General features: G+C 42.1%; 2 protein-coding genes across 3 annotated transcripts; both read left to right on the forward strand.

Annotated features, from left to right (window-relative positions):
• The first annotated feature begins 11619 nt into the window (after positions 1-11619).
• LOC311003301 (phospholipid scramblase 1) lies at positions 11620-17320 on the forward strand. 2 transcript variants are annotated; one of them, XM_083995021.1, is made up of 7 exons: positions 11620-11681; positions 12378-12467; positions 13559-13601; positions 13703-13923; positions 14109-14270; positions 14782-14943; positions 15432-17320. In XM_083995021.1, the coding sequence occupies exons 2-7, from the start codon at positions 12384-12386 to the stop codon at positions 15462-15464; spliced, it is 705 nt and encodes a 234-aa protein (XP_083851147.1). In that variant the 5' UTR covers positions 11620-11681; positions 12378-12383; the 3' UTR covers positions 15465-17320. The 2 variants fall into 2 exon arrangements, with proteins under 2 accessions (XP_083851147.1, XP_083851146.1); XM_083995020.1 differs by lacking the exon at positions 15432-17320 and adding an exon at positions 15037-15273.
• An 8937-nt stretch (positions 17321-26257) lies between these two features.
• plod2 (procollagen-lysine, 2-oxoglutarate 5-dioxygenase 2) lies at positions 26258-57884 on the forward strand. Its single transcript, XM_083995583.1, has 20 exons — positions 26258-26459; positions 37327-37418; positions 39226-39362; positions 42019-42182; positions 44612-44724; positions 44830-44893; positions 45206-45303; positions 46437-46538; positions 48525-48650; positions 48735-48856; positions 49632-49736; positions 50636-50761; positions 51598-51739; positions 52554-52616; positions 53838-53951; positions 54300-54365; positions 54609-54713; positions 56190-56336; positions 56526-56651; positions 56889-57884. Exons 1-20 carry the CDS (start codon positions 26357-26359, stop codon positions 57042-57044), a joined length of 2271 nt encoding a protein of 756 aa, XP_083851709.1. The 5' UTR covers positions 26258-26356; the 3' UTR covers positions 57045-57884.
• The last annotated feature ends 3064 nt before the right edge of the window (positions 57885-60948 follow it).

The raw sequence follows: 60948 nt of genomic DNA on the forward strand, positions 1-60948 counted from the left end.
CAGAAAGCGTGAAGTCCAAGCGTGGCCCCTCTGTTAGGATGCTCAAATCAAGACATAATTGTCCCCCCAGCAGTCATGCCAGACAGTACAACTCCATTTCCAAATCCGTCTCACTGTAAGTAATACGCCTGCATACTGCCACCAGTGACACGGGCCTCTTCTCTGCGGCGCCGTGACCCGTTTTAAAGATCAACGCCAGCCCATGAGCACGCAGCCAGCAGTTGTCCTCCCTCTGAATGTTATTACAGAGGGAAGCAAGGTCAGATTGCAGAGATGATGATACATGGGAAGCACTTTTGAAATAAGAAAGTCCTCCTTTTTTTTTTTGCTACTGCATTGCATATTGACCTTGGCATTTCTGACAATAGCATCCATCACACACATGAAACCTTTCCAACAGGCAACACCGGTCTGCTGAGCAGCCAAGTGAATCAGATTAAGGAATAACACCAGTAGATGGATGCCTGACGTCAACGCGGCGGAGGGATCAACCTCCCCGTACCTCGTGCATTCCACTTCCTCTGCACCGCCCCGCCGCACCGCACCGCACCGCACCGCCCCGGCCGGGTTATGTTTCTCAGATTTTGACACGAATGATTAACGGCCGCAGGATTAGTTGTGTTCTGGATCGATACTACAGCATTATGTCGGTGATTAATTCAGCGCCGCATCGAGAGGTTGTCGATTCAATCATCCCGCCGAGCGGGGCCCGGCAGTTTGGAAAAAGTTACAGTTGTGCGAAAGTTAAAGTCTATTACACGTGTATAATTTAATCTCTCCCTACATGCTCTTCATAAATTCACTTTGTTTTTTGTTAAACATTATTTTTGTTACAAGTTATTACAATTTACTATGATGTGAAAAACTTGCCTTGTAATAAAGTGAAACTCAGTACCTTTATGGGCTTTCCAGCTAATCACTGCAGGACATCTCTTATAGGGCTAATGAAATACCCAGTCGCTACACAAACCTTGTTTTCAAGTATCTTGTATGGTTTCAATTTTTTTTTCTTTCTTTCTGAATCATTAATGGTCCTATTATTGTAAAAATAAATATAAAAAAGGATCTTGCTGAGATATCATTCATTTTACGGGAGTCCCAAAGTGAGATTCCAGGCTGAGGGGTTGCTTCGCTCCAGGCTTGAAAGCAGCCAGGATTTGATCTCAGTCGTGTTCTGGTTGAGACACACGAGAGCAATGATGACAGTGCATTGAGAGAATCCTTTTACTTTGACATTTCATGTTGTTATTTAAATCAAGAACACATTTTTTTTCCCGGAGATGTCCGCAATAAAAACAAACCATTAGAAGGAAAAACTAAAGGTTTAAAACTGTCATATTTGAAGAGACGTAATTAAAACATTTTGCCGTGATGATGGATGTGGAGAGTGAGCGCTCAGACCTCAGCTGTCTAACAATGCTTCCGTGACACTATTTCTATAATGAATGAGAAAAACATTCTGTTGATGCTCGAGTTTCACAGAGAAATGCAGACTACAACATGGCCAGAGCCTGCTTTGTACAGGGTGCCAGCATGGAAAAAGACATTAACACAGTGCACGTGTGTGTGTGTGTGTAGGTGTGTGTGTAGGTGTGTGCCTGTGCGCATATGTGTGTGTGTGTTTCAGAGAAGGGCTGCACTGAAGTACTCAGCTGGGAGCATCCAGTCAGTGACCCCTGTCTTCCCAACTGCGTGGAGAGAACTCTTTAGTGTGTGTGCCTGAGAGTGTGTGTGTGTGTGGGGAAGAGAGAGAGAGACGGAGAGAGGTGGGGGGGGAGAGAGAGAGGGTGTGTTTGCAGGACAGAGAGAAAGAGAGAGAGCAACACAGAGGTACAGCACAAAGAACAGAGGAGCATTGTGCGGCGCTGAGCCTCCTCAGGTCGGCTGCGACTCCGAGCACGTCGTACCACAGGCTGCAGCTCACGTAGCACGGCCTGAGGAGAAGTCCTGACCCACACTGACCTCTGCACTTTGCACCGACACCGACTCACACAGGGCAAGGTGCTGGCGGCTGCCTCACTGTATCCGTCTGGCCGGGCCGGGATCAACACACCGTCTGCACACAGCACAATCACTACAGACAAGCACTGGTCTCACATTTAACATTCAACACTCACACACAGTGAAACTGAAATCATTCGAAATTCATATAAATGATCATTATTCAAATTTGAAACAATTAATTCATCCTAAATTTAAAGAATCTTTTTTTTTGAATTAAGGAAAGTAATTTTAGTAAAATATTCAACACTTATAATAATATAATACTAATAATATTTAAAATATAAAAATACAAAAGTGCAATAAATACATAATCACCAACTTTTACTTTAAGAGATTATTTTCAGATTTCACTACATAGCATTACACAACATTAACTGCCCTGTCAATGTCTCATTAATTACAATACTGTAGCTCTGAGCCTCTGTTTTCCTCACCATCAATAAATGTTGCAACATAAAATTATGCATTATAATGAATTATTATACATAATAAAATGCATTTATTTATCTGGGCAATTACAAAGTAAATACTAATGCAAAAAATGCTAATTTATTAAAAAGGACAAAAAATGTTTAAATTATTTTTTTTTATGCTAAAAATCTATAATACCTGATATCAGTTAAATATTTAACATGATATATGCCGATGTAATCTCATGAAACTAGTTTTCAAAATCAAATCAGGTTTTGACACTCAAACAGATATTTGTCATAAATCTACAAAGGAAAATACACATAAAAAATGAAAATGTAATTTGCACAACAATTTCTCTCCTCCTCCACTGTTACAACCAAATATTTGAAAATAAAAACATCTTCTATTTTTCCTTTTATCAGTCTCAGCGTGATGGTGTTTTCCACAATCAAGTTTTACGGTGTGCCAGCAGGGCAGCGTGTCCGCAGGGACTCTCCAGAGAAAGAGGTGAGTACCAGGTGCTGCGAACCCTCTCACGCTATTACCACCACACTGTCATGGCTCTCTGTCCCATTTTACTTTGCAGCCACAACCCCCCCCCACCACTCCCACCCCCTCAACAAGAAAACAGGATGGCACCACAACAGCTGCATGTTCTGCAGCTTTGTCCATTTCTGTAGTCCTCGTGGATTTTTTTTCTCCTTCTTCTTCCTCTTTTAGTTTTGTGAAATGGAGAACGGCGTGTAGCGCAAAACATGGAGGACTCATTTTGTGCAGGCAACTTGCAGGCATGGAGGCACCAAACTAAAATGGAGAGGGTGATTTCATTTTTTGGAAGGGGGGGGGGGACGGACGAAGGCAGTAGTGTAGGGTTGCAAACGTTCTTCTCAAACATGGACTTGGAGCACCCTCTACCCATCGCAAGTCAAAATGCAGGCCCAGCCCGGCTCGGCCCCAACGGTCCACACATTACTGTGTCTGTAATTGTCTGGGAGCCGGGGCCTTTGCTCCTGCTCTTCAGAATTTTAACAGAAACCATGAGAGGGGAGGCTTCTTTAAAGGCTTCATCAACTGTGACCAACCACGGTCAGCAGTAACCCATGTTATACAGGCCGCAGTTATGACACCCTCAAAGGGCTGCCCCCGAGGAGGCAGGCGACAGGGAGGGGGGGGTACAAGTGGAACAAGGCCTCAGAAGTTTCCCACCTTCCCTTGAACCGCAGCCGCACATACTCGGCAGGAGGTGGACAGGGGCAGCTTTGAAAAATAACACCTTTGTGATCCCCAGTGTTTGGGGATGGATCGTGGTCTGCAGATGGCTCCGGATACTCTCTCTATAGAAGGATGAGAAAGAAAGACAGAGAGAGGAGGAGGAGGAGGAGAAACAGACCAGACTAAACTCTCTGTTTTGAGCTGAGAAAAGTGTTTCTTTCTACAAGTTAAAGGATTAAAACGTCCAAAAAGTTTCCAAACATCTCATCTTGACAAACGAGTGTCACGGCAGATTCAAGTCTGTGCATCCAGAGATTTAAAATCGTTCAGAGAGAGCGGACTCCGGGGCTTAGTTATGCGGAGAACATGTGCAAATGTAATACAGAGGGCAACTCCAAAGATGCTCCACAGTAAGCAGTTTTATGACAAGTCACGATGATGAATATGCGCTGCAATTAAGTTATACCAAAAGTTGCCGTCGTTCTGAGAGTTCACACGTGTCCTGCATGTGGCTAGCTAATGGGCGTGAGTGGAAAACTAAGAAGCAGACACAGGAATGGGGCAGCCAACAGAGTTTTGTACAGGGGGGAATAAATTATTACGGGTCCGGCCATGGTGACAGCGTTTTCCCCCCTCAGTCTGGGGGAGGAAAACGCTACGCTGAACTTCTAACCCCCGGATTCTGAAATCATTTTTAGCTGCAGCTGACAGTCGGTAACCGGCGCTTGACAGCGAGCTCTCGAAAGGCCGGTGACACTTTCCCGCCGCTCAGCAGGGCCCTCGAACCATCCAACCCCTCTTGTAAAGGTGATCGGCTCTTGTGGCTGTTTTTCTTTCCCTCCTCTTGGCTCCGGCTACGCGACGGAGCAGGTTCGATCCCCTCTCTCCACCTCATTTACATCTTCTCTCCTCCCTTTTCTCTCCTTGTTTTTGGTTGCTAGCATGGCATGAAGATCAAATAATTCAACGGCAAACGTCACAGTATGAAACATCCTCTTTTCAGTGACCAATCCTGGGGCCGATAATAAATATCCGTGTCGGAAAATGGTGGATTTCATTCAAGGAAAATACCCGGGCTGATTTTGGTAACATTACCTGTTTTCTTTTAAACTTTGAATTTCACGTGGGCTCTCGTCTTGGAGGGTTTTCTACCCACAAATTTAAAGTGATGATTGTGTTACAGTGTTCATATAACAACTCGGCTTACAAAGTCAGCGTGAGTGCCAGTCTGGGAGCTCAGTGCAGAAGACAGTGCCTCCTGAAGGCTTGTTTTGCCTCCAAACAGCTGTGGTGCCTCTTTTGTGTTATTTGGAGGGCCTGTTGCCCCTGCTCTATTCAGGGCTTTCACACCAGTCTCACTCACTTCTCACTCCCTGGGTTCCTCCTCACAGGTCATAAATTAAGCAGAGGGAGGGGAGGCTTGAGATCAGAGAAAAAAGATCAGTCAGGGCCTTATTTCAGTTTAGTTGAGTGTTTTTTTTCTCTTTTATATCACATATTCTGCAATACAACAGCACAGAAAGAGTTTCATAAGTTTAATAAGAAATGGTAAAGAAGCAAAAACCTGCTGCTGCTCGGAGGGAGGAATTCAAACCCCGAGACAGACTAGTCTGTGGATTTGTGAGTGAAGCATTTTGGGTTTATCCACTTGGGGCCACACTGCTGTTGACACTATATGTTATTTTAATGAGTGTTGCAGCGTAGTGGTTAATGTGGCCACAGCTCATGGCTCAGAGGTGCTGCGAGACTGTGTGTGTGTGTGTGTGTGTGTCTGTGTGAGAGAGAGAGTTGGTGGGGAGTAGGGTGGGGGGGTCACAATATGGTTATGGTGACAAGCGCTGGGATAACTCACGCCGCCTCTCCTGTCAAAACAAAGACTACTTGAAGTGAATGAGGCTGGCAGCGATGTACTTTATGTTCCTGGAGAAGCTTCTAGTGGAGCAGACTCTTATTTTTCCGTCTTGTGTTGTTGATCTCGTTCTCATTTTCACTATTCACATAAAAAAAAAAAAAAAACATTATGATGGACATATTGTATTCAGCAAGGTCACCATATCCAACCCAGCAGTGCATACTGTGACAATGACTTAATGACATTAATAGGGGAAATATTGCACAGTTCAGTGGCTTGTATTGCGTGCTATTATCCTTTTGTGATACAGAGAGATCAAAATTATGAAATATCATGCGACACATGTGGGATCTATTCAGCAGTATCACAAAACTCCCATTGAAAAACGGTTAAATGGCTTTGCATGAGGCTGTGTACGGAACCATATGGACGCCTCCACATCTCCTCATTTCATACATGTTTCTTTTGACATCAATAATGCCTCGGTATCCAGTGGCGTTTGGAACGCATCCAAAACAATTATAAAGTTGCCGTGGAAACTGAGGTCCTGTGCCAGGGTGAGGCATACTGTCTCCGCTCAGATAACCGCATGGAAAGTCACAGCAAACAAAGCACTTGACAGGGGTGCAGAAATGGGAGAAATAAAAGGAGGGAGGGAGGTGTGGGATGGGCAGAGGTGAAGAGACAGAGACGGAATAACAAAAGCGGTGAATTTGGCAAATTTGGACATCCACAGATGATGAAAACATACGCGGCCCATTTGCATTTTTGGGATGTGTGAGTGTGAATTGCAGACATATTGTTGCAATGTGGATTTTTTTTTTTTCAAAACAACAACTATTGTGCATATATTACGACAAACAGTCAGATTTATTCCTGTTTTGGTTCAGTTAAAGGTTACCTTTAGGCAGGTGATACTGTGTGTATTTGTGTACATGAATGAGGATTATCATAGCAAGCTAACACACAAGCCCTCAGTGACACACTATTGCAACCGTGTGTGTGTGTGTGTGTGTGTGGAACACTAGGACTGGAGTAATGTATTGTAACCTTATGCTAACCTAATGAACAAGAGGATGAAAGCGGTGTAATGGAGGCATTTTTACATTCATCTTTAGGCTCCTCATTATGCGGCGAATATGACAACCTCGTTAGGAGTGCACGAAAGATTACCCATGCGGGTAAAGAGCACCACCTTAACACACACAAAAAAAACAAAAAAACACAAACCACACAGAAAAATTGTAAAACAGGTAGGGACATAGAAAGCAGAGAGCGTACAATTGGTACATACACACACATACACACACACATTCAGACCCCTGGTGGGAGTAACTGGGCTCTTGGAGTCAGAAAGACAATCTGACTGGCTTTCAAAGACCCCTGACGGTCTGCTCTGTTTATTCAGATGGGAGCGGAGAACGCCACCATTTCAAAGTCATTGCATTACTTCTTTTTTTTGTTTTTGATCTCACTGATGAAGAACATAAGTTTCAGTGCTCTTGTTGGCCAGACAGAATAATAAAATGGGCCCCTGATGCTACCAGCAATTCTGTTTATTTCACATGTGACAGAGTTTCTTTAAAAATGTAAAAATCTATAGGTTTAAAAAAAAAAAAAAAAAGTACTAAGAATCAATTTGTTTGTAAAGGAAACAACACCCAACTGATTGTACATGCAGTGTGTTCCCAGCTATTCCAGGTCAGTACAAGCAATCGCTGTAACATGAATCAATTAAAACATGTTTTTAGTTGTCTGTGCCTGAAGTGTCAGCAGATCTGCACGCGAGTCATCATTTGTTCTCATTAGTGTTTCTTGGAGAAATCAGTAGCGCTTGAGGAAATCAGGTAATTTGTATTCGCAAATAAGGATACTCGACCCGACGACGTCACGTCATTTGTAACGGAGCAGCACGTGTGTTTGGGAGTGTATGTCGGTGTGTGATGTGTGTATGTCCGCGCGAGTCTATGTGCCACTATTTTGGTTCACAATGAAAAGGCAAATTCTGCATTAGTCTTAGTAATGGCCATGAGGCCGAGCATCATTAGCTCAACACTGCTCTCCAGTGGATACAAAGTATAATGGCCTGCACATAAAGTTCAAGTGCACATCAGCTGTGTGTGTGCGTGTGTGTTCACATTCAATTCTATTTATATCTTACAACCTACACAGAGCGTGGTATCAACCACAGGCTTCTACCAATACACAAACAACAAGAAATAGTTGTCAAGAAAACAATAATGAAACGTTAATGATTTTCTTATTGCGTGCAAAAAGGTCATAGGTTATAGGTCATCTCATCCACAGGGACTGACCTTTGACATATGTTTATATCTCTGAATAGTAGCTTCTTCGTTAACATGCATGATGACATGATATGGTTCTTTCTCTACACTGTTGTTATTCATTCATTTAGCAGAGTAATTCATTAGCATGCTATAACTAATACAGTAATTAGATAATTGGCTAAGTAACAGGGTTTTATTAAAAAAAAGCAACTCCAAACTGATTGTTTTGTCACTGTCACTAATTCATGATAACAAAATGATACATTCACATTCATCTGCAGGAAGTGACATCATCCCAGTCTTCTGACCTGCATCAACCTTGTGTCTTTTAGTAAAACGAGTACAAAATTAAAATAAATTGAATTACTAGGCTATTTGTTTCTCTGAGTTTACACATTTTCTGCCTTTCCAATCTTTTTCAAAAAGGAAAACAACACTCAACAGCGAGCTACATTCTGTCTGTTTTTCAATGAGCGGGACCTTGATCCCTTCAAAAGCATATCCAGAGATCTTTTATCTTCACATTTCTATTGCTTGTGTGTGCAGCTGAGTGAGGGGAGCACAGCTCTGTGGCTACAGCTGCTGAGAATTAGTCTACAACTACATTGTAGCGACGGCACAACTGTGGTGTTTCACATAACATGCAATTTGCAAATGTAACACAAGACCTGCTTGACATCCAATAGCTACAACTTTGGAATAGTGCTACTACTGGAGCATAGCGTTCATAGCTTTTACCAGGTTGTGACATAATTAACACATACATGAACACATGTATGAATGAATGAAGGCTTTATGTCTGAAAAAAGCCTTCATTCATTCATTCATTCATTCATTCTTACACACTCTAAAATGTGACAAGTTCAGCTTACTTAAAAAAATCTAGGAAACCGATTGCACTAAAAAAGGTAAGTAACTCTAACTAATAGTCTTAAGTTAAGTTTACTTCATATCTACTTGTTAAGTTTACTTTAAATCTAGTTGTATTCACTTAATTTAGTGAAGTTATTCAAACTTTAAAAAACTAAGTATAATAAACTTGATCTTTCTAAGTGGTACCAACTTAAGTAAGTCAAGTTAGTCAGACTTAACTGAACAGTTGTGTTTACTTAGTAGAATCTAGGAAACCGATTGCACTAAAAAAATCAAGCAAGCAGAACAAAGAATGATAAGTTTGCAGACTTATTTTATTGAAACAAAATGCCAAGGCCACTCTGTCATCAAATGACACAATAAAATACACCAAGGATATCTCCTAACAACCTATGAAGTCAACAATGAAGTCAAAGGTGTTCTTTGGTCTTTTTGGATCATCCAAATGAAGATCGTATATTAGTCCAAATGTAACACAAAAAGCTTGTGCATGGCTTCCAACGTCTTCCACGACGATATTACCTTCCAGTATGATAGCAATGCTGGAGGGTTCAAGGTGCAGAGCATGTGGACCTGGCTGCTGTCTGTCTTCGGGTATGACAGTTAAGACTCCAACAGGGACTTGAGTGATGTCTGCAATGGTGTCGGTGTCCTGCAGATACAAAGGAAGGTTAAAAGCGTTTAGCTCACTTTGGTAGAGCTGCCGCCCCATGTTGAGGCTACAGTCTTCACTGCAGACAGTCTCGGTTCGAATCCCGCATCTGGCAGCCCTTTCCTGCATGTCATTCCCCCTCTCTGCCTCCCCATTTCCTGTCCCTCTCTCCACTGTACTGTCGATTAAAGGCAATAAAAAGCCCCCAAAATATACTTAAAAAAATAAATACATAAACGTCCCATAACACCTGAAACGACAGCATCTCATTTCAGTGTGTAACATGAAATACTTACTTTGGAAAAGTCACTTCCATCAGTCACTTCCAGGAAATGGGACATTGAATGGAGACATTGCAGGACAGCAGTCCTCAAGGCTTCAACATCATCGGTCTACAATTGAGGAAAACAGGAAAAGAAAAAGCAAATAAATATGGAAAAGCATTTTCTGAAGAAACTGCATCACATTTTTCCAATTTAAGTTATTTAAAGGAATAGTTTGACATGTTAGGAAATGTATTTGCTTGCTGAGTTAGATTATAAGGTCAATATCACTTTCATGTCTGTTAGCAGGGTGTGTGTGTGTGGAAACTAGCAGTGTGTGTGTGTGTGTGTGTGTGTGTGTGTGTGTGTGTAAACTAGAACACTGTCAGAAAGGAACAACTTGCACGATTTCCTGCACTTAAATATAAAATGAGAAGGGGTGCTTACCTTTGTTTCAACCTGGGAAAGGATCTCCTGAAGTGTCCTTCCAATTATTCAAAGAAGTCCCGCACAAGATCTTTACTTGCCACTCTTGTGAATTCTGCAAAGACCTTGAAAGACAAACACAACCCAATCACAAACACAATCAATTATGATTACCCCTCCCAGCACATGTTTAAGTTGCATTATAATTTGATGGTACATTACAATTAATTTATATTTTAGCACAAACCATGGCACATCACACATTCACTTCTCTGTCTTCTCACTCCTTTACATTCTCTCTCCCTGTTGCAGCTGCTCCAACACAAGTCGACATGTGGGTTTTAGTTAGCTGGCTTGGCTAATGTTAGCTAACAATAGCATTAGCCTATCTCCAGAGATATTTCCCATGTCCAGAAAAAAATGTCCTGCCAAAATTTTAGTTGTACGCTAAGTAATGAAATTATAGCTGACAAAAGACTTTGAATAACTTACCAAGAGGCCCAGAAAACGTGGTGTTCTTCCAAAGCTTTTGTCCACGGCTTCTGGAAACTTCCCTTGTGCTGCTCTACTGCGCATGTGCACTGCCGAACCTCTGCGTGAACTCTCCAGCAACAGAATGTTACGAGTCCAGTTTACTCAGATGAACTTAGTTTCAAACCTCTTTAAGGAAAAATGACTACATACTTACATTCCATGAGTTAAGTCAACAGGATAGGGACAGATAAGTAAAGTACACTTTTATGATTTAAGTAAGCACAGTCATTATTTGATGTGTGTTATTATTTATCTAATGTGTTGTTATTAATACCCTATAATCTGCACTGACTCAGTCTGAGTGTGGGTTGGTTATTGGGTTATGTGGGTGGACTTTAAGGCTTAAACATTTTGGCTTTGAGGCCTGTTCAACTCTGAGGAGGTTTATCAGTGGGCTGTGATGTATTCAACATTAAGTGGCTTATGACCTACTTGCTGATTACACCGCAACTGACAGTTTTAAACAGTGGTGAGCTTTAGGCCAGTCGATGTTCATTGTCTTACATCATAGTAGCTTCAAATGCCATATGGCCATCGCCCAGCACATGTCCATGTGTAAATATGGAATGGGAGAATTTAAACCGACAGTATCCATTTTATCATAAAATCTAAATTAAACTCAATGTATCTTGATGTTAAGGACAAAAAGAACATCAGTTTCCCGAATAGCATAAATAGGCCAGCTTTAGAATATCCTTATATCATAAAGTAGCTATATTTTGAAGAGATGCTTAATGTCACTGTCGGATCCCATTGTGCTGTGCATTGCTTGCCTGTATTAATGGCGACATCTAGAGGACAAACAATACAAATGTGCCCCATTGTAAATATCCACCCCCAATATATATTTAAAACATAATAGATGGCTGCAAAATGATCAAACCTATACCCACTCCCTCTGTAAGGAAACCTGTATAATTGACACTTATTTAAACAGATCCTTTCTATTATTGAGTTTTCTATTATATGCTATTCTATTCTATTCAGGTAGCCTACAGCCTGGTTTAGTTGGCTCTGTTGTGCTCAGATCTACACTCCTGTTTTGCCATTGGTGGATGAATATGGGAAGTACGATGACATCGACCAATCAGATCAGAGCTTTATTCCACTGGCTTTGGTTCCGGAGTGGCCTGTTATTATTTGAAGTAGCAGGTGAAATAGCGGTGAGTATTTCTAATTTCGATCCTAAGAGTTACATGTCCCGCTGCTAATATTAAACGTAGCTTATATATGAGTGTACGTCAGTGTTGGTTGTTAGCAAGTCTCTTTTAGAAACTCGCCGTCTCCTCTGGATGAAAAAGTAGACTGATCATGATCACCCATCGGTGTTCGCTCCCTTTAACCCGCTGATGAAACGTTCACGGGCAGCGAACATCACTCGTTTAAGATAATGAGTCACAGAGATGAAATGACCTACATCTTTACACAGGGGCGGCCGAGATAGTGGGGGCTTAAGGCGTGTTGTTAACAACGCACACACACACTTACACACACACACACACACTCACGTAGAGAGAGTAAGAGGATTTCTCATGGTGGTGTCTTCCCGTCAGGAGCTCGTCACTTCCAGATAAACCAAGAATAACTGTGTCGCCCACCATGCAGCACCTCCCCCCCGGGCTGTCGACGTGCTGCAGCTCACACACGGATTTAGCACACACACGGTGCAGTAGGAGAGTGCTATAGCGTTACACACTGTTCGGTTTATTAGACAATATTACGCACAGAGGCAGAGAAAAACTGTATAAACCGCTGTGTGTCTGTAACCGTGATGTCTCCATTTGTTTATGACTGTCGCCTTGACAACCACAAGATGGCGCCATATCTCCGTTTTAAGCTTTCCATCAACTCATCAACAGGTCTCCATGCACTCGGCCAACATGAACATGTATGCAGTGCCCAGCCCGGGAATACCAGGCTGTCCGCCAGGATTGGAATACCTGACTCAGGTAAGTATCGACATTATGTGTAGTTTTCTTTCAACATTTTAACACTTAACATTTCTTAAACATGTTTTATTTGTATTTATTTATTACTTGAGGTAGCCTAAATATTGAATAGTCCAATAACCACCACTATTCATCACCTATTCATCTGTTACTCAGGGGATAGATTCTTCACATTCACATATAATTGTTTATTATTTATTACTAGGCTACTAAGTGTATTACCACTAAGCTCAAGGACAAGTCATTTCCTGAATGAATTATGTATTTATCTTATCTTATCTATCAGTGGTATGAACTACCAGAAGCCCTACAATACTAAATTATAACGATACTCAAGTCACAGGACACTTTTATTCAGGTTTTAAACATTTCGTGTTATTCCGAGTATTGCTATTGTCACTTTTGCTATTGTGTTTTTTGGGGGGCTTTTATGCCTTTATTTGATAGGACAGTCAGAGAGAGAGAGACAGGAAATGGGAAGACAGAGAGGGGGATTGACATGCAGCAAAGGACTATACAGTAGCCTCTGTATAAGGGGCGCCTGCTCAAACCCAACATACTGTCACTTTTATTCTTGCAAACTACGACTGTCAAGCAAACAAGACTGACCAACAGTCATAAAAAAGTACGCTTTTCTAATATCAAAAACTTCAATTCATATTTGTAATTTATATCATAAAAGATCTGACCTTGGTGTCCATGAATCGATACAACATTGCCACACAAAATATTAATATTGATGTCCTGCTATTGTGCATGCTAGCTCCCTGTCACACTGCACATTTGACTGTATGTTTCCCATTCACAAACAATCCAGCTCGTGTGTGCAGCAGGAGGGTAGAAAGTATCCCCACAGTTTCATGATAGTTTTTCTATGAACGTTTTCAGTGTTTAGAAATAAAGCTACCTCACTGGAAACCTGACACATGCTTCGATTTCCATAAGAATGTTCTGATACTATCTGGATGCGATATATATTTATGTTTATGCCAACTTTCTCAACATTGCTCCCCCCTACTGCTGAACTGCTGCCTTTAAAGGAGAGGAAATCCGATTTAAAATCAAATGTATGTGGTTATCTGGTTTTCTAGGTGGACCAGCTACTCATCAAACAGAAAGTCGAGCTTGTTGAAGGTACAGTAAGTCAACGTGCTTATAGAGAACACTTCTGCAGCTTGTTTGGTTCCGTGCGGGTGGGTGTGTCATCTTCACACGTGTTCTTCGTCTCCACGCAGCCCTTGTGGGTTTTGAAAGCAACAACAAGTACGAAGTGCGCAACTCCTTGGGCCAGAACGTGTTCTACGCCGTCGAAGAGAACGACTGCCTGAGTCGACAGTGCTGCGGCCCCCTGCGCTCCTTCACCATCCACGTCCTCGACAACTTCGGGCAGGAGATCATCACCGTCACCAGGCCGCTGAAGTGCATGTCTTGCTTCTTCCCATGCTGTTTGCAAGAGGTGAGCAGAGTCACCGTTACAACACGCTCGCCTTGTGTGGATGAAATTACAGAGCTCAGGGTGGCTGTGGCTCAGGATATTGTTTACACCTCACACCTTGTAGTTTTACATGTATTATTGAAACAGTTCCTATTGAGGATGCAAGTACAAATCACACTATGTTCTCTGACAATCCCCTCACTCAGTTGGAGGTGCAGGCTCCCCCTGGTAACACAGTGGGGTACGTTATACAGCAGTGGCACCCGTTCTCCCCGAAATTCATCGTCGCGAACGAACACTGCGAGCCTGTGCTGAAGATCCACGGGCCCTTCTGTGGGTGGAGCTGCCTTCCAGATGTCGACTTTGAGGTGGGTTTATCTAAACACAGAGATCCCATTAAGTTTGGTGAAAACATAACACGACACGGTAACATTCGCTCCTTCTGGGCATTTTTCTTGTAAGGGATCCTCCTCGTGCTCTGGACTGGAGCAGGAAATATGTTTCCAATCAGAGCTGTGGCTGTAGCTGTGGCTCGGATGAAGCCATCGCACAGGGCATGCACTTGTGTGGCACAGTGGTACATTGTTCCATGGCTCAGCTGGTTTTATTAGACTGAGCTGTGAAGGGATCTGGGTCAGTGATACAGACCTTTAACCAGACCCGGAGGAGGTAACTGAAGCATGGTATTACCATCCCGGTGCGTCCTTAGCTGCTTTGAAGTCATTACAGGGGAAGCTGAACTCCAGTTACAGTGGCAGTGGGTAGGAAGATGCAATTGGATGGGATTACGACTCGTACCGTGATCTCCCTCCAATATAACCAAACAATCCTCTCGCAACACATGTCGGCGATTCATCTTCTCTGTCATTCTTTCCTCAGATCTTGACGATGGATGAAGTCAGCAAGATCGGCAAAATCAGCAAGCAATGGACCGGACTTCTGCGGGAAGCGTTCACAGACTCGGACAACTTCGGCATCCAGTTCCCCATGGATCTGGATGTGAGAATGAAGGCCGTGATGATCGGCGCGTGTTTTCTCATCGTAAGTGCAATAACATAACATCACCAACTTGTTAAAACAGTTGCATTGCTGCTTGTAAAGTTATATTTGCGTGCACTTACTCTTTTTATCCAGGATTGTCACAAATTAACTGCAGCCAGAACTGCGGCTATTACAGATGCAGTGACCTCATTTGACCCAGCTTTTACAGGGAATCTGTTTCTCTTCACCAGGAGTCGGAAATTTCATGTACCCACCACTTAATGCACCACTTAGCCTATATTTTGTGGGAAACATGACCTGAAGCCACCCCAATCTCCACAAATGCAAAACAGCTTGACAGAGCTACTTTCTGTCACAGTAGAGTCACAGATGCTAAAAAAAAAAGACCTGCTGCAGCTAATGTAACAGCGGCTTCTCAGTAAATCCTACACCTTGGTTGAGATATTTAAACTGCAGTTAGGCATTAGGTTAATGTCAACTTAATGTGTTAATGTGTAATGAACACTTTCTTCTTGGTTTCTGTGCAGGATTTCATGTTCTTTGAGAGCACTAATAACTAGGAGCCAAATGGGATTTCCATGAGAGCATTCAACATTCCTGGAAGAACAAGGCCACAAAGCCATGATGATCGGGCCCATAAGCCCGATCACAGACTAACAGAGAACAACCTTCAAATGGACAGTTTATAAAGGGAAGCACCAGGAGTTACTCAAGTGTTATCATTTTTTGCATGAACAATGAAATAGAAGGTTTGTTTTAGTCTTAGCTGCTCAGGTTGGTTGTTAAAACACGTCACTGGGCTGTGAGTGTTGTATGTTACTACTGAATAAGAACTTGAATAGAACGATACAATTCAAGTAATCGGAAGGGAATCACTATTACAGGCAAGTGCTATTACTCAGTTTGTGAAAGACGGATCGTGTCATAATAGTTTGTATGCAAAGGCGGTCAACCTTGTGTAGTTTGGTCGTATTGGTAGTCAAGATGTTTATTTATAGACAACAATATGTTTGTAGCTATATTGTGTGATTTCTGATGGACTCATGTAATATAGTAGAATGTAGTTCAGAAAGTTACTGCCCTTATTTAATTGATTTATTTTATTTGTTGAGCACTTTGTCAAGATAGAGCAACATGTGTGCGCACAGCTTTGTGTATGTTTCTGTGTGCTATGAGTGTACTTCTCTGTGTTAACAGACATAAACGATCACAGGATACAAAGTAATATTTACAATGCCATAATAATTATGCATTGTCAACAATGTAGAGGATTTTTTTTTGGGGGGGGGGGGGCAGACAGGTCACAGCTTGTTAGGCTGTACCAGTCTTGTCCACAAGAGGGAGCTAGCTTGTTGTGTAAGAATAACCCAACACAGCCTGACTGAACAAACTCAATACCTGCTTATGCCATAGGTTTTTATTCCAATATCAGTGTGTGATGAAATGGTTTATTTTTGGACAAACTCAGGTTGAAGTGCATGCTACTGTAATATAGTGTTGGATGCTGCTGGCAACAAGAATTACTCATTTGCGCCTGGTACTATCAATATAGGGATAAAACATGAATAAGAGGAGGTTTTATACATTAGATTATCTAAAAAATATTACATCTATGTCAAATTTAGAGTATATTCACTGCAATCAGCTTGAATCTTTAACTTTCCCACTGTTACATTACACATGTGATAGCTCTGCGTATGAAAAAGCAGATAAACCCTTCCATCAAATGGTCTTTGATTCAGCTGTGCAACATGCAATATTGTAAAATTGATTTAATGAGGGGTGGTTAACAGTGTCACACTGTAGCAAAGGTATTATTTATGTGCTAAATGAACATTAAGGCCAGTAACATTTGTCAACTTTTATAGCATCATGATAAAAAATGTCCACATTGGGAGGCACTGGAAAAATGTCTGAAACACCCATCTTAAGTCATTTTATTACGTCAAGTATCAAGTTTTAAAAAGAACAAAGGCTTTTATTTTTGTATAAAGTATTATAAATTGACAGCTTGGAGAGCAAGTTATGAGAATTTCTTGTGTTGACAGTGTTATTTTTCTGCCTTCAATGTAACGACACTTGCTTCTACAATTACCATAAGTGGATTTGTCTAAGAGCAGCATTTTTTTAAACTCAATTTTTAAGACAAACAACATGATTAAGTACTTAAGATGGATGTGTTTTTTGCAGTCTGTTCTGTTTTCATGGCTTTAGTAGTTGAGAAAATACTCAATTTATGTAAATTTAAATACTTTCCTTGCCATTTATTAGTCGGATATTTTTGGAATGTCATTTTTGGTAGAATGCATCAATAGTGTAAGATTCTGCTACTTCATCCTCTGAAGTGTCTTTGTACCGTATTCTGACTTTAATTTTTGGCTTATAAACACAATCAAAGGGAATTCAGCTATTTCTAGTGAAGGTATAAATATATATATAAATATACAGTTAAAATACTTATTCTTCTACTTTTGCACTAATACTGTGAACTAATAAACCATTAAGTCATGCAATGAATGCAAAATAACTCAGTGAGGTCTGCTTAAATTTTTGCAAACAGTCAATGGAAACACATAAATAAAACAATTGTGTCAAGTGTACAATTCTTTTCATTTTTGTTCCTTATATCATCAGATCCATTTTGCTTTCACACCCACTAATCTTCAAAAAAGAGTCTTTGAGTGTTGGAATTGTCAGACCTTGAGAAGGGTAATAATGTAAAACCACTGAGCCTTGCTTGTTAATTAGTAGAGTTCACACGCTACTGTAATTACCACCTTCATCTTTTTTTAGTGGTCTACTTTAAATGCTCAGGTTAAATTTGAATTTCAGTTTTTTTTTTGACTGCAAAAAATCTGCCCCGCAGAGTAATTGGCTGGGCTGATTACGTCAAACGTAGATGTCCTTGAACGATAACATGAAAAGCGAAACGAGAACATTTAATTTTCTGCCTTTTCAAATAAGCCATTAACCTGAAGCTGTTAACCTTGGGTGTAACTTAAAAAAACACTCCTTTTAAAGATTTTTTTTAATCACACATCAATGAAAAGAGCTTCTGTGGGACTGGATAAAGAGGAAGGCTGCAATATAAGGTCATGTTTAAATCTTCACTGTTTCTGGTGCAACAGCTCCTTGTTAACACTTGGATCAATAGAATCTTTTCATTATGATATTTGATTGATAGAATATATATGATGGAGATATCATTGACAATATGTTGAACAAAACCTTTAAAGCAGAAGTAAGCGGAATGTTTGTGTTAATATAAGTCTTAAATAGTTATATCTTCCGACAGCAATCACTTACATAGAGTGTTTGGTCTGAAACACGGGTCTGTCAGTCACTCTGCTCTGCTGTAAGCCGAGGAGAAAACTTTCCTTGTATCCTACAACCTTGATCCAATGAGGAGAGAGAACGGCATAAAGGGGCGGTCCTCTCTGTGTGTGCAGCCAAGGGATGCGCGTGAATGTGGTGACGTAGGGACAAGGACCAATAGATCCATGACGAGGGCGGGGACTGCTAACTCCATCGGCTGACAAGAAGTTAGCCAAAATGACCGGATCGCTTACTTCTGCTTAAAGCCAAATGTATTTTATATTTAAACTTTTTCCATAAATACCTTCTGAGTCTTTGCAAATCTTGACAAACGCAATAGTTAGTGTGGTATTGATGTTTTTCACACATTGCCTGGCATGATTTTTTGGAACGTGTGATGCAACATTGCTCTGACTTCTACAGCTAATTAAGCTGTGGTTGGAAAGCAATGTGAACAGTGGAGGCGTGTAGATGTTGGGGCCAGAGAGGAAAAAGGATAGGATTGATTTTTCAGTTCCTTTTTCTCATGATCATTACATTTTCTCGCAGCACGACTCTAGGAAAAACTCCATTTCAGTTCTTTGTGTTACACTGGTTGCTGTTGTTTCATGTTGATCAGATGCTCATGGCCCCAAGTGGATGAAGTGTACCAACTCCGCTGATCGCCTGATCTTTCTTCCAGTGCCACCGTGTGGTTTTTCAATGACCTAACACCTCAGTAAAGTTCATACAAATCTGTTCACAATGTTTTGACTTCAACACACAAACAGCACCATTAACACATTTACCCTATAGGAGAACTCACACTATATCCACACGAACTACAGTACATACACACACATGCAGGTATTAGATTAGCTTTTAAGATGCTTTTATGCCCAATTCCTATTTTCATCCCTACCCCTCACCCTAACCCTTAACCCTTGCCCCTTGAAACGGAGCTACAAGGGGTAGGGGTTGAAAGTCAACCCCTACGAATTGGGACACCCCTTCAACAATCACATACGTCATCAGTAGTCTCTGCTGGCTTTCACATAAGCAGACGTGACAAGCTTTTGCCACAAATCCTGTATACCATGTTAACTTAATGTAAATGTGGTGATTTCTGTACGTAGGCTACAGAGCCCCCAGGTGATGCTCCTCTGTCCAATACACACATGAACCTTCACTTTTAATTCAAACAAACTAATGTGACTGCCACAATTGTTACATTTCATCAATGAGACAAGCATTCATCTCCTAAAAGGAATGTTACCAGCCGGCGGTAAACCTCTAAAAACCTGCGGGTAAGTTAATTAGCGTCTTTTCTCCCGGGATGACGACGGAGATTGGCCGGCTGACAAGCTCTCCGGACAGGTGGTGTCTTTGTGACGAGCCGTTGATCTGCTCCACAGGTGGAGCTTCACTTCTCCGAAAAACATGGGAGCAAACGTCTAAACAGCCGTCATTTCGATAAACCGACCTCACATTGGGGATCTAAACAGTTACTTTCTCGCATGAAAAAATATTAAAACTTAACAAAGTGACGTAATAACAGCGCTACAGCGAGAAATAAAACAGCTGCCGGTTGCTGCGAGATGCATTCTGGGAAACTTGTCATACCCCTCGGTTTGAAGTGTGCCTCTGAAAAATCTCTGTTTGAAGGACCAGATAGCCCTATACCACTTCCAACTAACCCTCGTCTGAACCAGAATCTGGACACCACCACTTCACGTGAACGCACAAAACGAAGGGCCAAGGGCTAGGGCTAAGGGGGGAATTGGAATTCACCCTTAGTCTTCCTTCAATACCACCACTTTTATAGCTGTAGGTAGGTTTTAGCCTCACACTAATTGCTACTGTAATTTTTTTATTCTTGTTTGAAACCAAAAAACCTCAACTTTCACCTATGAACTCCTTGCGACCCTTACATTCTAAGAAATAGCACTGAAAGCCATCTCCAACTAAAAGCCTGCACAGGAACAGCTGCGGTTTGGAGAGATTAATGTTTAACTGACCGCTGTTTCCCACAAATTCCATAGAAAATGAACTGCAGAGTTCCTCAGAAATCACCCTCTCCTGGGGTTTACACTACACTGGAAGAAAATGTACACGCTCCAGATGCGAGTCTTACGGTAAGATGAAATGTTACAGAGCGAGACTCCTCCTTTGGAATGAATTGGACAACCAGCCCACACACACACACACACACAAGCGATGTCACTGATATCATCGAAGTAATAATTTGCTTGCAAAATCATGCCGAAGAGGGAAAAAACACATCTGTTCCCTCAAGCTGCAGTATGTGGAATTCTTTTATACTTTTATAGACTTCGCTTATAATTAGACGCATATTCAAATATGGTGCCCGTTAACTATGTGATAATTATGGGTCATGTCTTCAAAAAAAATGACACCATTAGTTATCCAAGTGAATTTGAAGTCTTGGAGTCGAAACAACAACACAAATAACTTGCATAGCCTTTGTGATTGAACGTAGCCAGTTGGTAAACAATCATCTGTGTGTTGTGCTCTGTGACACATTCAGCACAAACACAGTTTAGTGCAAACAGTGAATGTGGGCTGAGGTTCTTCAATTGATTGTTTCATTGTACTGCTGGGTTTACACACTGCAAACACTTTGGATATTTCTCCAAAGACTAAAATGGATTAATTGAAACTATTTTCTGCCCTTTGAGTGTAAAACTCTAGTTTTAATGGAAACTACATTCTAACTCTTTTATGGAGCTCAACACAAATTGAGGGCTCGTTGCAAGTTTTAGTCAGTGTGAGGGGGCTGCAGCTGGCTCCCAGCAGCACACAGTAACTGGAATTTCTGGTATCAGTGCTTTAAACCCACTGAGATAAACAAGTGGCTGAAGTGACATCTGTACAAACGCAGGCTCAGAAAACACCGTAGACACAAGTAGAAGAAAGGCAGCACATATAATACTAGTTTCCTCTCTATCAGTTCTGGGTATTGTAAAGATGTCGGCCTTTGTGAACTGGAAAAACTCATTGTCAGTGAATGGAATCCAACCAATAAACGTTACTATGTTTCCAGACGATGGCGATGCCTCCAAACTGCACCTGGCAAATCAGATCAGTAGAGAATAGGCATCGTTTGAGACAGTGAGGTGGCAGTGGAAGCAGAAGATTAATGCAAGGATGAATCCTCTCCTCCTCAACCTACTTCTGGTGTGTTTTTGGAGCCTTGTGGTTTGAACGTGGCTGCCTAATGATGACATTCAAATGAAAGGCTGGGTAAAGAGCTCATTATGTGTAATTTTGAAGGAACACTGCCCAAGAAACCCTGGTCTGTTCAGTTGAAATGTAAATTTGTGGGGACTGAAACGCGCACAGGTTGGAAAGTTGCAAACATCTTTAACTCTGAATTAAGTTTACAATACACAGTCATTTGTTGCGTAAGTCTTTACGGTAAGATCAGGATGAAACGCCAGATGAAAGCCCGGCCGTGATCAAAGTGCATTAATCCATCTAACCTCCTTCCCCCCTTCCTGGCCTTGTTAAAGTTCTTCTCTCTTTAAGTGTTCTGTTGATAAAACCCCTTCATACCAACCCATCCCAGCAACCACCACACTCTGAGTCGACGGACGCCCTGTGGTCAACATAGACAGAACGGGGGGGGCCAGCGATGATGTAGCCATGGCTTCTCAGGATGATGAGCTGAGTTGAAGGGAAGGAGCGGCCTTTCCATTGATCTGCGCTAGTAATTTTACTTTCTGCAGAGTGATCAAAGCGTTATGGGATAAAAATAAAACCCATTCTTTTACAATCATGGTGCAATTGTGGGTTCTCAAGAAAGGTCTAGGGGACCGAGCGTCTAGGATATGTGACTCACCAGCGATTGCAAAACCATCCGGCTGTACCACCAAAAGAGGGCCACGTCAAAAATAAATAGAGAGTAGAAAGAACTGAAGTCCAAGGTGTGTCCCCCAACCGCTGACAGGTCTGTGATTTTGGCTTTGATATGCCCTGGAGCCGTGTACCGGCATAAATGAAAAGGAGAACACATTGGTTTTTAGATTATATTAAAATTATTGATGGCAGCCGTAACAAATCAGCAGCTCTATGGAAGAACAATTCCAGCTTTACTTTCCCATGTGTCCCCCTCTTTTTTTTCCACGGAGATTTCTTTTTCCTTGACGGAATCTTTAGCTTTAAGTTCAATATTAGGTACCTCCTTTAGAGTCTCCCTGATGAATCATCTGCTTCTACTTTCAGCTTGATTAAATTTAAACAGCGCCTGTAAACCCACTGTCTCCAAAACAGCTCCGAAAATAGACGATGCTCTGCTGTCGTCAGGATGCTGCAACAGCCTTTAGTCTTTTACTAATGCAAGGACAGTGGCGGCTTGTGTGTTTTATTTGGCACTAAAATAAACCAAAATGAAAAAGCAGGCTCCAGAGTGTGCCACCTGTGCAGTGGGGAGGGTTCCCAAGAGTCTGCGCTGTCTTTCCAGGTTGGTAAACAGCTGTATTTAGCTGTATGTCCACGTGTGCTTGCAATCCAAAGTGTACTCTAATCCATCGACACCCGGGCTGATATAGAGTGGGGATAATTACATGCAATTGTGCGTGGTTGCCCTGATGAGCTCCTGGCTTTCTACGCCATCCTCTTACCGCAGCAGTCTCTCAGCTTATACATGCTGTATATGGCAATTTATGTGCAATTAAACGCAATTTTCACCCACGCCACATGCACCCTAAATTTAAAACTTGCCATCGGTGCCACTGCATGCACTTAAGAGGTGTTAAATTCTTGCAAATCCTGACTCAAAGAGGCATATGGCTGAACTGGGTGGCCTCACGGTTCCTACAAACCTCTACACTCTACAGTATATCACAACTCCTCGGCATCTGATGGGATTTGAAACCACTCCTACAACTTCTGGACATTTTGTCAGGGTGTAATCAAATCCAGAGGACATTTCTCTTGCTTTTCCGAAGAAGAAGAAAAATCCCTTGGTGGGTGTTCAGTTGTCGAGCCAGTGAACTGAAGCAAGACGCGGTATATTCCCTATCACACACACACCGCCAAGATGCAGCGTGTGGTTCGGTACCACAAACACTTTAATCTTCCAGCTGCAGATAGTCTCCTCATTGGCCAACAGGGCAAAAAGCCCAGTTAGATATTTGTCACTGAGCTGTTATATAACACAATCGTTAAAGCTCATTCTGATTGTGAATAATCGCATTGGTACCTAAACTGTAAATCTGATGATCCATTTTTGTGTTAACGTAACTTGTGGAGTTTCCTTTATAGGCTGAAAGTGACAGACATAAAGAGTCTACAGATCATTTCCTCTTGACAGACTAATTCAAACGTTCCTGGCTCACTTTAGTGTCAGTTGCAGACTGAATTACTGTAACAAAAAAAAAAAGTGGCTGAAGTCCAAGTCAAGTATTCTGTGTCGAGTTTTCTGGCTTGGTTCTACATTTTCGAGGTTTATCAGGGCCCCAGTGAAGTGAAGCAATTTATCTCGTAAAAAGTTCTCCCTTCTACTGCCTCTGCATTGGAAAGCCATGAAGGTGGTGAGGTCATTAAGTAAAACAATCTGGGCACTGGCAGTCTTCACAGCTGCCATGCAAGGATGTTTCGAAAAACAGCTTGAGCCACGGGGTAAGTCTCAGTCTGCTGTGCCTAATAAGGAGCATGAGACACAAATGAGACAAAGCATTGGTTTCAAGGTCAGCTGAGACACCGGGAGACATGGATAGAATCAGACATTAATAGAAGTTGGATGTAATGTCTGCTTTCTGTTTTCCTCTTCATTTCTCTCTTTGTGTGTTTTAAGTACACTACTGTGGGAGAGCGGCAGCAGCCCAAACATCTGCAGCTCTACTGTTCCACACAACTGTGTTGTCTCTGTCCGACTAGATGAGATCGGGGGGTCACCCACTGTCTTGTAGAGAAACTGTGGATTAATTTGTTCATCTACCAAACAAAATTTGAAGTTTCTTCAGCCTAAAAATGCCCTGAACCTTTTTTTTCCTCCTTTTTTTTAAGCTTTTCATGTACGTTTATTATTATTACCATTGTAATAACTATGATATCTTATCTCTATTTATTACAGTAAGCCTGGGAAAAAAATTACCAAAACATAATTTGCTGATAAAAATGAATCACCAGTTAATAGATTTCTGAAAGTGTTCAGTGATTACATAAGAGTGGGTACCAGCCAGAGCTGTAACACAAGACTTAAAGCAGAAGTAAGCTGAATATTTGTGTTAATATAAGTCTTAAATAGTTCTATCTTCCGACGGCAATCACTTATATAGAGTGTTTGTCCGAAACACGGGTCTGTCAGTCACTCTGCTCTGCTGTAAGCCGAGGAGAAAACTTTCCTTGCATACAACCTTTATCCAATGAGGAGAGAGAACGGCATAAAGGGGCGGTCCTCTCTGTGTGTGCAGCCAAGGGATGCGCGTGCATGTGGTGACGTAGGGACGAGGGCGGGGACTGCTAACTCCATCGGCTGACAAGAAGCCAAAACGACCGGATCGCTTACTTCTGCTTTAACATCATAGGGGTAGGAGGAGTTTCCCTGCGTTATGAGAAATATGTTATTTGGCCACATATCCACATAGCTTTACCATATAGAATTAATGGATAGAGGTTTAATACTAAGCATGTATCACAGGATGTGCAGAGTGATGAAAATATGAGACGATATGATCATTTAAGAGCCATTCCCACCAGCTGCCATTTCTGAGCGGTATTAAATGTGTTCACTAAGCATTTATGTCACATTGATACTTGTGGAGCTGGGTAGTATTTGTCTTTGTTGTTTTTATTTTTCTGTTGATTCACTGTATTTTCTCCTTTTCTTTTATCTTTGAGTTTAATTGCACGGTTGGGTTTGGACTGCCTGAGCAGCAGATACTACCTCTGTGGCAGCTGGTGGGTAAACAAAAGATATACATTAAAAATTCATAAACACACATTATATACAAGTCTCAAAAGTCTGTTGGTGTGTTTAGACAAAAATACAGAAAGAAACAGGAAACTACAGCACACAAGTTACTTTTGAAACTACTATGGGAAACTATAATGTGTAATGTATCATAAAGACGGATGCAGTGATTGGCTACTTGCCCAAAACAACATACTGTAAGTTGGACAGAGGCCATGACCTGTGCACGAACTGGACAGTCACTAACCTACTTCTAATAGGTGAGGTTACAGTTGCCAGGGAAAAGGAGTAAGACCAGGGAACATCTGGAGTACATTTAGATGATGTGTTCAGTGTCGTCATGCACTGTACAGTAGATCCAGAGTTTGTTCTGGAAGAGCTGAAATATAACAAAGATGACACAATTTTTAAAAAGAAAAAAAAATTCAAAGTGATTTTACTTTGTTACTCTGTTACCAACTGTAAATTCAGGACTTTACAGGACTAGTACCGCTTACTGAGTTCTAGTTCTGCCACTGCTGCGGAAGAGGCACGGTCATGTCGGACTGGCCCCTGTGGAATCATGAACTGTGTGTGATGCGAACAAAGAAAGGGAAAATTGATGAAGAAAACAGAGAAAATGTTTTAGCAGTAAGGTGTGATTTTTAAATTTGAGTCCATGGCTCACACCACTGAGCCTCTGAGTGGGTTGTACTGTAAAAAAAAAAAAAAAAAGTGGGGGGTGTTGTTTAGCTGTTGGGCAGAAAGAAGCTGGGCGCTCAGGGGGAGGGGACCAGGGGAGGGCTGTGTAACAGTAAGGGGTGGGGGTGGGGGGTTCAAATACAGCTGTGCTTAGTCACACTTTCGCGCAGGACGTCCCTGTGTCAGGGGTGAATACCGTTACCTCTCCCTCTCCCTCTCTCTCTCTAGGGGCTGGAGCTTCACCCGCTGCAGTTGCAATTAAGGAACCACGCCTGTTGCTCTAATTCCCCCTGAATTGCAGTACTTATAGCTGCTGCCCTCCTCGGAGCACTGCGAGCTGCCATTAGTCCAAAAACAACGTGTTACACAAGTGGATTTTTTTTATTAGCTTTTTATTATTTTATTATCGCGAGAGCGCACATTGCGACCCTGTGGGTCTGAGTGGAGGCGACAGTCCAGCCGGCTCCCCCTCCTCCTCTCCTCCTCCTCCTCTCCTCTCCTCCAGCCGCTCAGTCCGGGAACACGCACCGTTCAACAGCTATGGAGTACCTCAAGTTTTGTTTTGTGTTTTCATGCTGGATCAAGTTTGCATATTGTGTCTACTCTACTGAAACACCTCAAGCTCCTGTGCCAATCCCGAAAGGTAAACAACAAGAAAACTTTTTTTTCTCCCTCCCTCCTCTCGCTCGCCCCGGGGCTTTAACGCAGCCCCCTGACGCACAGCAGCGCAGCTCCCATCACATCTATACTGCTCTTCCATGTTAGATCCAGTTGTTTACTCTCATATTCCGCTGCATGGCCGAGCCAAATGCGCCAAATCCGCCAAAATGTGCAAAAGTAACTCGCTACGTGATGTCATTAAAGGCGCACTGCTCATAAGCCGGAGCGTTTAATTACATGATAGTTCTTGACGGAGCAGAACTGTCTGTGGTTTCTCTCAATCCTGATTTTATTTATGTTGTCTAGCTGCATGCAGCTCATGCAGACACACGTCAGCTTGTTAGAAATAAGTAACCAATTAGAGGTGGGTCGCTCATGGTTTCTTTTGTTTTTATTGCTTTGCATGTAAACTTCAAAGAAAATGAGAACAATCATACAGTTATTAGCCGTGATTTACTCCACAGCAGAAAGCCAGAGAAATCCATTAGCATTGGATTTTAATTATATGTTGGAGAAACAGAGAAGCGCCTGTAAAGCTGCTATAATTGAGGGTTCATGGAGCAGAGCCAAGCACAACCTGCTCTTACAGTTGAGTGCTCTGCTCCTGAGACAAACTAGATATTGGTGCATGTACAGGTTTATTGACTTGTGTGAAAGTCCTCGCCCCATTAACATGTTGTTGTGGCTAAATTGCTGTAAATTGCCCTAAAAATCATTTCAGTTAAACACAGCTTCTGTCGCAGTCGCAGGGCATCTTGTAAAAAAAAAAAAAAAGAAAGCCTGCAGACAACAACATAGGCGGATACTTAAATGTCTGGAAATCGTGTTGCTTTTTTAACGCTTGAATTTTGCGGGAGGGAGGCAGAGGGCACGACAGCTGACTTCAGTCTCCACAGGCTCTCACTGTCCTCTGGTCTGGACTAACCTGGGTGTCTCCCACACAGTAGCCACACTCCAAGCTTTTACAATGGTTAAGATGTTTGCTTGTGAAATCCCTTCAACAGCTTGGACTGATCTTATCATCAGGGGACACGGAGACAGCTGCTCTGCTGTTTGAAACAGAAGATAATTGAAAGAGGATTTGACCAAAACGATGTAAACCTCAATGCAACAAACTTTGACTCCTAATTGAGTGGACTTCAGTTTTGTTTTCCCTCAGGTTTGGTGTTCATAGAGAAAATATTAAGCGTGTATACACAACACCCCACCTCGCTGTAATAGTTGAGTGACGATGACCAGCAGAAACGCTTTTTCCTTCCAAAATCCAACCATATAAATAAAACCGAGGCCTAGAACACACCGCGGGTGGCAATTACTCATTAAATGCCAAAGTATGATATGTAGCACAGATGTTCTTTTGTTTTTCCCATTCTAATCCAAATAAGAGCCATATGTTCTTGACTGGGTAATGATAAAACACTCCACTAGCCCATCAGTTAGATATCAGCCATTGGAGGTGGGCCTACCCGGGTAATAATGTCAGAAATGCACAAGCACAACACCTATTATATGATGTATTAATAGTGTGGAATATCCATTTCGTGAGTCACTTTCCCCCCTGAGTTTTAATCTCTTTTCCAGGGAAAGCGAGGGAATTACAGAGTATCGTGTGAGAGGAGACCCAAATGACTGTTAAGACGCAGTGGGATCATGTTGAGCTTTGGTCAGCTTGGGTTTAGGCATGGATATATTTCTTAAGAGCAACCTCCGAAGACATGTCACCCAACGTGTCAAGTTGTTCGGAGTGTTTTGGGCTGATAGGCGAGGAAGATCCAGGTCATGGGTATAAAAATAGCAGAAAAAGTGGTTTGTAACGCATCAGCAAAAAGGCTCAGAAAAACTTAACATGACACATTCAGATTCTCTTATTTGCATCGAAAGCTATGAGTGTTTCTCTTCAGACCTTATGCACTCTGATCCCTCCAGCTCCTTCCTATGAGTGTAACTCCTCTCTTGTGGTGGAAGCACAGACGTGAACTGTGTGATTCAGCAGTGAAAAGCGACAGCGGTGCGGCAGAGCTCGGCCCTTTTCTCACCTATGCGCACCTGGACGGTCGGTCGCTGAGAACAGCAGACGTGGCTGTTGGTTTGTCGACTTTGGAAAGTTACAAAAAAGCGGGGCGGGTGTAGACCCCCACTGTCCGTCCGGCCATCTGAAAGGAGCCTTTCACTGACTCCTTGACTGACTGTGAACAGACCTTCTGACATTAGTATTGGATTTAACATGTAGTTCTTGTGGCGTGAGCCTCAAGCCGCTGCATATCTCTGGTCACGACTCAGCAACTGGAGTCGGTCCGAGTAGCTTTTCAGAGTCACTTTACAATATTGGTCTCCCGAACTAGTAAAATAGACGAGGGACAGTAAACCACTCACATCGGCCTGGAAACAATGTTTCTTCACTGTCTTGACTGTCCTTACCAAACTGCTTGGTAAGCTTTAAATTTGAACACAAGAGGCCACAGTCTGAAAAGTTTTAGGTGATCTAAAGAAGACCTCAACGAGGCCCACAGTTTTTATTTTATAGAGTTGTAAAATGTTGACGTTATTTACTTGGAGACACCTTTTGTGTCCCTGGGATATATTTCTTAAGTGGATGTTTACGAGAGGCCGGAACAAACACCATTACTCAGTATGATCGTCTGCTCCACCGTCCCGTGGAATTGTGTGTTTTTAGATTAGACCTTTCCCAGACATCACTGACGTGTCAGCACACAGTATTTTATGGAGAAGAAAAGGAAACTCCACCTAAGGTTATGCATGCCGTATATACTGGATAATAGCGCTCTCTATTGCCTGTAATTCCAGTCTAACTAACTAACAAACCCTGTTGGCAGGACAGGCCTGCAATCACGCCTCAGAACATTGTCACTATATCACCGCAGGGTTGATCCTGTGCCACCCGCTCAGCCAAATATGCGTTGTGTTGTCTGCTTTTTTTTTTTTTCTAAAGCCGCGTCTGAAGTATTTTCCGCCACACATCAAACCGATAAGAGCAGCAGGACATCCAGCAGAGAAATTCCCACGATGCAAAGTGTTTTTGTCCTAGGCAGCAGTTGAGAAAAGATGACGCGACACGCAGGGCTGTCAGGACAGTCCTTATGCTACAAGTATCCCATTATTCTCCGGAGGTCGTTTAAATAATGACTGTCTGAGAAGAGGGAATCGTGCAGCTGTTGCGTTTTTAGCAAAAGCCATTTTGGCTGAATCCTGTATTGATACAGCTGACGGAGCGGACTGTTCAAAATCCCACTTGGTCAAGTCACAACTAATAACACAATCAAGCTGGAGAAATAAAAAAAACAATAAATACATTCACTTAGAAAGAGGTAGAACATTCTTTTTCTTGGTTTCCATGAAATCAGTCTCTTAAAACAAATGAGCAAACTGACAAAACACGTAGATGCTCTGAGGGAGCAGCTCACTGCTTATCTTATAAGAAGCAGCTTCTTTTCACTTTCCAGGCAGAAATCAGGAGCTGTTTCAAGATAAGAGCACGTGGCTGTACATGAAAATACTCAGCTCATATCACCTCTATGGCCAATGTCATCAAAATATGTCAGTTGAAACTAAAACTGTCGAAGCTCTGAGTGTATTTTGCTGAATTACAGCGGGTGTGAAAATGACTGTCTCTAGTGTAAGTGTCGTCACTCTGCCCCAACGAGAGCGCTGCATGCTGCATACCAGATGAAATCAGTTATTTTGTTTGGGCAAAACAAATAAGCCAGTCTGGAATCTGGATTCAAGCTGACGTGTGATGAGACTATTTCCCGGCCGAATGCGGGTGACATCATCATGGCCCATGGCTGAAGTGCCTGTGGTTTGACATGTGTAACTGGAAACACAGCCCCGTGCCGCGGATGCACTACACGGCTCTTGTATTATAGAAGTGGTGTGTTTTATCAATTGTGGCGACTTTGAGAATAAACTCTAGTTTAGCTCCGGGGCGGCTAAAGCTAAAGTCTCGTTAACCGATCTGGGAGCTCCTGGGTGTTTTTCTCGTCCGTTCACTTTTCCATCCCTTAAATCTGGTTACCGAGACGACTAATTACAAGCACATGGAGCGCTCACCTAAGTAGCGATAATGGTGGATGGATAATTTGCTACTGTAGGTGAAAAGGAATGTCTGCATGTCTGGAGGCCGGTGGCGTTTAGATATCAAAAACTTCTCTCTTTGTGCCGAAGCTGCTTGTGGTTACATTAAAATTCTAATGCATTCTAAAGCTGCAGAGCCTCTAAAAGTAACTGTAGGTTGGGAAGCATGCATCTATATTTGACTGAGAAATGTCACATGTGTGCAGAAGAACTGTAAAAATATATATATATATATATATTGGGATTTTTATGTGTGTTTATCCTTCATATACACATTTAGTCCCTTATAAACGCGGCATACAGATGCATTCAAAGCCACTTCATGCAGTGAATGTGCAGCTGTGTGGAAGTGACAGTAATGCAACGGTTTGGACTCCTCACACATTTTTATTTTGTGTCTGTATACAGCCAAACACAGCCACCTGAATGCTTTCCAGGAGAGAAAGCCTGAGCACATGTTCCTTTGTCCCCATGTTTAAACAACATCAGCCTCCTTTTCAACACGCCTTCGACTATGGACATTCAGAACATGCATAAATACTTGCGTTTCCCTCTTTTGTAGCTCCTGTCAAACACAACACCAGCGTTGAACCACAGAGTTGCTATTACAGTAGAAATTTTACCACAATAACAAGATCTCAAGTGACAATGCGAAAACTACGAGAAAGGGGTCACTCACGGAGATGAATCCTCAGAACCTCGCCAGGACTTTACAGAGGTTTGTAATGAGCTGCAGCGTATTGTTCACCTGCGGCCTGTTTGTCTGGCTCCCCTCTCAATGATCTCATAGCTTTATTTTCTGCCACAGGAAGCGAAAGAGCTTTGGAAACCTGTCGCACTCACTCTGTTTCAGCACCAAGGGGCAGACACAGTCAATATCACGTTTCGCTTTAGCACCTTGACCTCTATGTCAGTGTTTCACAACCTGGTTCTGCTGCCACTGATTGGCTATAAATGAAAAAAAGTAGTTACTGCAGGTACTGCATTGTAGAATATTGAACGGTGGAACAGTTTTGCAACAAGTTAATGACTCGTGGATGGAGATAAGCTCGGTTTCTGCTCTCACTTACACATTTTTGTGGTCTGTCTTTGCTCACGCAGTGACGTAGTGAAAATGGATTTTGTCTCTGCCTTTGCTGTGATGGCCTGGCTGTTAAGACTGCCTCTTTTCCTTTTTCTAACTTTGAAGGCCAAGTTAAAAACTCCTTATCCTGTTACCATGGTAATGTGCTTTAGCCAACCATGTATTGCATACCAACAGAATAGACATCCAATCTTGTTTTCCCCCATAAATTTCTTCTTATGCAACTTGGCTTGAAATGTTTCCATTACATTCCCTCGCAGAGAAACTTGTTGTCAGGGTGGATTGAGTTTATGTTAGAATAAGGCTAAGCAATGCGTTTTCAGTTGTACAACCTGGTGGTGTGAACCGTTGAAGTTTTGGCAACGCTCAATGGCCAGGCCTTGTCTATGAATGGTGAATGCCTGGAAGCCCAATAAACTTAACACATTCTGAAAAATGTCAACACCGCTCGCCATACACTCCCCCACTGATGTCTCCTTTCATTATTTTATGTGCAGGAAAGGAACACACGGAATGTGCAAAAGTTAAATTTACATTTCATATGTTACGTGCTGGCTTTTCAGGAGGGCGCTCATCCTCAAGTGAATCTCCAGCTTTCTGAGTGGCACATTGAAATGGCAGGATTACGCATCACGATGTGAAATTCTTGGACGGAAGTCTGAATGAGATCAAATGTGGTTGTAAGCACGTCTTTTTCCATCTTCCAGCTCATTGTTTCTAGCTTACCTTACGATTAAAGACAGTCCCAGTCAAATAAATGCAGGCCAGAGTTATGTAGTCCATTAACTTCCTGCACTTTCCCTTGGCCAGACAATTCTAGCTCATTTTTGTGAGGCTGTAGGTAAAAGCTGTTTATTTACTTGGATGACCAAAATAGAAAAGTAGTTTGTGTTCCCTGGCCAAGACAGTCTCGTCGAAGAGGAAAGATCCTGTTATCCTTATGTTTAAGGCCAGGGCACATTCCCATGATACCTCTTTCCGTTCTGCAAGAAATGCTTACTTAAGCTTAGCCCCAGCCACTGAGTCAGAACTTTTGCTCATCGAAGTGTGAAAGTTTACCTAGACGGCTGGGCCCCATGTGGTAGAGAGAAAGAGAAAGAGTGAAAGGCGACTTGGCGTCCAGGCCTGGTCTTGGAGAAGAGTAACAGCAACATTGTAAGAGCTGCATTCCTGTCCTCCTGTGGGCTGTTCATACAGTACTGACAAGAGAACATGCTGGATTTACTTTTACAAGGCACTTATCCTCCAACATCACAGCTGTCTGAAAACCTATCACTCTGAGTGTTGTCATCCGTCCCTCAGTCAATCATTATTACTTTGATTATGAAATAAATACAGATACCAAAGAACTTAACAACTAATTTTCAGCTTAGATAGGAAGCTAGATGTGCAGTTGTGTTGTCCTCCAACAGTTATTCTTTGTTTTTGTATCCCCTATGACTAATTTGAACAATAAACCATTATGTATCTTCCATTAATACCCTGGCTAATTCCACTAAGCTTATTCTTTGTTTTTCTCAGCAACTTGCCTTGATACAATGAAAAGGGCTAAACACCGGCCATGACATTAAATTGTTAGCAAAGGGAAATCAGGTGAGACATTTGGGCTGGATCACATGAGTGCGTGGTTTATTTTGGTTGGCGTGTCTACTTTAAAACAAAAGGGAACTGCCCCTTTGAGTGAAGGGTCTGATGTCTTCTAGACATAACATATATCAGCTTTTTTGATGCATTATGAAAATCAGTTTTCACAGACAGAAAATGTGGTTGATATTAGTTTCCATTTGCATTAAACTGACAACTGAGACTGTGCTGTTGAAACTAGGAGGAAATTACAATAGAGCTGCAGCTGAACTCAATCAGGGTCGACAGGCAACAGTTTGTACATTCTATTAGCCTGATTTGGTAATATGGTCATCAAAAATCACTGACATGAGATTAAATCAAGTATTTTAGTGTCTTTATTAGTAATTTAGGGAGTTTAAGGAGGATGTGCTCAGTCTCCTGTGAAAGAGAACTGGATGTCATCTGCATCCACTTATAAGTTTATATTATACGAGTTATCTGTGAGAGAGTTATCTGTATGAAATATTACTTAATACAGTCAGGTGGTAGGAAACAATTTTAGTGTAGCATTTGAAAAAGATTCAATTTAAAGGGACAATGAGGAGTTTTGGAAAGCAAAGTGTTTTCATACTACATTTACCATGAGCCTCTGCGCGCACGGTGAAATTCTTGGACCGGCGCAAGACGGACGTCTTGCCAAAAATGTTTTCATTCATCAAGAATAAAAGTCAGAGGTTCGAAGACGATCAGATACCGTCGTAGTTCCGACCATAAACGGCGATTCGGCGGCGTTATTATCATGACCCGTCGCGCAGCGTCCGCGAAACCGAAAGTAAGGAAACGCTGGTCGGCTCGCCCAGCATTTCCACCATTAATTAAAATTACAAAATACCGATAGAGACAGAACGATATATTGATCGAAAATGGAGCCATTAACAAGTGTGGGTAGCGTAGATTCATCCACATTAACGTGAGACTTTTTTATAACCAAATAGAAACTCCTCGTTGTCCCTTTAAGTGTCCAAACTGAAAAAAAAAACCTTTAACTTCAGTAAGGGTTTCAGTCTAAAATATTCTGCTCCTTCTGTAAAATTGGCACCTCATCACTAATAGTACAGGGTTGGTCATTAGCCTCTCATCCATTGTCACCCAGATGTGCAATTCAGCAGTCTTTCTTTCAACAATGTGCCAAAGTAATGCAGTCCAATCAAAAAGTGGGCAGTCTAAAGTGGCATGATAAATGATCTGTAGAGACAGAGATAAATGGCCCTGGCTTGGCAATGAACTGGCAGCCCCTAGTCCTTCCCAAGGAACTTTTGTCTGTGGTAACAATGCCATGATATCCAGCCAGAGCTTCCAGCCAAAGAGTTAATATGAGGCCAGAGTGGAAGGGATTTTTCCACCAGGACTTGTGTATGGAACGGTCATGAAAGAAACTTGTCGAGGTGTTTAGAGAACATTTTTAATGTAGGAAATAAAAGTGTCTCATCTTATTTTAAAAGCTTAAGGCTTAAATCCCCAGGCTGTGTTAGAGCGGGAGCACGGATACATGTGGCCGACAAGTTTATGACAATGAGGAAATCTCTGTGGGTGAATAAGGTCAGGACACAGTCACAGACGGATGATCGATGTTGGGTGTCAGTCTATTTCTTCCAGACAGAAAATATATCCCAGCCATTAGAGATAATACAGCTTTTCTGTGCCAGTGTGAAGCCTACTACAACACAAATAAAGCTGCAGCTCTTGTAAGTTTATTGTTCTGAAAATTAAAATGGATTATACTAAGTGAGTACACAGCAGGGTTGCCAACCTGCAGCTCACCATTTGCTTCAAATTGTACAAATACAAAAAAAAAAAGAGCCACTAGCAGTGATTTAAATTTGTGGGAATAGGAAAATGAAGTTAGTTCAGTACAGAGATATTCAAAACACATGTCCTGGCTGTAATCACGGCATTATGAAATGATAAATTTTCTTAGAGGTTTCCAAATACTGCCCAGAAGCTCCAGCAGAAAATTCTTAAGGCGCCACTAGTATACGTTCCAGAGGAGATGGTACGAAACTGTGCACCGATATTGCCGTATTTATCCCCACGCAGCAAAAGCAGAGGAAAGAAAACTGTCTTCCTTCATTAAAAGTGAAACCATTTGCCAGGAGATCTGGTCTTCAGGCATGCACATGTTGCACTCTGCATACCTAATTACACGGCGTGGGTTTCAACTTTGTCAGTGTTATAATCTGACAGCATGTAAAGCTGTCCTGTAACCGTTTAAATCACCTGTTTTACAGAGCTTCTCGAGAAATGTGTTTCCCAGATGTAGCTAGAGTCGCCATCCCTCTGTCTGCTCCATCTTCTTCTACCTCCCAGACAAGAACAAGAACACTGGCACATGTGTGGCACAGAATATTCACCCCCACCCTCTGCGCTGTGCTTAATTTGAAACTAACATTGTCCTTAAACTGCCCAGCTCTTTGCTACGTGCCGTTTTACACTGTCAGGGTAGAGTCAGACTATTTCCAACCTGCGACAGAATTTATGTGTCAGAGTAATACTGGAATGGCTATTAGAGCAATGACAGGGCCACAGGCTAGACTGGGATGAGAGAATGGCTAAGACACTGACAGGAAAAGATGGAAAAGAGGAGGAGGCTGCTTGTAATGCACTTTAGTGTGGATGAGTGGGTGGGATGTGGGTGATTTTTGGTAAATTGGAAAATAAGCTTTAGAATAGGACTTAACCCGAGGCTTTGTTTAGTTTACTTCCCCAGTGTGGAAAAAACAAATGGTACAAATACGGCACAGATCAGGCAACTCGATGTCCTTATATCCAGTGTTTGAAGATCCACAGAGTGTGTTTATGTCGTACAAACCCTTTTTTATTAAAATGGGCTTTACTCAAATAATATTTCAACATATTTGCGCTCCTTGCGGTAAAATAACTTTGCCTTTCATGGAAGCAGCACAGGAATTTATTTTTGACCAGTGGGAGTGAGGTGGGTTATAGCCTACCGCATGAAAATCTTGACATCCTCTATTTGGAATGTAAGCTGGACTCTTTACGTGAATGGTGAGAGATTAAAAGACAAATAATCAATACACTCCAGGCTAATTACAGACTGCCCTGGAAATGAAGTTATGAAAACCACTTCATGGTCTTTATTACAAAGGTGCAATGTCAGCTCTTGAGCTGTATTCTGGGGGAGTGCGTAACGGATTAGGTCTTCCCGGAGTCTTTATACGGCCCTGATATGTGCTCTTTCATACTTCCCATCCTACTTGCCAGAGTAAGATTGTAAATAATTTACGAGGGTTCAGTGGAACATAGCGCTTTATATTAAATTGAAGGCAGATTGGCTCTAGGAACATGAAAAGCAGGATTAGTATTCATGTGTTACTGAAACACCATATTAAAGTGTCATTAACTTTTTTTCAAGGTTGGTACAGAGCAACATTTTCACACATTCTGGGATGATCTGTAGTCAGCTGGGATTCAACCAGTATGCCCTCCTCATAGAATAACACTTTGATGGCCCAGTTCACGAGGCTCGTTCATTCCTTGGCTCATAATAAAAGATCGCAGCTTTTCTGATCAAAGCTACTTGGTTTAAGAAAACACAATAGAACAAGTGAAAACTATCTCAGTGGGTGTGGTCTGCCTCTCGAGCTTCACATGAGGCTATAGTGCTAATTTGTATTTGGTCTAACCCTTCCTGAAACCTCAGACTTCAGCACTCATGACCACTGGAAATGTCCTGGAGGTTTGTGGGAGTTCCATTTAACCCAAGAAGAACTCAATTTTTGAGGCCATGTTTAAAAATAAGCCTCTGTTTTTGAATCAAATTAAAACTCTGGTAGATGTTCCTAATTTGAAACTCAGGGTTAAGCCTGCTAAACCAAATTGTTACCAGTTTGTTGACATAGGTCTGAGGTTTACAAGGAACTTGGTTCATACAAGTGGGAATCTAACTGATCTAAAACAACTTATATACATGTCATATGTACAAAGCCTTAAATTCACAACTAGGTCACAGTTCTCTGCTGAAAGAGTGCTTTCCCAAATCCCTGTAATCAACTGCGGAAATTTCTCTTCTCTCTTTTTTTTTCTCCAGAAAAATTGCTTGTCTTAACTGTAGCAACAAAGGAAACAGACGGCTTCCTCCGCTTTATGCAGTCTGCAAACTATTTCAACTACACTGTGAAGGTAAGAAGGTCTTCTCATGTTGTAAAATTATGTACCAGCAAACAATGCCATCCTCACACACACACACGCAGAGCAGCCAAATGTGTTTTTAAAACACACTTCCAAAGATTGATTAGGTCTGTTAGAGGAAACAATGAAGTGCAGCAAGCTGCGAAAATAAAGGCACACTCCTCAGTGTGGGTCCTGAATTTCCCTCTGCGGCTGTAAGCAGCAGCAAAAAAACATTGTTTTTCTAGCTCGGAGCGATGAGTTCATGCCCTGCTCGCATTTCCATCCTCCTATGTGATCCTGCTGCACCTGTATTCCATCTGTTGCAGACACACACTTACAAGCTACTTTCATGACATTTTTTTTGGATCTTAACTCATCACAATCTGTCTGAGAAAACTTAAACACCACGTTGGTTAAATGACTAACAACCTACGGTAACTGTCAGTGTGTTTACAGTACATAACATCATGTTAGCCCGATGAAAACCAGATCACATACTAAACTGAAATCGCAATGAATCACACTTGTGAAAGTTGGACTAAGGCACCCAGATAATACAGTCGGGAATCAAATTGCTCCTGCACGTACACCTCAACTGGACACAAAACTAAACGAACAGAGCTGTAAAAGCGTCCACGTTACAGTCTAACAGTTCACTGCTAGCCTACTTGTTTGTTGGGTCTTTGGTGTGTGACGTAACAGGTCATCTGGAAAAAGGTCCAATACTAACAAGCTGACATGGGGTCTATCAGCACCTATCACAGCGCAGTTGGACAGATTTAAGTCAATAAATCAGTTCCTCTCCCATGCTGCTTGTATACTGGGACTACGACAGTGGTCCAATTAAATCGCCTGGTCCAGCTTTAACTGTAGCTTAATGTAAACAAACCAAGTATGACTATAACACATGTGATACCTCAGGTAATTTGGTTGCATGTGGATCTTCAGTATAAGGCTTTATGAAACTTTATTGCAGTTCATACCAATGGGTATTCGTAGGAGTTTATTCTGGGAGCACTGATGCACTGGAGTGAATGAAACTTGCCTTCCTACTGATCACTACTGTAAGTGAAAAAGATTCATCTTACAGGATAATATAACTGACCCACTTTCCAAAGCACCAACTTTAGCCCATTTTCAATCAAGTGTAATTTTCTTGATATAAGTAGACTGACCCATCTTTGCGTTCTAATTTAGGAAAGGTCTTGGAAAATGTCAAACTGATTTTAAGAACTGGAAAAAAAAATTGAGGATGTGTGGAGATGTTTTTCTTTTACAGAACTGCCTTTTTTTAGTTTTTGTGTTGGTTCTACGCCTTGTCCGGGGGGGCAACCGCCATTCTGACATCCCACCAGTCCAACATAAAAAATAAGTGTTGCCATTTAGACAACTAAAGACCTATCAAATGTCCATTGTCCAATGTCATTCCAACAATTCTTGCCTCCTATGGTCGGAATGACGGTATTTTTTCTTTTTTTAAACATCCTGCCTTTCCGTCAATTCCTTTAATAGCGTATTGTTTCCCCAAAAGATTTTGCACGGGTTGGGTTTAGGCCTAAGTAATGATGAAAGGAGTTGGTTAAGTTTAGTAAAAAGACCAGGTAGAGGCTAGACAGGCCAGATAGATAGAGTCCAGATAAGTAAGAGGGAGTCTTACCTGTTGAGTAAGGCACATTTCCTTATATTGAACACCTTGTCAGAATGGTGGGACAATGGTATGTCGGAATGGTGGTATGTCGGAATGGTGGGATGTCTAAATGGTGGTATGTCAGAAGACAGCATGTAACCTCCTTGTCCACCTTGTGTCCTGGCTCAGGTGTTGGGAATGGGAGAGGCATGGAAGGGTGGCGACGTGGGACGGTCTATAGGTGGAGGACAGAAAGTCAGACTACTGAAGGAGGCCATGGAGGCTCTGGCTGACCAGGAGGATCTCGTTGTCCTGACCGTAGACAGGTACGTTGACAATCAAATACTGTATGTTTGGCTTCACACGGCAGCATGATTCTACATTTTCACTGTAGCTTCAGGCCAATGGTAGTTTTCCTTTGTAATGTGTCTTTCTCAGTCATCCAGACTCAGACAGTTCAAGAGGATTTTCAGCAAAAAAATAAAAAAATATCAAAGCCAAAATGTGATCCGCTGCAGATGGATTACTTCAGCGCTCACTGACAATCATCCCTGACAGTGAAATTCCCCAGAGACACTTCAAAATACTGTAGAGCAGTGAAGTCTCTCATTGTGAATCTAATGTCTGGAGCCAACAAATAGCAAAAAGATGAACAAAAAGATTGTTTTGATTATTCTTTTCTTACTTGGAAATGTTCGATAATTTTGATTACACTTTGATCACTTTGAGCATGAAACATTTCCATAACAACTCAACACAAAACACCTTCAATTGCCGTGTAGATCAATGAATCTGGAATGAAACTCATTTTCAAGGTCGCAGACTGTAATAATTGCTTTGAAAGTGATGCTTTCTGCCTGCATGATTATGTAGCATTAACCCGCCCTCCACTCATTTACGCCAAGGCGTTATTATAGAGCATCAGCAAATATGAGGCAGGTAGCTGAATTATGACTTTTCAAGGCCAATGGAAAGTTTCACTGAGTTAATGTGAGTGGTTTAGAATAATAACAGCTTTGCAGGCCATAGTTCCTCAAATAGAGCAGATGATGATGATACTTACTGTAGCATGTCACATGAATAACGCTACCTATAATTACTGTGCAAAGTTGTCCCACCCTTGGAACAGGTAAATGGGAACGTAATCTTTTTCTTTCATCTTGTGGAAATGATTGTAGTGTAATAAACTGCATTCACACTTCACAGGGGATAATGAGCCATTCAAATCTATTTTAAAATCTATAATTCAGCAGGGGCCACGTCGGCTGGGTTAGGCCGCGTCAGCCCATGATTCAGTCATAACGTCACATTTTTTCTCAAACTTAGTGAAAATGGAATTCATAGAGCTTCTAGGCATGTGGTAGGTTTGCAAAAATAAATACAAACTCCCTAAATAAAATTATTTGAGGTGGTAGAATGACATTTTTGTTCTCAATTGTGCACAATTTTTTGAGATAGCTCTTATTTATTTGGTAGGTGTTACAAAAGAGTTGTATCCTTTGGTCAGTATCTAAAATAAAGTTAATTTATACAGCACTTTTCTAAACATGGTGGTGGGTATCTGTCTGTGAGTCATTCATTAATGTCTGGTAGTCGTGACTGATAAGCCCCAGTCAGGGGGCGAGGTGGGTGTCTGCATCAGTATTTCCACCCATCCAGACTACAGCACCGGACTTTCTAAAACCGTCGGCGCTTTGAAAACCACTTGTGTCATCCCTTCTTGCCAGCTCAGCTTTGAGTGAGCACAGGCAAGACATTGATCAGAGACGAGGTAGCATTAAGTTAAGATCAAGTCGATGAGAGATTTTAAATGTTGGCCTATAATTTTTCAGTTCATTTCCCGGCCCTTTGCAAGAGAGAGGACGTTCAATACGGCTTTGAATACAATCCTGGCTCCTGTCCCGCCAGCTATAGATTGACTTCATCTGGTAACTCTGGTAATTTAAAGACTTTTGGGAACCGGGAGTTAAAAAACCACTGGGCCTGTGTGCTCACTTCAAAACTAAAGTAGAACCACATAGCACAACACAGTAACTGAGAGACAGAGAATGTAAAACAGACCAGTTCATTTCCAGGTCAGGTGAATCTTTATGTATTTATTATAGAATAATTAACTCTTTAACACTGTCCAGAATGTCCTGTCATGGATTACAGATCCTTTTATACTGGAGCATTAAAAATAATTGCTAATTTAACAAGGGACAGAGGGTATTTGTACGAACATGTGTCAGCCAGATGTGGATACAGTAGAGCAGTAGAGGTTTTCTCACCTACAGTAGACTTCCCTTTCTCTCATGACATGCCCGACTGAGCTGGTTCGAGCTGTCCAAAGGAGAGCTGTCTTTCATTTTTCCTAAGACCTTACATAAACTGGCGTGTATATAACCTTTTATATGTTTTTTTCTACCTTTCTTTTTTTTTCTGGATCGGTTCATTTTATTACATCACACAGACACATCTAAAGAATCAAAGTCACTCCTGGAAGTGAGTGTTTCATAGCATGAATCAGCTCTTTTACCTTTATGACTTCACACCTTAGAGAAATAAAATCCGTACAAACCTTTTGGATTTTCCACCCCCTTAGATCTGCCCTTTGAATAGGAGCATGCTTTTAAACAAGTCACCACAAGGTCTGTGTGGACGGTTAGGCACTTTTTCCTCCATCTGTCACAGAGCTCCACAGGCCATGCATGCATCATCACACACACGGTTTGTGTATCTTTGTGTGTTTCTGTCTGGAAAAGAAGGACCTCATTTGGATTTACCTTACAATCTAGGAATGCTAGCCTATACAAATGCTCACTCATGATGACAGTCCATTGTTTACTTTTAGATCATTATCTGTCTGAAGCAAGTAGAAGCCTTGGTTGAGACAGATGTGAGCTAAAATATACTTGTTTAAGAAAACTGTCAGGCTGCCCCTGAAGGATTAAAAAAACTGATAAGCATCTGTTGCATTTCATCTTCACTCCTCCCTTTTAGCTATGATCTTATCTTTGCCGGGGGACCAGAGGAGATTCTCAGGAAGTTCCAGCAAGCCAATCACAAAGTGCTTTTTGCTGCAGAGGGACTGATATGGCCTGATAAGCGACTAGCTGACAAGTACCCATCAGTACGCAGCGGCAAGCGCTACCTCAACTCTGGAGGTGGGTTTCAAGAATTCAAAATATGATCAAAATGGTCCGCGATCTCAGTGATCAGGTGAAAAAAAGATGTTAAAGTGTCACCCTTCACATGTTGCTGCTTCTTTTTAATCTGCAAACTCTTGTTTGAAACCCAACCAAAGCTATGTGTAGCTCTGACATGAAATTCAAATATAAAACCACACACTCATCTGTAGAGAATTATTATATTATTATATTAACGCTATAATGTGATGGTTATCTGAGTAGAACAGTGTGAAATATAACTTGGAAATTCAGTAAACCACTACCATCATGTGTGTAGCAATTCTATGCTGCGGTAGATTAGTGTTTAACCTTATTGTAAACCCACAGCCTCCATGGGTGCACAGGGGTTTATACATTCTAGCGTCAGCTGTCAGATTTTGAAGACTTGCAGGCTTAGAAGGAATTCAGGGGGGCGAAACACCAGAGCACACTCGCTGTTATTGATTCAAAGAGCTGCGGAGTCACTTCAAGGAATGAAAAAAATAGAAAAAGCATGAACATCCCCATGTCTAAACGCTGGGTGCCGGACAATACAAGTAAATCATAGGAAATAGGAAAGTCTGCACACCAACAACAGCTCCAGAATAATAATTTATTATCACCAAAATAAAGGAGTAATGTTTCGGGTCAAAACTTTACCCCCTTGTTACTCCCTTGTCGTTAAAACGTTATTCCTTTGTTTTGGTGATAATAAATCTAATCTAATCTGGAGCTGTTGTTGGTGTGTAGACTTTCCTTTTCATACTTGAAGGAATGGCAACACAGACTTACATATGAAACCACCAGATTTTAATTATTATCTCTTGCTGTAAAATACAAGTATGTTTTTCCTGTAAACAGCCTCTCTGGGGTATTTCCTGCCTCAGTGGACAAGAGGTGACCGGTTTACATTCATCTGAAGGCTGATACAAAAGCATTTTGTGCTTTTTGTAGCTTTTTCATTCTGGATTCAGTTTTAAGTGCCCTCCCCCTTCCTCATAAACATCTACAATTATTTTAAATTCTACTCTGGATTTTACAGAGGGGCCTGAACAAAGGGAGCTAGTATGAGAGAAATATGATCTATTTTTCCGTCAGTACACAAGCAGCAAGAGTGGTGTTTGGAGACTTGTTGCGGCTGCCTGATAATAAGGAATAGCAATAACACAGCCAAGATGGGACAAACACATGGGCTACATTTTTTTCTGATGTTCTTGAGACAGGAGTTTAACAATCTAACACAGGTCATCCGTTCTCAAAAGTGTGCAGATGTTTTAACAAAGGAACCATAACAGAATGTTCTCAAACGGTAAGGCCAGCTGCATCCTGCCCCGTTCTCGAAGACACTGAATTACTGCTTTCCCTGTGGTCATCAGCCCTGTCTGACCTCCCATATTGGAGCCGTGCTGTCCCACAGACTGATCAGAGACTGTTTTTAGCATTCATTGTCACTGACATGACATGTGGATTTGTCTTGGCCCCCTCCATGTGCCACAGTTTGTGTAAAATTGTAGGTTTTGTTTGTGTTCCTAACAGATACCGCCCAAGTGACCATCGAGGGAATGTTTTATGGCATCTGGACACACACTGCTGTGTCACAGAGCGTAGAGTGTTTAGGAGATAGAATCAAGATACAGTAGGGTTGTGTTTGTGTGCGACTGTGCTTGTTTATTTAAGAGGACCGAGCCTAATAAAGGCTGCGACTACGGCGCGGTGCGAAACAGTGAATTTTTCCAGACAGACGGGTCGGGGACACAAAGGCGCTACACTTCCCAGGATCTGTCGTTCTCCTGAAGCCAGCGCTTTGTGGACGAGCTCCTGACAAAATGAATTGCATCAGTTCTCATGATTTCTTTTTAACTTTCTGTGCCTCTGGTATTTAGATTATGTCATGTCTATCCATTTAGTTGTTTACGGTGTCTGTGGCTTTTTTTTTTTTTTTAATGATGGGATGCAAACTGGCACATCGACCAGCAACATAGCCAAACCCTGCAATCTGTTGCTGTGGTCAGCGACCTTAGGCAAGAGAGGGAAAGCGAGGAGATGGTGGATGTACATTTAGAGACAGAGAGGGTGTGAGTTACTGGCACATACTGTTCCAGAGGCTTGGATAGCAGTGAGTTGTGCAACGGTTATAACATATAGATTGCAGCTTTCTTTCTGCTTGTATATTTTACACTCATTGCTATATGCAGACTGTGGGAAAAGGAGGACCCCGCCCATTTTTTGTGTGCAAGGTATTGCCAAAAATCATACTTTGTATGAGGCGTTCAAGGCTTCCTAGAGTGAAGTCTTTAAACCAGTATAGAGTCAGCAGAAGCAGCTTAATTGTCACCAACAGTGGGCCTGTTGTATATGATCTTGTAAACGTCTCTCAACCTATACTTTACAGCTGGATATGCATTCACACCATTCATTACTTGCAGGTATAATCGGCTACTCCCCATACATAAACAGAGTAGTTTCACAGTGGAACCTCCATGACAACGACGATGACCAGCTCTTCTACACTAAAATATACGTGGATCCTTTGCAAAGAGTATGTATCTTGTGTCAACAGCAGCACTCTGTTTATACATTACATCACTTGAATACATACTTCGTTCTGTGGTTTGCTATTTATCTCTGTTTTCATGTCTTTCAGCAAACTCTCAATATGACTTTGGACCATAAGTGCCAGATTTTCCAGAACCTGAACGGGGCCGTTGGTGAGAAAAATCCCAGCCAAAAGATCTCATAAATCAATTTCCTTTTCAATTTGTTAGATATTTTAAACTCAGTATTTGAAAAACCCCTCGGTTTTAAGAAAAATGAATGTTGGGTTATCGGATAACCTTCACTGCACTGACTTATTCCAACAGCATGCTGTTTTGCTCCCACACTCTTGTCAAAGTCTGCATATTTTCTTCTCCTCTTGGCAACTTATCTTACAGATTAGAAAACTTCACAGCTCCTTGCCCATGTGGTGAGTCAACTTTCATAACCTGGCCTTAAATGTCTCATGTTCCACTTCTTGGCAGATGAGGTGCTTCTCAAGTTTGGAACGGGCCGAGTGAGAGTTAGAAACACAGCGTACGACTCTCTGCCAGTTGTTGTCCATGGCAACGGAAACACCAAAGTGAGTGAGGAATGATGCCCTCTGGCACACCAAATACAGTCTATACTTATGGCACCTCACAGATACTTTTAAGTTAATCATCTCCCTCTATGACACCAGCTTCCGGTTGAATTATTAAATGTCTCTTCCCCATTTGCTAATGAGCTCCTGTTGCCCTGCGCCTTTTAGAGTTTTATCCGATGAGCATTCATCACCAGTGAGTGCATTTCAGTGCATAAATTCCCACACATTCAGGAAATATACATCGTGTTCATGTGATACTTTCCAGACCGTGAAAGCCAGCTCATTATTTTGTGGAGAAAAGAGGTCTGGCCTAAAACTAGGTTACAGTGCTTAAGTGCATTTTTTCTTCTCCATCTCTGTGCATTAGTGACAGAGAACAATAAAGCGGAAAACCAGGACGTACGCACAATACCATCATCATTCTTTGGAGGTTTTTTTTTTCCCAGCTTTTTCCTTCCCCTTACTCCTCACGCGTCTCGCTCCACCACCAGCCGCCTGTCTCTGGGCTTCCTTGGTAATGAACCAAACCCACCAAACTGAGTCATCCCTCCCAGAGGCCTCAACATCTGGAGGCGCAGCTCTAAATGGTAGATCACAGAATCCGTTTCCTAGCAGTGGTTTCTACTGGTGCTGCCTAGTTGGACCTCTGACCATTAGTTTGTTGTTATTTTTCCAGTCCACATGCCAAGTTCAATCTGTTGACGAAGGCTTGATGGCTATGTTAATGTCTGTGATAACAGATCCGTAAACAGTAGTCCCGTGGAAATTGCATGTTCCCAGAGAACGTGCGACTTTCATGCTCGCTAAATACAGAGCAGCTATGAGTTTGATTACAATATGTTGAAATTTATGAAGGAAAACTGCAAAGGAAAGGAATGATTATACTAGATTGCGGAGTCTCAATTTCAGTTGAAGCGACTTTTATAAGCTTGTGGGCTTTAGTCTGACGTGAATGATCAAAGTAAATCTATATATCTCGTTCATATTCCAAGGAGGACTTTCCAAACAAGTCATGAAAATGATTTAAGTGCGCTCTGCTGAGACACCGAAAACACTTGGAGCTCGTGTTGATGCTGATATTAATCTTCCGTGTCAAGCCGTTCACCTGCTCTGAATTCTTTCCTTTACAGATGTACTTGAACTACTTAGCCAACTATGTCCCCGATGCATGGAACTACGAACATGGATGTAGCCACTGCGATGATGATGTCCTGGACATGTCACAGTTAAAAGTAAGTTTGTTTTTTTTCCAATTTAGTCATCTTACTTCTGTTTGCAGTCCTCTCTTCAGTTCCATTTTTAAATTCCTGACATGGTAAGTTTGTCTTTCGCCTTCTCTCTGTGGACAGAGGAAAGGATGAAAAATAGCCTGCTCTTCTGCCATCCATCTATCAGTGACTGTCTAGACCGTAGGAATGGAACCCACATAGACCTATTTCAACAGATATGCTGCTGGTACCGTGCACACACCCTTTCCAAGAATAAGTGGTTATGTGCCCGTTGGTCCTTTTTGGACCCTCTTGAAAGAGCTTAAGTGCCAGGGAAACTCTTTGGGGAATAGGAAGCAGAGCACTGCTGTGGTGCAGGATATGGCTTTTGGGGTTTTCAGAAGGGCTCATTTAAAGGGGTGTCACTGTCAACCAGCCTTGCTTTTAGTGGGCTCCTCAGTACGGGTTATATCCACAATAGTAAGTTATAGTGGTTATGCTGAAAATTTGTCACAAAGTTCAGCCAAGACTGGCGACGTATAGACAGCAGCAATGACAGGCAGGAGGAAATTTCTCCGGCTGTGTGGTTGCTTCTGTCAAAAATGTAACTCATTCTCTTTGTGGGCAGAGTAGTGAAGCATTCACAATACCCAGGTCTATGCAGCTACAGCATAGCCCATGTTTTATCTACTTTGTTTCTGCAAATTACTTTGGTACCAATCTGTTCAGAAATGCATCGAAATGTGACCTTGTAATTAAATAACATCCGAATTCTCCCTCTGCACCAATGGCATGAACATCTATCACAAAATATAATACTGTGACGTGCATCCTTAAAGATTTACTGTTCTCCCTGAGGCTCCATAAATAAGTGTGCTTCAATAGTTGAACTGGAGCTGTTTCAACACAAACCCAGCAACATGAAAGGCATCTCTGTGGAAGCTGTTCCCAGTCACTCTCATAATGGTTGCGGAAAAGCACTGCTTCTCAATAATGGGCGAGTTAGTGAGGGCAATTCATTCCACTGTGTCAGTCTGTGTTTGGGACCAAGGCTTCCCGTAGATCAGGTCATGTGGAAAGACCGGTCATACTGCCCTTTCTTGTGGGGTAAACCCAGATCACTGGCACTGCTGTTTGGTTCTTTGTGTACAGTACTTTGGTTTCAGGATTGAACCGAGCACCAGCCAAACCACCTCTGCCGCCGCCTACTGTAGTTTTGTCTTTTGCGGTTAAATGAAAGTCGAGGTGTCGCTTCTGTCTGCTTTAATAAACACTTTTCTCTATTTAGTCTTTACCCTTTCACTGCCCTTTGTGCCACTCCTTTCCATTTGCCGCCTGTCCACTGTCTTTCTCCGACAATTTAAGTCCCAATTGGCTGGATGCATGAGTTCTCCTTCGTGTGCCTGAAACACAGTCATTGTGGCACTTGCAAATTAGACGGTTCGGCTTGGATCCCTTTTGATCCCTGGCCCGGACCTTTGCCATGAACTGGTCAAGAGGATAAGGAGTCCAGACTGAGCTGTGTGGGCTGGAGCAGAGTGTCATGGGAAAATCCTCCTCTCTTCTCTGTGTCTCTTTGCTTAGTTCTTCTTTATGTCTTCTTCTGTCCCCAAGTATCCTCCACACAGGCTGTCCTCTAGAGAGCGACACGTAGCAATCAGGGTTAGGAGCTACAGTAGAATAGTATTTTAGGTCTTTTTAATGAGCTCACCTAATGAGTTTATTACATCGATAACATCGGCTGTCCAATCATTTTTTGCAAGCTAATTATAAATGTAAACAGTTGAGCTCTTTCTTTAAAAACCCAACCAACAAAACTGCAGAGGATATTAACAAGAGTCACATGAGAAATCATAAGCAGAGTTGTCATGGACACCATCTGCAGCAACTCCATTGTTTATATCTGATGTGAAATGTCGAAACCATCCATGATTTCTGTCAAACAGTCTACCATTACCAAGAGCTGTTGTTTGGAAAAGTCCTAATTTGTCTATGTTCTTATCTAAACAGGAGTTTCCCAATGTGTTGGTTGGCGTGTTCATCGAGCAGCCGACTCCATTCCTCCCCGAGTTCTTCCAGCGGCTGCTGACCCTGGACTATCCAAAGGATAAACTCAAACTTTTTATCCACAACAATGTGAGTGTACACAGCTGCAGCTACACCGACATCTCGACTCCTTCTGTGTTGGTACTAATCCATTAACACTGGCTCCCTCCTCAGGAGGTTTACCACGAGAAGCACATCCAGAAGTTCTGGGAAGAGAACAGGAACGTGTTCAAAACTTTCAAGGTTGTGGGACCAGAAGAAAATTTGAGCCAAGGAGAAGCCAGGAACATGGGCATGTATGTGGGCCTCTAAATCTATCATCTCTCGGCATCTGTGGTTTGAAAAGCAAGACTGATGAAACCAAATGATGGCATTTTTGGCCCAGATGAATGTTAGCTTCAAGGAAAAGTTGCCAGCTAGATTAATTTTAAATCTGTAAATGCTGCCTTCATGATTTCTATTTAAGAAAGCAGTCGCCTTATGCTGCAGAACACAGCACAGATATTTAACAGTGGTAATGTCTCATTTCCTAGGTGTTCATTTCAGACTTAATGTTTTATGCATGGATGTGCTGCAGTGTGGCTGGAATATTGTCAGACTTTTGAAAGTATCTTCTCCCTCGGCCTGGACTGTAGAGACATGTGAATGTGATTTACCACAGCCTCACAGGTGTAGTTTACACCCACATGGACCTTCCTGTCCTTGTTCAGTATTGAGTAACAGTCTGTTGTCACAGTAATAATTCAATCTGGGAGGCCTCATCGCAGAGATTCTATCAAAAGCAGAGCATGCCTGAAAGCACTGGTCAGAACATCCCTATAATGAAGGAGTCTAAGGTTTATTAGCAGCCTCTAATCTTCCTAAAAATCTCATTATGCACTGCAGGCTTAAAGATAGTAAGCGAGTGTCTGACTCTCCAATTGAAAATGACATGTTATACTTAGGAGCTGATAAATTTCGGCTTGCGACTGTGATTGCTTCCAAGTGTTTCAATGACTGTAAACGGGTCTGGATTGAATAATAACTGCTTTTTCTGCCATGCCGGGTGCTGTGTGTTTTCGATTTTATTAGGGATCTTTGCCGCCAGGACGCCACATGCGACTACTACTTCAGCATGGACTCGGACGTCATGCTCACCAACAGACAGACGCTGAAGCTCCTCATCGAGCAGAACAGGTAAATCACGCCGGCACCTGGAAAAGTAAAAGCGCACTGGAACACGCACAACAAACCTCCTCTGCCCCCGTTGGGATCCAATGTCCAACCGTTCAATTTATCCCTCGAGTGGCAAAACCACAGGAACATTACAGCCGAGTGAATGAAAGTTTAAAAATAAGCCGCTTTGGCTTCCTGTTTTCGCCCGGCCACATGGAAACAGTGAAAGAGTCTGTTGCACTAACCCCGAAATGCCACTTTGCATTATACAAAAAACAAACATGCAAACCCTTTTTAACCGTCTGCAGCTCATGATTGTGAAGAAAGCTTCCCATAAACTGGATGTCACTGTGGCTTGGTATCGTGACCCGCTGCAGGCATGCAATGTAAAAGAGCCTCTCTAGGATATTTAAAGAGCAGCATGAGAAATTCTCTGCTGGCACCGAAGCTGTGAGAGGAAAATGCCAATCTATCTTTACCAAGACAATTTAGCATTAGTGCACTGTAGAGCATCCATCTCAATCTGTATCGACTGCCGCTGAAAATTATGGTTCAATTGAAACAAAATCCTTTCCTTGCGGTTTGGGTTTGTTAGACTCAAAGAAAGCAGTGGAAAAATCCACTGTTGTTTTGTGCAAATACAAAGAAAGTCTGCTGCAGCGAGTCTTTGTCCTATTTCAATCCAATCCGGCGTGATGTGTGAGCTCGGTTTGCATTACGTATTTCTAGGATCTTTTACTGACTTGGCAGCGATCATATCTTTCCAGAGAGAGGCTGATCTCCTCCGTGCAGCACTCTGCTGGTTTTTACCACCAAGGGATCCAGTGCATTAGGTGGCTGCCTGTCTGTGAGATGTCACTGAGTTTTATCTGCTTTGACAGAATTACCATCTCTCCGCTCTGTCCCCTGCTTCTCTACAGAAAAATAATTGGTCCCCTTGTCACTCGTCACGGCAAGCTGTGGTCCAACTTCTGGGGAGCCCTGAGCCTGGATGGTTATTACGCTCGCTCTGAGGATTATGTCGACATTGTGCAGAGAAAACGCATGTAAGTCACAAGTGCGACACGGGCACACTCAAAGCTACGGCTTTGCATTTTTATGGCTGGCACACCTGCACGCCAGAATTGGATCTGTCAGTGTTTATGACTGTAAATAACTCTTGTCCTGCTGTGTTGAAACAGTTGATACCCATGTCACGCATAACATGCCTTCATTATGATCATAGGATGCTACACATGAAGAGTCGTTTCAGCCACAATCAGACCTGAGCAGTGATACAGCGCTGAGCATTAAAGCCTTTCAGCATCTCTGTCTGTCTCTGACTCACTTCTTTTATGTGTTTTAAAAACAAGTTGAAATAGCACCCACAAGGTGCAGAAGAACAAACATTCACCCACCACAGTGGAAAGCTGTTTAATCACCCGTGAACCTGCGGGGAGGAAAACAGCGGAGGGGATCAGGTCCTCGTCGCTGCTCTAGCAACTCCTACAGCACTGGTTAGTTAGCGTGTCTGTGTGGAGGAGGTTGGGATCCGGGAACAGTGTCAATCTCCAGGGCGACAGTGGGAGTCAGCAGCGACAGAGACTGAAGTGTGATGGAGCTATTCATCTCAAATTGGGAGAAAAACATGTTTCACTTCAAGGGGGGGGGGGGGGGGGGGGGGAGAATCTTTACAAATCGGTTCCTTCTACATTTTATAACAAAACCTGCTGCTTTGTTTCACCATATAGCTCTCCGACACACTCCCTTACTGTACTGTACACCTGTAGTCATGGATGGCATGAGTATCAACCCAAAATCTCCAGTGGCATCCCGGGAATGAAAATTTGAGCACTTATACCAAAATGAGCACTTCCCCCTCTCTGTGTCCTGTTGTTTCTAGGGGTGTGTGGAACATTCCTTACATGGCCCACATATACCTCGTCAAGGGCACTATCTTGAGGAATGAAATGAAAGAGAGGAACTACTTTGTCCTGGAAAAACTGGACCCAGACATGGCCTTGTGTAGGAACGCCAGAGAACTGGTAAGAAACGCCCGGCCTCTGTCTTCTAGGGCTTTGTGTTTGTGTAGTGTAGAGTATTTCAATGATGTAGAAAATATGAATGTTATCTCCTCATTCAGAAAATGTCTCTATAGAGAGGTTTCAGGAATTCTTTAGAAAATTAAAGTGTGTACTTCAAGTATAGAGTAAAGATTTAGTGCTTCTAGTTTAAAAATGCAATGATTGTTAAGTTAACCCTGACAAAAGTCAACAGCTCAACGGGAACACGAGATGAAAGCGTGGCAAGTATAAGTGGATTGAAATGTCTTTGTCTGTCATCAAGGCATGATTCTTCTCTGTTTATGGTTGCTCTATGGTGCGTTCAGGTTCCTCGCTCCACTTATTATCCCATCACCCTTCACTTTCTCTTGTCCTCAATGTCATACGGCCACAGAGTGTGCAACCAGCTGCAATGCCCGGCTGACGAAAGCTGTCTCCTCTGCTCTGCGTTTCCCTTTTGTTCTCCACCTTTTTAAACTCTTCAAATGTTTCCCCAACTAATACCCACTGTCACTGTGCTCGGCCCTCAACTACTAACCGTTGCCTGATCCAAACTCGGTGTGCGCTGTTGGATTTGCTTGGGCGTCCCACCACGTGCATCCCACCCATGTTAACCCACAAAAACATCAGCTTCAGAGGGAATCTTGCTCCTTTTTTTTCATGCAGGCGAATTTCCCCCCTCTCCTCCTGAGTTGCTCTGTATGTGACATGTATTATCTCAACTGTCACCCTGTCTCTTACTCTGAAACACTGAACCATGTTATCCTATTTACGTGATGCTTCTCCTTTATTTTAGACCAGTCACAGAGAAAAAGACTCCCCTTCTCCGGAATCATTCCATATGCTCAGGCCCCCAAAGGTTTCCACTTGTTTTAATTATTCTGCTTTGTGAAACATCCATTTCCAATGGGTTAGCACTGAGAGGCCACTCCAAGCTATGGGTCATTGACACACTTTTTCACAAGCTAAATGAGTATATTTGATTTGTTTGAGGATTTCTCAGCTGAATTCTGTAAATTTGCAGGTTTTAAATAGAATGTCCATTATTATTCTCCATTGGAAACCATATGATTATCAGGTTTTAGCATTTCACATTGGGCAGTTGCATATTTAGAGAAACGAGTTAGGGTCAGATTACTGGCAGCTCTTTGGAAATCGATGTTGACCTTTTGCTTGTGATGCGTTCAGGGTCTTTTAACACAGACTAGAGGGAGAAAGACATCTGCCCTGTCCTGTTTTTTTTGTAATGGCTTCCAAGAGGATATGAAGGAGGAGAAAAGAAGAGTGGAGAGTCGGTCCACATGCAAGTCCCCTGTCCTGATGCTTTGCCCCGAACAGCCAAAACCTCACAGCAAACACATGTAACGAGCTGCTCCCTCTAAAACACACTCACTGATCTCAGACTAGGCTCCAAGAATAATCCGTTTCACTGGTGTAAACCATCTGCTCTAAATCACAGCTTTCACAAGCAATTTGGAAGCATACACTGGGAGATTTTTAAAACCAGCCTGAATTCATCAGCTATTTTCTTTGGCATTTCCAAAGCCTAGTCTGATAGTGAGTCCAAATCTTCCCTTACACAGCGCCACCCCCCCCTCACACACACACACACCTCCCACCCCTCCATGCTTCACCGTAGAGGGAATATCATTCCTGGATTTGCTTTGTCCTACCCAGCAACCCCGTCTGTTCCTGTTCTCCAACTCCTCTCACCTCACTGTCCCTCCCTGTCCTGCTCCCAAACCCACCAACAACCCTGCAGTCGCCCCAACCACAACCCATAAATAATCCTAGATTATTTATAATGGCACCTGTGTCTGTTTGGATTCTGTCAAAGTCGAACAGAATTGATTTCAGTGCGTTAAAATGCACTTAAATCAGACTTTATCAAGATATTTCTTTTTTTTTTTCTGGTTTTACGTCAGTGCTGACCATTGATGACTGCCATGTACATTTATCATAATCGTAAGCTACAATGTACTACAGATGTGCATGTATTTTGGTTATGTAGAAATGGATCTGTTGTAACTACTTAACTTATGTGAAGCTGACTGAACTTTTCTTTGCCTCTTTGCTGCAGGGAATCTTCATGTACTTAACAAACCGTCACGACTTTGGGAGGCTCATTTCCACAGCCAATTATAACATTTCTCATTACAACAGTGACTTGTGGCAGATATTTGAAAACCCTGTGGTAAGTCATTATGAGCTCCCATTATTCTCCAACCACAAAAAAGAAAAGATTTTTTTTTTTTTTTCTGAATAGCTGAGATAAACAGCAGCCACCTGTAAAAAGGTCATTAGCCATAATGGAAGGATTACTGATGTGAGATGATTTTGACACAATGACTTCAGTGTGATAAGGCTCCTGTCTGATAAGGCGTTGCGATTTACAACTGTATTTGGCACGCTGCGACGTGTCCTGTGGGAGAGGGGATTAGCTCTGTGAGGTATGCAGGTCAGCAAACAGCCACCACCACCCACCCACCCATCCATCCAAAAAAAAGAAAGGCCACTAATCCGAAATTCTTTCTCCATGCAGGACTGGAAAGAAAAGTACATCCACCAAAACTACTCTCGAATTTTCACTGAGAATCGCATGGAGGAGGTTTGTAGTTGTACCTGTGTGTATCCGCATGTGTTGGAGTTGTAACCACAGACAGCGAGACGGTGTAAAAAGAATGACATAACGTCGCGTAGAAAGCCCAGCATCTGCTTTTCACATTCAGTATCTGTGCAGAACATTACAGTAACTGCCGCTCCAGGTGACGCTGAATGCGTGACTCAGGTCTAATCTCTGTTGTCTCTTTGTGTGTGTGTGTGTGTGTGTGTGTGTGTGTGTGTGTTGCAGCCGTGTCCAGATGTTTTCTGGTTCCCAGTGTTCTCGGAGAAGGCTTGTGATGAGATAGTGGAGGAGATGGAGCACTACGGCTCATGGTCTGGTGGCAGACATGAGGTCAGTACTATAAACTAAGGTTCCCTGAACACACAGAGCCGCAGTCAACACCCTGCAGACACACAGACAGCCATGGTTATGTTGACAATAATGTTTGCAATTGCAACACGGACAGGAAGTGTGTGTATTTTTAAGTTAAAGCTGCAAATCATTACATTCTTTTGATTTATCGGCTCATTGTTTCTCAAAAAACATAATTAGCTCTGTTGGCAAAGTTAAGATGTCCTCTTCTAATTGCTAACATCAGGAGCAACTATGCCAATGCTAACATGCTGGATGTTTACCATATTCACCATTTGAGTTCATGTAAGGCAAGGCAATTTTATTTGTATAGCCCGTTTTTACAAACAGTTAGTCTCAAAGGGCTTCACATAGCATCATAACATGTTCATACATATCAGCATGTAAGCATGCTAACAGTTGCTAACACCATTAGCATGGATTTAAAAAAATCTAATAACTATTCAGTTTAGAAACTTTCAACTTTTTTTAAATCTAATTTTCAAATTGTTGTCAATTTTCTCTCAATCGTCTGATTACTGTAGCACTAAATAACACCTTTCAAAACACTTGTGGCAGTTTAGCTTGCCCCCCCATTACACATCAATTCCAACAATGCGTGCACGCAGTTGGCACAGCTGGAGGCACGGCTGCTCATTTTCTAACACTCAGAAAACATTTGCTGTAATTTCTTTCGAAAACTTCCACAACTTTTAAATCGTCTGAGTTTCAACAATTACGGTGCGTCGGTTGAATGTTTTGCTGGAGTTGCGTTGTGATTAATCACACACGGATACCATTAGGAAAAAGTGAAAGAACGGAAATAAACAACCCGTCGTGTGGCCTTGTAAACTTGCCTGTAACAGCCGTGTCTTTAAGACGGCTGAGGGAGCCGTTACCTTCAGGTTAACTATCACACCCTTGTGTGAGGCAGATGCCGTGCAGCCATTTATTTATTTAGTTTTTTTTTATTTGATATGTTTATTTGGACACACACCATCTCACACACACAGACACGCCTGGTGTTAAGGGCATGTGCATGTTTAATGTTTTTACCACCAGGTTTAATATTACGACCATCAGGTAATAATATTAAAATGCACCATTTAAATATAATGAAACAAAATGTTATGATGGTGTGTTTTATGTGCACGGTGTTTAATTCATGTGGCCTGGTTTATGTAGTTTGAAATTAGTAATTAATGTGCCTAAACTTTGCCTGGGAGACTAAACGTGTTCAGATCCTTTGACTAACTCCGAGCTGGATGGGTCATTAAGCCCGATGCAGCCAGAGAACAGCACAGCCCGCGGTTTTGATGACACACACACAGACACGTCATCATCATCATCATCACTTTGAAAACCGCACTCACACACCGAGGATGGTGGCTCATTTGTTCCGTCGTTAATCATGCTGCAGCGTGCTCTTATTTCATCTCTTCTCTGTCTCACTCTCTCTCTCTCTCTGTCTCTCAGGACAAGAGGATCACTGGAGGCTATGAAACCGTGCCCACCGACGACATTCATATGAAGCAAATCGGCTTTGATAAAGAGTGGCTGCACTTCATCAGAGAGTTCATATCGCCCGTCACGTTGAAAGTTTTCTCTGGCTACTACACCAAGGTCGGTGTGACATCATGGTCAAACAGCACAAAGATAAACACTGAACCCACCTAACTAAGTTGAAATAGTAGAAAAACTTCCGTCTCCTGTTTGGACTTGTTTTTATGTGTATTTGACATTCTTTGTTGAAATGTGAGTTTTAACAGTGGCTGTCAGCTGACTTGATGTATTCCTTTGCCTTCGTCGCAGGGCTACGCTTTAATGAACTTTGTGGTGAAGTACACGCCTGGGAGACAGGCGTACCTGAGGCCCCACCACGACTCCTCGACCTTCACCATCAACATCGCCCTCAATAGCAAAGAGACTGATTTTCAGGCAAGGAGAGGAGGGGGATTAGAAGGAGGAGGAGGGGGTGGTGGTGTTAAGGAGGATGAGTCACTCTGATGATCTACTGTAGCTGACATTCCACTTTGTTATCAAACTTTATTTATTTAATCTCAGCTCTTCACATTTAAATCATCTTCCTGGTCACTATTCTTCTTAGACCTGTGAGTTTTTCCACAATTAATAATCTAAAGTATCTCCACCCACTGTCTGTAATCTCCTCTTTAGGGCGGAGGCTGCCGTTTCCATAGGTACAACTGCTCCATAGAGTCACCGAGGAAAGGCTGGACATTCATGCACCCAGGACGACTGACTCATCTCCACGAAGGTCTGCCCACCACCAACGGCACCCGCTACATCGCAGTGTCCTTCATTGATCCTTGATCTACCTAAACCGGACTGTAAATTAGTCTTTTGACTTTGCTTTGCTTTTTTTTCTCCTGTTATGTTTGTTTTGTTGTTTGACTTTTTGGGAGTCAGATTTTTTTTTTTTTTTTTTAATGATGCAATTTTTTAATTATTTTTTTAAGCAAATGCTTTAAAAAATTAAAGAATTGCATTAAAAACTCTCTGTCAAACAGAGTGTAGAGTGGAAAGGGAAGAGACGAAAGCATTTCACACTTCAGATATACATATTGGATTAAAAAAAATGTTAGCAGGCTAAAGGGCTTCCATTCACATTTAAACCATTTAGTGACTCCTATGACAGGAGGTATTGGTGCTGTGGGTCCTCGTGATTTTCCCAATACTTGATTTACAGTTGTTATAGTAGCATCATTGACACACACATATACACACACACACACTGGTAGCTTTGCTAGAAGTTAGCTGTGCAATGCTAGCATTCAGATAGCTGTTGTGTGTCTTGTGTTTCAGGTAAAATGTCATTTATACTGTAAAAAAAGTCTTCATTAATCCAACAATTACTACTGGTGTTCATATTTCTGCCTTTAAAATGTTCATTATTATTTGGTGGGGTGTTAGTGAAAGTGTTTTCCATCTTAAAAACTGTCTTTATTTCAATCATTTGGGATTTTAATTAAAAGTTTGTGCCCAGTGGAAAAGAAAAAGAAAAGAAAAATCTATTTTTGTAATTTTGCACACCAGAAAACAAAATAGCAGAATTCAGTATGAATTCTGTTTGAATGAAGTTCAATTTTCAACTTGTCGTACTTGAAAGGCTTTTTTTTCCTTTTTCAGAAATTGGCAACACTCATTTGCTTTCCTAAAAAACATTTTTTCTGCTATATTTTCTCTGAGAGATGTGTGCGAATGGATTTTGGGACTCTGCAAATTAAATTGTTTAACTTATTGTTGAAATTTAATAAAAAGTCTTTATAAAAAATGAAAACAAATCTTTTCACATTTTATTTCGTTCACACTGATGACTGTCTGCATCATTAAAATATCAGTGATTCAGTATTTAAAGAGGAACTATGCAGGATTTGTAGCTCAACTATGCTAGCTTTTTACCTTAATTAAACAGCTTTGGAGTAATTGTGATGGTTTAATAAATGTTTAACTTGTTACGAGGGAGAATGGAGGCTCTCGTGCGTGTCACTTATTGCATCTTTGGGCTGAAAACCAACCTGTACAGCTCTGTAAGCCGTAATCTCTTGTTTATGACAAATTAAACTACAAAAATATACACGTCTTAACATCGTATATGATATATAATGTTATATACCGCTCTATTGATTGATTTCTCGTTGGCTTCGCAATAAACAAAATAATGCACATGGCCAGGAGGAGGGTTAGCGAAACAGCAGAAAAGCGACCGGACTTGCATAGTTCCGCTTTAAAGCAAATACAAGTTCTTCTCCCCTTTTTCCTGTAACTTCAAATAGTTTAAAATCAAGAAATTCCTCTGTGTAGATTCTGGCACAAGCAAGGCCAAGTCTGGAAGAGATCAGTCACCGCCGCATACAGACGTCTATTGTTTCATTACGGTTATCAGTTCATCTACTGCATCTGTCAAGCCGGTCTCCGCTGAACATGTCACATGTAGAAATGTTCAGGCCCGGTCTGGGCCGGGGCAACGCTCTGCTGGGAGAGTAAGCACTCGAGTGTTTTGGGCGTGGGAGGGTGATGATACAAATGTAATTCAGTTTGCCTTGGGGGCTGAGTGTAAACATGTTCATGTAATCTTATGAAAGTGGAGGCTGTAAGAGTGATGACAGAGCGGAGGGTGGAACCTACAGAAAATGTGTCTTCCTGTACAGAGGAGCGTCATTTACCATTTTAACTAAATCTACCTAAACCAGTTCAACTCCTGAGTTCTGGAAACAGTTGCACAAGATATACTGTACTGTGTGTGATTTCATTTTTAGGAGTTACAAGCTTCTCCTTGTGTACCATCTATGAACCAAATGCAATATTGATGTTTGATCACTCCTTCACTTACTTGCATCATCTGGACTCTCACCTCCCTATCAAATCTCATTATTTTTTAGCACCAACAGCCTGCAGAGTCCTGCAGGGTTGACTCCCTGACCAGGCACACGTTTCTGCTTCTCTGTGTGAAGCCTGGATGAAGGCTGAATGTCTGAGACGCTGTTATGAGGCGGGCGAGAGGAGAGGGGGCAGAGGAGGAGATTTAGGTCAGCATGGGGGAAAGGCTCTGTGCAGCTCAAAGAGCCCTTTGTGACCATCGTTTCCCCTGGTCTGCCCTGCGTCCAGGGCCTCTGAAAGGTGACATTGATTGGAGCCAGGCACACAGGAAAAACCGGCATACCTGACAGGTTTTTTCGCAGGAATTACTTTTATCAAAAAGACAAAAATGGAAGGAAATTGTTTCAGGTTTGATTTATTTCCAAAGTTTGATGAAGAATGACGCAAAGTGAATGTTCAAAGCGCAGGAGCAGGTTGTTTTAGAGCCTTTCCCCTCGACGCCCAGAGTTCATGTTTTTACAGTCAAAGCTGAGCACAACAGGAGGCCACACATTCCCTCTTTAACCCAGTGAATACTCAAGCTTAGGGTCAACGCCTCCAACGATGGGAAACGCGATACTTCACCAGAGGAGATTCGAGTGTGCCACAAACTGTAGGGTAGTGCGCTAACAGACAGTGATTTAGTCATTACTGTGGCATACACTGTGAACCTGACTACATAGAGGGTTGAAACTGAATGATCCTAGAATGCATGTGCCTGAGGCCAGTCTATGTGTGGGCATACACTATCTTGCGGTGCATGAGTTTATGGAAGACAGTCATGCAATGAAGCAGCAGGCGTGTGCAGTTTGAAGCCAGTATTGTGTGCAACCTATGAGCCATTTTCCTATTTATTTTTAGTCGCAGTAGTTTACAACTTGAAGCTATGAATACAAGTCTTATTACAGTATATGAGAACCAGCTTTGTGACCTGGTGTATGCCACTAAAAATTTGGACAATCTTCTTTTAAAGACTTCATTACTGCACTTGAAATTTAACACTGACCCCGTCCAAAAATAATCTATATCAGTGATGGAGTTTTAATAGTTTCAACAAAATCTGACAGAGAGGTTAAGAGTATGTACTGTATTCTTTTTTTGGCATTTCCATTATTTCATTGATAGTAACATATAGAATATCAACAGATTTACCATTCAAGCTTGTGCAATAGTTTTGGAGCAGATACTGTGGGCTTGTGGCTTGAAACCGAGCGATAAGAGGTCGCAGTGCAACTTGTTCATCCGCAAACCTACGTATGAAGGACGCCAGCTATGTGTGCGCGATATATACAATGTCCCACACAGTTAACTTCATATAACTTTCTCAAATTGTGTTTAGAGAAGGGGAGGAGAGGGGAGGGAAGAGGAGAGGAGGGGAGGGGAGGGGTGGGAGGCAGTTGGGTTCAGGCACAGTGCAATTGTGAGTCAGATATAACTGGAAAAGTACTGGGAAAGAAGCAAGAAGTGAGGAACAGGGAGGAAATGTTCAATACAGCTGTGCCCGCATGGATTTGAGCCCGTGTGTGTGTGTTTGTGGGTTAGTTTATGTTCATTATTAGATATATTGTGTGTGTGAGCTGATCAAAGGAAGTTACATTTATTAAATTTCACACAAAATGGGGCTTAAGGGAACAAAGCATTCTAGGAACTGTGTGTATGTGTGTAGACGTGTCTGTGAAAGATACATTGAATAAAAGAATGTTTGAAAGTTTAAAACAGGACCCCCTCTGTGTAATTTGCCACTTGGCAGCGTGAGGCCGCTGCCAAACGGCCCCATTCTCAACGTACTTTGAAAAGCGTGAATGCTGTGATATGAAGCCCGCTGTTTTGATATTTGTTCATTACGCGCACATGCACC

The sequence above is a fragment of the Trachurus trachurus genome (genome assembly GCF_905171665.1).
Source record: "Trachurus trachurus genome assembly, chromosome: 20".
In the NCBI taxonomy this organism is placed as follows: domain Eukaryota; kingdom Metazoa; phylum Chordata; class Actinopteri; order Carangiformes; family Carangidae; genus Trachurus; species Trachurus trachurus.

What these genes read in the sequence shown, in the direction of transcription:
- LOC311003301 (XM_083995020.1), top strand. Translation starts at nt 12,384, where the DNA reads ATGCACTCGGCCAACATGAACATGTATGCAGTGCCCAGCCCGGGAATA. An exon ending in GAAAGTCGAGCTTGTTGAAG is followed by an intron (nt 13,602 to 13,702) that starts GTACAGTAAGTC and finishes GTCTCCACGCAG; the next exon opens with CCCTTGTGGGTTTTGAAAGC. An exon ending in TTCCAGATGTCGACTTTGAG is followed by an intron (nt 14,271 to 14,781) that starts GTGGGTTTATCT and finishes TTCTTTCCTCAG; the next exon opens with ATCTTGACGATGGATGAAGT.
- plod2 (XM_083995583.1), top strand. Translation starts at nt 26,357, where the DNA reads ATGGAGTACCTCAAGTTTTGTTTTGTGTTTTCATGCTGGATCAAGTTT. An exon ending in GAACCTGAACGGGGCCGTTG is followed by an intron (nt 44,894 to 45,205) that starts GTGAGAAAAATC and finishes ACTTCTTGGCAG; the next exon opens with ATGAGGTGCTTCTCAAGTTT. An exon ending in CTGAGAATCGCATGGAGGAG is followed by an intron (nt 54,366 to 54,608) that starts GTTTGTAGTTGT and finishes TGTGTGTTGCAG; the next exon opens with CCGTGTCCAGATGTTTTCTG.